Below are 60,948 nucleotides of genomic sequence, written 5' to 3'. Positions count from 1 at the left end.
ATCAGCGACTTTATGACGAGGTTCCACAAGGAATGCCTACAAGTAGATTATCTCAATGATCTACTTGTCATTTCGGCATTCCAAAATGGAATCCTGCCCGGAGCTCTCTACAGAAAGCTCGTGGAATGCAGTCCGCAAACAGCTCAAGAGATGTGGGACATTGCGGACCAGTTTTCTCGTGCCGATGAGGCAGACCGTCGAAAACGGTCTTTAGACAGCTCATCTAGAGAAGACAAAAAGAAGCCCGATCATAGCGATCAGAGGCTTCCTCGCCGAACTCCTTCCCCACTAAAGGAGGGATAGCGGTCATCCGAGGTGATCAAAAAAGAGCAAGAGTGTTTGCAGATTGCGCTTAAAAGTGCCGAGCAATCAGCTCGGCACCATCAAGCATAGCAATCACAGCAGCCGGAGTCAGAGGCAGGCGAAATGACCGAAGTCACACCGGAGCCGAACTCGATGGTGTACGGCACTGAAGCCGTGATTCCGGTTGAGAACGGCATACCCAGTCCCCGAACTCTTAATTTCTCAGCAGAACTGAATGAGGACGGACTGAGAGCCGAACTAGATCTTGCCGAAGAAAGAAGAGAATTGGCCTGCATAAAAGCAGCCAAGTACAAGGAGCAAGTAGCCCGGTATTATAACCAAAGGGTGAAAAAGCTGCAATTTCAAGTGGGAGATCTCGTCTTGAGAAACAACGAAGTAAGCCGAGCAGAAAAGCTGGGCAAACTCGAACCCACATGGGAAGGTCCATATCGGGTGTCAGAAGTCCTCGGCAAAGGGTCTTACAAATTGACTCACATGTCAGGAGAACAAGTACCCCGAACATGGTACATTTCCAACCTCAAGAAGTTCCATTTGTAAGAGACAGTCCGGTCAGTCAGTCTTGTGCCTAGTTCGGTCCTAGGGGTATGTGCTTTCTTTGTTTTTTTACTTGTTTTTCATGCTTGTCTATGTGCGTTTTGTTTGTCTATGTGCGTTTTGTTTGTCTATGTGCGTTTTGTCTGTCTATGTGCGTGTCGTCTCTTACAAATGTTACTGAGGTATCTTGTTCTTCGAAGGCTGATCCCCTTTTTAGAACATATATAAGCCAACGATTGTGAGTCCAAGCTTCTAAGGAGGATACAAGACCACAATTCAGCTTAAGAAACAAGCAGTCCGTCTAAAACGAACTGCAACAAAGGGAAAGTCCGATCCACGCGATAAAACTCGCCGAATTAGGACAAGGGAAAGTCCGATCCACGCGATAAAACTCGCCAAATTAGGACACAAGCTTAGTCCGGTCAAAGAAATTTATTTCATAAGACCAAAGACGAGTCCGGTCAAAGAAGTTTACTTCATAAGACCGAAGACGAGTCCGGTCAAAGAAGTTTATTTCATAAGACCGAGGACCAAGTCCGGTCAAAGAAGTTTACTTCATAAGACCAAAGACGAGTCCGGTCAAAGAAGCTTACTTCATAAGACCGAGGACGAGTCCGGTCAAAGAAGTTTACTTCATAAGACCGAGGACGAGCACGATGAAATTTTTTTCGCTGAGCTGTAAATACGCAGTAATAGAAGCGAAATGAAGATTTCATTTATTAAAACTTGTTCGGCATACAACTCTGCTGCCCTACGAGAAGGCGTTACGCCATTACAAAGGACTATTCTACTGTCCCTGGTTGCTAAAGTTGAGCCATCTATTCACAAAATCCTCGTGAAGCCGAGTTCGGTCATTCCGGGCAGCTGAAGAATAAGCAGGTCGACGAGATGCTCTAATCGACCTGCCGCCTCTTCCCTGAGCCCGGGAAGTTCTGGCACCTCGGCGGCGAAGAGTCTCTTCACGAAGCATTTGTTGATCTTGCTCACTCATAATCACAGCTCCTCTACGAACTTCAGTCCGTCCTTGTCTTGACGTTTCCGGTTGCTCCTGAGTCCGTTCTCGTCTTGACGTTTCCGGTTGCTCCTGAGTTCGTTGCTGATTTGGAGTAGGATTTTGAGCAAGTGAATCAGAGGTTTGAGCTGGAGTATGAGCATCTGTTGGCGGGAAATGCCTAAGGAATCTCTCAATTGAAGGACGCCGGGAAAGAACGATGTCGTACCGAGAAGCCCAGTGCCGCAATGATTTCACGACTTGTTGGCAAGCCGAGCTCTCCAGCGCATTGTTCCTCCGGAGTACATGATATTCCTCCCACAGTTCGTCAACTCGTTCCTGAACTTCAGAGATGGTCATTCCCCCGCGCCTGCAGATGAAATCCTCATACGCAGTCCTCTCAGCGACGGCAGTGTTCAGCTCGGCCTCCAGATCTTTCTTTTCGGACTCTAAGTCCTTATTGTCGGCCTCCAGCTTCACTAAACAAGCCAAGAGTTCGTCATTCTTCATCTGGTCAGCTATGGCTTTTTTCTCAGCTTCGTCTAAAGCGGAAGAGTACAGCCGCTTCCAGTGAAGTACCTCCAGCTCCTTAAGAGTTAAGAATACAAAGCTGCTATATCAGTTCGGCATTTCATTTTACCGAGCAGGTAGTAAACCACAACAGGAGTAAAAGAGAGTACGAAAAGCTATACGAAGACGCAAGTGCAGAAAGAAGAATTTTTTCATTCATAAGAAAAAATTTTTTTACACAAGGAGGGCTTCAAAGCCATTTTACAACAAGGAAGAAACTAAACTAAGAGAAGGGAGACGAAATCATACTCCGCCAGCTTCGTCTCCGGCTCCTCGGTGAGGTTCAGCTTCCTTCTCCTTGTCTGCCTCAGCTTCAGCCTCGGCCTCCCTGCTCCTCCCAGCCTGCTCGGTGCCCCCATCACCGATCAGCAGCACCTCTTGCTCGGCCTGCCTGTCTCCGGTCTGCCGATCAGGCTGCTCGGTCTCACCCTCTCCGTGGAAAATTGGAGCGGGTGAAACTGGCCCTAAGGAGGCAAAGATAGCCTCCATATTCTCGTCCCGGTCAGCTCGGCAACTACGAACTCGGTCAGCAGAAAGCAGGACCGAGGACGAAGCAAGCTCCTCAAGGAGCGGCAGACTCTGGAGACGAGCTGCTATCTCTCGGCCGTACAGCGGCAGAACGACTTCGGGCCCCTGCTCGGCATTATCGGTCATCAGTTTCAGCAGATCACCGACAAAGGCCGAAAATTGATTGCTCAGAAAGAGTTTCTCCGCGAAAGCACGGAGAACCTCCCCTTGGGCAACCACGGCGGCAGCATCCCTCCGTTTCGTCTGCTCTCGCTGGATGACGAGCTGGTTTTTGGCAAACTGAGCTTCATCCTGGGCCGAGATCCTAGCAGCTCTGGCCTTCTCAAAGTCGGCCTTAGCCTGTTCGGCCTGGTGACGAGCTGCCGCCAACTTCCTCTGCATCTCAGCATAATCGTTGGACGCTTTGGAGAGTTCAACGGCGACGAGCTTGGAGAGCATATCGTTCCTCTGAAAATGGAAAAAGGAAAGAGTCAACAGGGGCCACAAAAAATACAGGAAAAAAGCAAGGCCAGAAAATCAAGAAGAGAATTCACCTCGGCGAAGTCCGTGGGCCATAAAAAGGGCTCACAGATATGTTCCGAAGGAGGCGCCAAGACCACGTCTTTCTCTGGCGCTCTTGGGGGCTTCTGGGCCTTCCCCTTCCCCTTTGCCGAAGTGGACTCCGGCTTTTTTGGATCCGAAGAGGTCTTTTGCCTCTTCGGATTCTTCTCGGCATCAGACGCCGAGCTGGTGGTTTTCGGCCTCTCCGGTTCCTTAGATTCGGAGGATTTGCGGCTAATCTTGTTCAGCAAGTTCACTGCCAAAAAGCAAGAAAACAAGGTCAGTTTTCGTCGTCAAGGCAGTAATGCATAAAAAAGAATTCCTCACCCTCAGTCTCTTCGTCCGAAGACGAGGAGTCGAACACGAAGTCGCCCTTGACGAGCTCAGACTCCAGGTACTGCTTCCTAATCATAGGAATCTTATTGAGCTCGCCCTCGAGCTCGTCCAACGGTTCTAACCGAGGATGAGGAATCACGGACTTCGGCCCTCTCCAGGGAAAGCCCGGAGCCGCTGTCCTATTATAAAAAAAGAAGCGATGCTGCCACTTTGGCCACTTGGTTTTGCAGAAGGCCCTAAAAGGCTGTAAAGGGATCAAGTAAAACCAAGATCCTTTTCTTTTAAACTGGAAAAAATTAAGGATTGCCCTCAGAGACAGATCCTTATCTAGCCTACGCAGTTCGGCAGCAAAGGCCGATAAGTGCCTCCAAGAATTCGGAGTCACCTGACCTAAAGGGAGTTGAAAAAAATCAAGCAGCTCTACAAAGGCAGGGGGAAGAGGGAAACGAAGCCCGCATTCCAAGCCGGCTTCGTAAACGGTGGCGTAACCCTCCGGCGGCGAGTCAGCCCTATGAAGGTCGTCGGGAATCGCAACCTTCCCCCCAGGAAAAAAATATTTTTCGTGAAGGGATATCACAGTATCCTTACTCAAGATGCTGTGAAAATACTCTACGGTCTTCTCCCCGGATTCTTTCCGGCTAGAAGACCCCTTACCCCCTTTCCTACCGCTACCTGACTCAGAAGAAGAAGAAGAAGACATGGTTCTTACTCTTTGAAAGTCTGAAAAAATTCTGAAGAAATTCTTGAAAGCGGAAGGAAATTTTTTCGCTAAAGAGAGAGAATGCAGAAGAAGCAATAGCAAAAGTGTTCAACTGATGAAGAAAGGACGTATTTATCAGATTCGGAGAAGATTTCAAAATCATCGCACCGTTTCGAATCCCACCTTTTCAGGATTCAACGGCCGGATTTTACTGTCGCATTTAATGCAGTCACGTGCAAGGCACGTCCCCTAACGTCAGCCTCCCCCGTACCTTTATCCAGAATGCCGAAGTGACTCGCTTCGCCGAAGTGATTCACTTCGCTTTTCGGGGGGGTAGTGATGGGGTACGTACTAAACAAGCCCAATAGCAGTGACGGCCCATCAGCCCAAAGCCCAAGGAAGAGTATCAGTTCGGCATTACCAAAGAGTTCGGCCCTAGCCTACAGCTCGGTAAAAGCCGACCAATCAGTTCGGCATTACCAAAGAGTTCGGCCCCAGCCTACAGCTCGGTAAAAGCCGACCAATCAAGCTCTACTCTCAGATCGGCAAAAGCTGCTCGGCAATAGTTCAGCAGTTCGGTCTCAGTATTCGACCAAACTGGGAGATAGTGGACTCATGCAGAGCCTCCACGACCTCCACTACACGATCTATTTAGTGGTGGACCCATGCAGGATCTCATGACCTCCACGACATCCACGATCTAATTAGTGATGATGTAAGCCACGACCTAATTAGTGATGATGTAAGCCACGACCTAGTTAGTGGTGATGCAAGCCACGATCTTAGTTCAATGTATAAATAGAACTTAGATCAGATAGGAGAGGGAGAGCTCTCTAGACACAAAATATCATATAGCAAGTCTGTATTTGTAAGCTGGTAAACCAGATCAAGCAATACAATCTTGCCCTCCTTTCTTCCCGTGGACGTAGATTTACTTCAGTAAATCGAACCACGTAATTCCTTGTGTCGTGATCTATATTCATTACCTGCATTTACAACCATCAAAAATTCGCCCAACCATCACCTACATTTTGCAGACAGAGTTTGATATGCATCAAATGGAAGGCGGCATCCATCAAAATCTGCTAGAACACGAGGCAGAGTCTTCGTTGTTTTTGAAGAATAAGATATGGAATGAGACCAAAAAACTGTGGATTGTTGCAGGTCCAGCTATCTTAATACCATTCTCAACATTTGGAATACATGTAATCAGCCAAGCTTTTATAGGCCACTTCAGCTCCATGCAGCTCGCTGCATACGCCCTTGTCTTCAGTGTGATCTTCCGAGTTGCCCTCAGTCTCAGAGCAAGAACTTTATTCTCTCGTTCTATTCAGTGATGTCGATGCTAGCACACGTCTTCTTCTCGTGGCTTCTGTCTGTGAAGCTGGGGTTTGGTGTGATGGTGTCTACTGTTTTGGCGTATGTGATACCGAATGTAGGGCAGCTCATGTACATCACATGTGGTGGTTGTAGAGAGACGTGGAACAATCAGGCTCTCTGTATCATCTGGCGTGATGATCTGATTGGACTTAAGACTTACATCCTGCTTTGCTAGAATTTTGTGATGATTATTTGATGATGGTTTGTAAAAATTGAATCGCACTTTCAATTAAAAAATAATTAAAAGACAGAATTGCTCGATTTTAAGTTAAGCGGAAAGTACTCATCAATCATCATCTAGTATTGTTCCTTTGTTGAGTGTGATTAAAAATCACACACACACAAAGCAATCATATGAAACTAATTAAATTGTCAATTAGTTTATCAAAATTGGGAAACTAGAAAAGAAAAAAGATCGTTCTTTTTTGCCGTGTGTAATGTATATATTTCAAAAAGCAAATCAACAGAGAATAGATGAAGACAAAGATCACATGGCTTAATATCAACAAGAAGTTCCAAGTCAACTATAAAATTAAATCGTCCGGACATTTCATACCTAACACGCATACATACAAATTGGGATGTTGATTTTGCCTTTAATTTTGTCTTTCTAACATTATGCTAGTACTACTTTGTTAGAAAAATTTGGTTTACACTGAGTAAAGATGTCAAAATAAATAAAGAATTAAATAAAATAACAAAATGAAAATACAATGAACTAACTACTACTCCCTCCATCTATAAAGAATTGATAAAGTCACAAAGAGAATTAAGAAAAAAAAGTGGGTAATGTAAGAAAGATGAGAAAAAAATGGATAAAGTATAAAAGAGAAATTAGACTATTTTTTGTGGACATCCAAAAATAGTAAAATGAGGCTATTTTTCGTGGACGGAGAAGTATTAGTTACAAATCGAATTGGAGATCACTCTATCCACAACACGAACAAAGAGAGAACTAGTGCTCATCGTTTTATAAAACGTTTTTAGGGATGTAATTTACCAACAAATTATGAAAGTTTTCTTTATTTCTTTCTTTTTTTAACATGGGGTAGAAATTGTAGAATTTGAACTATGATTCTCTCTAATATATAGACGGGTCTTAGTGTTCATGAAAGCATAAAAATGTGCAGGTCAGATTTAGATTTTCACAATAATAATTAATGATATCCCCGCATTATGTGTGTGTATTAAAGAACAGTAACATGAATTAAGAAATTAATAATAATAGATTAGAGGCCATGTAAGTACCGAGTGTATAATTATATAGCTTATCATTACTTGTATCGGTCGCCTGCGATTTTAATAAACAAAATGTCAACTTTTAAATTAGACCCTTTTTGCGTTTGTTGGAGTTTGATTGTGATGACTACATGTAAGAACAAATACAAATAGTGCTTCGGAAGCATTATTATTAATGCAAAAAATACAACTCGATGTGTCGTCATGTGTGATATTAAAAATACCTTCAACTCATTTTAATATGTTAAAAGTCGTCTAGAATCTAGATTTAGGAGTGGATGCAAGTAAATTCGAGTTGTTAATATGTTAAAGATGCTTGTTCAGATAAAATTAAATTTTATTTGAAGAAATCAAGTTGCACCAAAGTCAAAAGGATCGGAAAGTTGCTTACACGACAATGAAATCGAAGCGCCGTAAATCATGCTCCCCCGTCCCAATACAATATGAACTTTGGGTTCGGCACGAGTTTTAATAAATAAAGACAAAAGTAACAAAGAGAGAGAAAAGGCTAGTGAAAATAATGTCAGGGGAAAGAGGGTCCACGTAAGTGTTAATAGTTGGTGTAAATTGTAAATAAAATTATGTGTAGGGATAGTATATTGTTTGAATTTTTTAAAATTAGAAAGTTCATACGGACGGAAAAAAAAGGGAAATAGTTCATATTCTTATGGACGGAGGGAATAAGTTATAAAAATCATTAGAATATCTCTACAAACTCGCACGATGGATTCGTACTTGCTTGTATTTTTTATTTATCTGACAGTCGTCCTCAAATTTAAGCTTGTGTGGAGAAAGAATTGTAGTGGCAGCCCAAAAAAAGTAATTCATCTTCCTCTTCCCTAACTAAGCCTTCATGGCATCTTGTCTTAGATCAATCAAAATCATCACAAAATGTTGCATGTAAAAATACTAACAGATTATTTTTTTTGGTGGGAAATGTGCAGAGCTATGGATTATGGCATTCATGATCATCTGCTGAGCTCAGAGCAAAATGAGGTTGCTAATTTGAAGGAAAGAATTTACGAGGAGTCGAAGAAGATATGGTGGATTGCTCTTCCCGGCATAATCGCCAGAGTTTCGTCCTTCGGTGCCTTGATCGTCACTCAGTCCTTCATCGGCCACATAAGCGCCGTTGATCTTGCTGCTTACGCGCTCGTTCAGACCCTCACAGTTCGTTTCGCCAATGGAATTCTGGTATTTTTCCGCCTTCCCACTCTTCCTCCATTCACATATGTCCTATGTTTGAAACAATGAGGCCTAATAGTAATACAGATTGGCATGTCGAGTGCAACCGAGACTCTGTGTGGACAAGCATACGGTGCGAAACAGCATTATATGATGGGGATTTATCTGCAAAGATCATGGATTGTGAACTTGATAACCTGCACCCTCTTGATGCCTCTCTTCATCTTCGGTGGGGCCATATTCAGACTGCTAGGCCAAGAGCCGGACATTGCATCTGCATCGGGTTACATCTCGTTGTGGTTCATCCCCATGCTGTACAACTATGTCTTCGTTCTCACGATCCAGATGTATCTGCAAGCGCAGCAGAAGAACATCGTGGTGGCTTGGATATCCGTGGTGCAGATCACCGTGCATGTCCTGCTGTCGTGGCTCTTCGTGAGCCATTTCAACTGGGGGATTCCTGGCGCCATGGCCGCCCTCAACATATCGTCTGTTGTGGTCAGCTTCTCTGAGTTAGTGTATATCTTAGGAGGCTGGTGTCCTGAGACTTGGACCGGGTTCAGCAGTGCTGCTTTCAAGGATCTCTTGCCTGTGATAAAGCTCTCGGTTTCCTCTGGTGTGATGGTTTGGTATATCTCTCGTAACTTAGTGTAATCGTCTTGTTTTACATGCTTTGAAATCTGAATGTTATCTGCAGTTTGGAACTGTGGTACAATTCGATACTGGTGTTGTTGGCCGGGTACATGCACAATGCTGAGGTTGCTATATCTGCGTTTTCCATTTGGTAAGTGTTTCGTTTTCCTTAGGTGTGTCTCCTGCTATAAAGATGATGACTGACTGAGTAAGGATCCGTGTTTGCAGTCTAAATGTCAACGGGTGGGAGTTCATGCTCTGCCTCGGGTTTCTTGGTGCTGCGTGGTATGTATGCTATGCAATCTAAACGTGTCGATTCTCTTGAGCTCTTGTGTTTTTCTGTTGAATTGTGGAAACTGCGTGATTGTGTAGTGTACGGATTTCGAATGAGCTGGGACGAGGAGATGCTAAGGCAACTAAATTCTCAATCAAAGTACTTCTATCCACTTCTGTGGTGATTGGGGTGCTCTGCAGCATCACTTGTCTTGCCTTCGGCCACAACCTCGGATACTTATTCACCAACGACGTGACAGTAGTGAAAGCCGTCTCAAATCTGTCTCATCTGCTTGCCATTTCTGTGCTGCTCAACAGTATCTATCCGGTTCTCTCAGGTTAGCCACGCTGCACTGTCCTGTTTTTTGTCGTGTTCAAATGCTCAATTATTGTTGTTGGAACAGGGGTGTCCGTAGGGGCCGGTCTGCAAGGAACGGTGGCAGTCATCAATATGTGCTCGTACTATTTTGTCGGAATTCCAATTGGTGCTCTACTCGGATACGTTGCACATCTAGAAGTTGAGGTAAAAACCTGAATAAGATCCTTTGTTAGATTCTTGGCTATGTATGTCACGAGCATACCGGGTGTCGTGTTTTGTTACTGACAAGGCGATTTCCACGTGCAGGGTATATGGATTGGAATGATCATCGGAATCCTAGTTCAGACGTTGTCACTCAGCTATATGGCTTTTCAAACAGACTGGGACCTTCAGGTGAGGCTAGCCGCTGAACGGCTGCAACGTTGGTCCCTCAAATCGTCCGGCACTGCTTGATGCAGTGGTGGAGATGTTTTTGTAATAACCGATATCTGTAAAATATCGAGGCTGCTTCGAATTTTGCTTTGTTTCTTCAATATACTATCAAATGCATCACCTCTCTTGCTCTCTGCTTATTATTTTCCCTGCCTCTGCAACTTGAAAATTCTTAATAACCTTAAATATATATTAAAATTTCTATAAGTTAAAATATAAAATAATTTTATATTAGTATCAAAAACTTCAATGGCCTAATGTGTCGTTTAAAGTTTTTCTTCCCTGTTTTTGTTTCTTAATGTTTGTTCACTTTCGGCTAAATGGTCTAGTAGAGAGCCATTGTCTATCTGCTATTTTTTGTGTAATTTCCAACAAATGAAACAAATTTTGGGTACAGGAAGAGTAGTTTCTTCGAAGTGAGTGAAGTTATATAAAAATTGTACACAACTCACAAGAAAATGTTGCGTGTGATTATATTCTCAGTAAATTATATGCCGGCAAATCCTTCACCCCCGAGACATCTTCCAGCGCCATCTCGCGCTCTAGTTGTGATCTCGTGGATTTAAGAACTTCCTGTATACAAAGATATGTTGGATCAATAAGCGATGAAGGTAGTATGAGAAACAATCACGCTATAGATATGTTATTACGTTGAATTCCATATATGAGGCATGCTTGGCAAGCCACTGCGCGTCCAGCATCCTGAACGCGACACAAAAGAGGTTGTCGAAGGCCATATCATCGTGGCTGAGCATCTGCACAAAGCGTTGACCAGCTAACTTGCTAGGATTACCTGCAGAAATATTCCATACTTGGGGTAAATTACTACTCAAAGCAAATTCTTGAGGTTAAACTCATTACGAAATATGATCTTTTGATGAACGAAGGCTTCCCAATGTTCCCATCATTCCAACAAACGTAATAACTAGAATGAGTTCTGTTCAATCTAGTTGCATAGTTGTCATCAAACAAACAAGGTCAAAATTGATGGAGATTGTAGGTAAAAAAAACATTATAGAGCCCATAAGAACCTGATTGAAGATCTAACATTTGAACCAGCATAAAAGAGACATTGATGCCAGCCACAGCGAACGGATACTCCCACTCTGACCTGTCTCCATCTCTCTTGTGCAACAAGTTTTGAAATGCTTCCTGTCATGCGTAAAGAGAAGTGACACATGAATATAAATAAATCTATATCAAATTATCAAATCTCAGATTTCAGATGACTTTCACGACTGAAATTAGATCCCTAATACTTATCCATGACAATAAAGCTCCAGATCCCATCACAGAGAAAATGGGAACGACAACAGTCCCATTTTAAAGAACTTTTCAGACTACATACATTGAACACCAAGTGAGATGGCTTTTCTGCTGCTCACCACCATCAAACATGGAATCTATAAAACTGTCAAATTCATCATAACTTTTTGCAGCACTTCGCATAAACATAGACATGGAAAGATTAATTCCATCATTTTTAGTAAAAAAGAGCAGAGATGGAGATGTAAATCAAAGTTACAACTACTGCACACATCTATGCTTTAAACTATAACATGTGCTCTTAAGATTTGGCAGTAGTTACCAGTTCAAACAAAATTTAACAAAAAGGATTAACCTATAATAACTCACGTCAAAGGAGAATACAAACCGGATATGTCTTGGCAAAGAAGATCAAATTCTCCAATGATATAAAGCCTCCACCCCTAAATATATATTGTGCATTAGCTTCCACCAAAATAGGAATTCATACAATTGCAGCTCATCAAACTATTCGCTTATCACCACACCTGAAATCTGTTGAAGGGTCTGATCCCTGCCAGCCCATGTCTTTCCAGAGCTCTGATTTAAGAGCTGGGAGGGGTCTATCAGGATATGCTAACCTCCAAAGTAGTCTAAGTGCATCCTGAAAACAAAATATCAAGCATTTACATATAATCATACACAAAACTCACTTGGCTCATCTCTGACCATTACTCATACCGGTAAACCACCTGATCTATTTACTAAGTTACTAAAGGGATCAAATAGAACCGCGATCAAATTAATGTACAAGGACATAAATTTTATTTTTTATTTTTTTATTATTTTTTTATTTTTTTTATTATGGGGGGGGGGGGGGGGGCGATAGACGAAGAAGCAAATACATACTTGATGATCTGAACAGGTGCCATCAAAAGGAATCGAAAGCCTTTGCTTTAGATATTTTAGTCTTGCTTCCTGTTATTAATCAAATCAAGAATGAGATGCTAATCATTGTTTATATGCCCAACAATATGGACGAATGTGGAGTAAACGGTAAATGAAAAGAACAAAAATAACATTCCTGTCACGAGACCAAATAGTTCACATGTAACTTAACAAATATACAAAGTAATTAGCATTCTTCCCACTAGACCAATTCCCTATTTCAATCCACTTCATTTTCAATGACAAGCAGAAAAAGTGTAAAAATAGTAATAACAAGATCATGCATACAGATCAAGAAAAATTCACATTTTCTAGGAGTTACTTGAGCATTGCTGACATCAATTGGAGACGATATAGAATAACTACGACCAAAGGCAAAGAGGAATGTGGTTGAATATATATAAAGGTCGAGCAGCTTACGTGGAGGGGGACGGATTGTGGCAGATTACATGGAAGATCAGTTATAGATAGGAGGATGGTGTATGCAGTTAGTTATTAATGGGTAGTGGGTAGAGTTGATTATTTTCAAAATATTGTTTATAGCACTTGGATGTGCGGTGCCACATGAGAGACGAGTTAGCCATCCCATCCTTGAAATCCCTTTAGCAGATTATCATCTCCAGCAATCATATATGTTGTTCAATTCTCAGCCAAACGATTTTTACAAGCAGTTCATATGCATTACAATTGTGTCAGTCCTTCTGTCAAACAAATAGGATACATTCGGCCAGATTGTCCTTCTTTAGAATTAGATACCTTCGTTTCAGTTATATTGTTGTTATCCTTACTTCTATCAATTGCAAGTCATATTCTAAGGCACACAAGCAGAGCATTTACCTAATGTCAACCTTTGCCATAAAATATAATGCATGTGGTATAAGCTTTGAACATCAGCAACAAAGAATTTCACTTTCAAAAATCCTTTAACCAAGCAACTTAAATTGATGTCTACCCGACTATTTTCACCGTAAATAAAAATCATGCCTACAGCCTACCCCAAGAACATTTTCTCTAGAATCATCAAAAAATGAAAGGATAGGAGAGTAACTCCTCTTTTAAAAGACAGTGGATAAAGTTGTTTTATACCTGCAAGGGACTAAGTAAAACAGGTGGAAGGGGGTAGCCATCTCCACTTTGAGTGCCCGAAATAAATGGTACTATGATTCGAGCTAGTAGAGACCCAGAACCAAGAACAACATTTGCTGAAGGAGAAAGAATTACAGATCAAGTCATAACTTCGTACATTAACTATCACGAATCAATCTGTAGCTCAAACTATACCAGCAATACAATACTAGCACAAACACACTCAAAAGCACAAAATCAAGCAACCAAAATTGAAGTGAATGCTGACCTATCCATTGAGCCCACTGCACAATCACGTTCGAGAACACTATAGTCCAATGCGGATCCTCTTTACGTCGTTCTTCATCCAAAAACTCCCCAAGCGACGTCCCCTATAATTAAGTAATGTAATTTTAAGAAATACAACAGCACTACTAAAATCAATTCAAAAAGCTCATCTTAGATCGAGAAAATATAATGGCAAGTACCTCCTTGGGTTTATTATAGTCATTATCTCCATCTGCCAGCAACGGCTGGCTCAACGCATCCGATGCCGAGGTCTCGCAGCGATCATGGCTTTCTCCACCAATATCTTCATTCTGCAACCGTCTTCTCAACGCACGGGAACTCATCTACACGGCGTCGTCTCCGTTTCAGCTCGACAAATTGCGATCAATTTGCAAGGAAAAAAACCTACATCAACAGGAATCCAGAAAAAAAAAGGGGTTAATTACAAAATTGATGATACGTACGAGAATAATCGAATCAGAGGGGAAAAGGAGTGACCTGCAGATTTGAGGAAAAGCTTGGATGAATAGTGATTCACCTGAATCAAATTTACCAAATTTTGTAAAAGGTTTTTTGCTTTCCACCTTAGGAAATAAGGAGGATATCAAATTCCTAAAATATTTGATTCCAAGAGAGTTGACAATTTTCTACAATCAATTTTAATCTAAATTTCGTTTGTTTCTATCTTTTTGACGAAATTGGCTTGCAAATTTTATTACTGAGCAAAGGAATTAGGGGCGTTATTGTTAACCGATACATTTCCACTTTCTATTTTGATATGTTCTGAATTGAGTTTTGGAGTAACCAATATTGATATTCAATTCAAACATTTTATGACATGCATTGATCGATGTATTTTTCAAGATTCATTGCCAAATGCCAATAGATGGAACTTCCAAATTCTTTTTTTAAAATCTAAGTTGGTGAGAGACGCATGAGTCTCATGTGTCTTACAGTCTCCTAAATCTATTTAAGTCAATTGAAAATGCTTGAGACAATTTAATCAAGTCAAAGATGCATGAGCCTCGTGTGTCTCTATGAAAAACGCACGAGGGATTTTAAAAATGGAACTTTCAAGACGGGAAGTTCATTTGTATAACTGAACAGGTTCAAAGTAGAATTCGCCCTTACTACATAGATGACTTTGTCCTCACTATGGATTGGTTCAATGATACAACTTGAAAGCAATATAACTATATAAGTTTGGTGCATCAACCAACAATCCAAATACATAAGGTTTGAAAAATCATGAAAACATACATAATAATAGTAGACATTTGATGAAAATGTGAAAGCATGGAAATACAAGGAAGAGAGTTGATTTGGAGATGAATCAGGCAGTCCCATATTTGGTATAGGTGGAAGCACAGCAGAAGACACAACCGGCGGCAGAAAAACATCTTCCTGTGAATAACATTACCCACAGCACCATGCTCCTCCTTGTACAAAGACACAGACACAGACACAGACACAGACACAGACACAGTGGAGGAATTACCAGCCTTTCCAATTTGGTTACCATTCCAATCAGGGATATTAGTATTACTGAGGCAGCACCATACTGCAAATCCCATTACAAATGCAAACAACATACTATTTCTTTCTTGCTTTTCTCTACAAATCTAACTAAATCATGCACTTTATATAGACTCTCTAATAAATTTATTGTATGAACAAACAAATACACATAAAGGGGGGAAATGAGTCATCTATCGTCATGTTCTTCATTGCACATTTCTTGGGAGATGGATAGTTTCAGCACTAAGATGCTGCGGTAACCGCCCGGCTGGAATTTTAATACTATGAGATAGTTTCATTATAATACACCTTGAATCATTTTTAATTACTCCTCTTTTCAAGAAAAAAAGGTACTTATTTACTATGGAAAATGACATAATTTGTTGCCGGTTACAATTGGTTAGATTTAATTTTGTTTGTAATACCTATGTAACAGAAATGAGATAGCTTGCAATTTTTTCTCTAATTTAAAATATAAAGCTAGACTAAATCATAGATCCACCATCGCTGCACATACATAGAAAGATAAAATACATAGTAATATGAGCAAGGACGTAGAAACAAAAGAGGGTGAAGATTCTTGGACTTTTAGTCGATCTGTGACTAAATTACTCATAAATTCTACATTTAGCTTACATGAGCTACAAGTGCCACAACCCATGCCACGTAAAAAATCCGATGCAACCTGATAGCAACGACATGGTAGGGCACGGACTGAAGGATAGTACACTATGATATAGCTGTCGAGAATGTCCTTAGTCATGGTTTACTGCCCTATTAATATACAAAAATAACACAAGGTCCGCCTTTTACCAGTAGAAGCTCATTGTCGATGTATTGGAGGCGTCGGCGGCTGGTGGCTTTGCCCATAGAATCCGATACCAGGGGGCCTGTAGTATCCACCACTTGCTGGCTGCTGCTGCTGCAGCTGCTGCTGTGTTTGCTGAGGAGGGTTCGGCCTAGCAAACCCCGTTGGTGCATTTGAGAGCGGTGGAGGGAGTAGGTTGTTTGCACCGTAACCGTAGGGCAGCCCCATCATATTAGACTGTCCCATTTGATTTGAAGGGGAATTACCCGGAGGTGCAAGTGGTGGCGGAGGCGGAGGAGGTGGAAGAAACGGAACCTGCAGTTGGTTCACCTGAGAACCACTCTGTGCAATGCTGGACTGAACGGGTGCCATACTGGTCATTGCCTGCTGTGAGGTCGGAAAATAGGTTGAATTCGCTCCTTCAGGATTCTTCCCATCAGAAAATGACATTGGTGGCTCCAGCTTCGGCCGTTTCAAGCCACTGCTCATTGATGCAGCCTCTTCTGCTACAAGAGATGAAAGAATAGATGTGAGCATCTGGGCAGAAGATGTTGAGGCAGCTAGTTTAGCAGCAACTGCTGCAGCTGCAGCCTTCTTGCTCTCCTCCGCGGTGGGGTTCACAAATGAAGTCAACGGATTTGTAGGAGGCACAGTAACGTTGGCTGCTGAAATTGCAGTAGAAAAAGAGGGTTCGATCACCACTTGGTTTCCTGGAGGTGGCAAGGGGGAGGTTGATGCTAGCTGGAGTCTGATATTAGCTGTTTGCTCAATCTGGCTGCGAGCAACCTGCAGGTAGAATAGACATGTGATGAGTAGCAGCGAAGAAAACACTGGGGGAGATCCTGCATTACAAATCGAGAATAGCATTGAAATGGAAAACAAAGAATACACGGATGAGACCAAGGGAAGCTTTTTAAGGCCATATAGCTTGGAAAGTTATAGCAAAGAGTTTCACTTCATGTCAAAGTTTTGTTTTGGTTAAGGGATTGAAATGAATCAATTCAACTGGCCCAAAACAAAGGTGACACCCTAGGCACCATCTCGAACCAAATGTCCTAGTGGGAGTCGCATAATTTATTTTTCCCTTTTTAGAGGCATGTGAGATATGACAAGCATATAAGCAGGTGCATGCATGCACGCACGGACACACACACAAATGTATGTGGAGAAAGAGAGAGGGAGAGCCTACAGATATCTCACTTCGAACCTGCTCCAGCTTTGTTTCCTGGAAAACTTTGAAATGTCAGAATTTGTAAGTATTCAATCATACACGCAGGCTGCCACTTTAAAACTTTCCTAGTATTTTCAATAACAACAAACTTAGTATATCTAGGTATGACTCATTATCATATGACTGTCCGCCTAGGACTAAGTTGTGAGATCATTTTAGTTGGAGGGGGTGGATATGACTCATTATCATATGATTATCCATCTAGGATTAAGTGATGAGATTCAATCTCATGAACCAACCCAAACATGAGATATAATCTTTCAAACCGAACGGACCCCTAATATATTATTTCATCTAACCATGATATATCATAAAATAAACACAGTTTTCAATTCAAACTTTTTGATTAAATTTTTCCATCAAAACGACTATTAACTAGAATCTGAGTCTGACCAATTGCCAAGAAACTTGCACAAATGAAACCATACTTGATCCTGAAGTGCTTCTCTAAGCTGAGAAATAAGGTCAGCTCTAACTGCTTCAGACTTTTCAAGTTCATCAACGCATTGTTTAACAACATTCTCCTGTCTCTCTAAATTATCAACAGCATCAGAACCATTGAGGTTTCCTGAAGGAAAAACGAAAAATGAAAAATGAAAAATGAAAATCAGAAGACATCAGATAGTGGAGTAAAACAAAAGATGGATGGACTTTTCAATATTCAATCGATTTGTAAAAATAGAATAGGCGTTATGGTCTTGCAAAGCACATGTAATTCCAAGAAGATGTTCTTCTGAAGCTCACAAACTTCTCATTGTGTACTTTCCTACTCATATTGAATTACTATCTATATGTAAAACTTTAACCAAGTTATAGTCACTTGAACAAGTAATCCCAAGGAAAACAACTCATGTCAAACCTTGAGAAGAAGCATATAGAATATCTTTCTCAATTTCTTGTACAGAAGAAATCGCTTTTTGAAATTTGCCTAACGCTGCTTCTTCTTTGGCAGCTTCATCATGTACTAACTGCAACGCGGTTAAAATTTTTTCTGGCAAACCACCCACAGCTATTTTCTGGATTTAAAAATATGAAAGTAAGTAGAGTTCTACCAATAAATGAGAAACATTATTTGGAAACATCTGGTACACAACAGGCATTGATTTGCGCTTACAATTCTGATAGATGTTGCATCTCTCTTCACCACCTTAATAGGATTAGGAACTACAATCTTCTCATTCTTGACAGGAGAAGGATTCTTCCCCTGCAATTCATATTTCAAATTTTGTCCCCTAGATCCAAAAACCTTTCTTTCTTCCCAGATGTCAACCTGATATAAAGAGCCAACCCAAACCCCATCCCAAAATCCAAAAGGAAAAGAGAAGATAGGATCATAGGAGAGATTAGATAAGTACGGAGTAGAAGTTAATAATCAAAAGATGAAATCAACAGAGAAAGTGACAATAGGAAAAGGAACAATATCAATAAAACTTAAGAGAAAAGTTTAGCCCCAGGGGCCAGAAGAACATCCTAGCTCACTGCTCAGTAGTCGAAGCTCTTAGAGGGCTAGGATAGGCCACCCTAATATGGAAAGCAACGAAACTATACAAGCTTTTTTAAGAATGGAGCACGACAGCTTAATGGATAGCTATACTATACTGTTATCAGTATATAATAAAGAGGCTGCTATCATTTAGAAGAGATGAACACAAAAAAAAAGAGTGAGACAACTTGATCAAGCTTAACTTGAAAAAAAGGAGCAGGTATGACGACTTGAACCAAAAAAATGTTTCTGCAAACAGAACTATGGTTACTAAATCTACAGATAGTACCTATCATATGGGTTCAAAACTGGAGAACTAGTGCTACAACAGAAGCTGAAGCTATGTTAATTGCTCAAGGATCGAAATCAACGTCAAGCATATTTTACTCATATATTTCCTTTGTTTCATTGCTAGAAAGGTAAACCTAGACAGATTATTTTCTTTTTTCACCTCAAATATTTAGTTCTGATGAAAAATGCTTAGCAGAATTAGTTATGTTCTCAATGAGGCTCTTCATCCGGTTGCACAAAGGCACTATCATAAGCATTAGAGCACAAGATATCAAAAAATAGTGGAAGGGATGACTAATCAAAAATATAAACCAAGAACCAAGAGTTCTTGTGATTAAAAGTATCCTTTTCCAGACCAAGCTTGAAAATGGAGAGATATGCAAGTAAAATTTATACATTGTGATTAATGGTGGCTAGAGCAAATTGTAAATTTCCATCCCAATGCAAGCCATATACATTTACTATAAATATGTTGTAGTTGATAGAATGCAGAAAACCTACTAGCCACCCTTTCAAGCTTTAATAGGAATAATATGGCAAGATTGGAGAATTACCAGTCTGAAGGCAACTTTCCTGCAATTTTCATTGGTACTTTCATAAACAATCTTAAGAGCTGTTGGAAGAACCTTCCAGAACTCATTGACAAATTCACTGCCCTTGCGCCTGCTATTTTGCAGGATGTCATTGGACAAGTATAAAAAGGAAACACGCTGTTCATTTGGCGCTGCCTTAAATAACTTCTCCCATGTTTCAACAACTTGCTTAGCCTTTTTACGATGAGAAATGCACCACCGGGACAAAGCTGATGAAATGTTAAAGGAGAAGATCTTGATAATAAAAATTTGAACAATCAAACCAAAGTTCACACAAGGCAAAATAAGTTGAGCCTGCATGAAGTTCACATTCACTTCACAAGTGGAAAAATAAACCACGCCACGTTTAAATACATGCAGGTATCGCAAACCAGTATTAAATTTCAAGTAAGGCAAGAAATTGAAAACATTGATTAGCTTCCATATAATGTTACCGAGTAAAAGAAAAATGACACATATAACATATCATTAGAGGGTACTGCTACATGCCGACAAAAAGATATGCATATGAACGTCACGTTATAAATCACTCAGAAGGGGAGTTTACAAACCAATATACATCCATGCAGTAAAATACCTTAGCTAAAAAACCAACTAACGGATTTTGGTAAGAAAGGATACACTCAATGCTTTGCTGAGAACTGTTGAGTTTAGACAGTTTCTCAGTCAGGTTAGTCTCATTAAAATTTTCATCACCCATTATTTCCAGAACTATTTATGCTCTGAAGTGCCTGCAACAATATTTAAACATATTAAAACCCCAGAACAGTTTAGAAAACAAACAGCAGGTCTTAGGCAGTAATGAATTTGGGGAGGGAGAATCATTGATTTCTAATAGAATAAATAGGAAGTGCAAAACAAGGCCACTCAAGTGCATGTGATTGGAGAAAGAATCCTTTCAAAACTCACACTGGATTATTCCCATAAAACTGTAGTCCAAGTTGCCTTAATGCATTGTATTTCCAAGAGAATCCTGGGGAAGAAAAAAGAAGATGAAGAAGAATAAGAAAAGACCAATAATAAAGTAGAACAGTATTTTATATACTCCAAAGTATGCATGTTTGGTTAAGGGTCTACTAAGAAAAATCATGCTCATGCAAAAAGTGCACAAGTTGCAATTTTCATTTGCTTACTGCAAACCTCATCGTTAAGAATGCTAAAAGAGATACAATCATGTTAAGTAATAATAATATGACTAATAGTCTAATATAGACCTCAGTAATATTTCCTGTCTTTTGGTTATGGTGGCATGTGGCAAATACAAAATGCAGGTCCCTTCGCATTTGTGACTAGCATTGGTACTAAAAGTACTCAAATAAAACAATGACTGGTTCTCAAACAGCCAAAACTGTATTTTATAGTGAACTATTGTATAATTTAAATGGTTAGGACCAAGATAATGCAAAACCAATATATACTGAGTTTTAGCAGGTAAGAAAGACATCATCCTCCTGGTGTGCCAATTTCCGCTCCTGTTTCCAGCAAGTACATAGATGCAAAAACTTAATTGAACTTAAGGAAAAGGCCAAACAGCTGACACTTTGAAAACATAGTTCAACCATATTGAAGCAGACACTTAGTTCAATTCAAGAAAAGGAACAGGGTTGAAACTGTAAAACGAGTGTTAGCGACTATTTAGGATGGCTGAGGGATCCGGACAGGGGCAGCAACCAAGCTTTTTCTTTGGAATGTTGTAAGGCAAATGGGCAGGACCGAAGACCCACGTTTCTGTTTCGTATTGTAACAAGATTGGGAAGGGATTATTTTCCCATTTTACTATTTGAGGGATCACCTTTAAAATTCCGTGTTGTTTGCTACGACCTAATGCTACATTTTTTTCAATTGAAACAGCTCACTCAAACAAGCTAGGGAAGCAAAAAACTATACAAATAGCCAGAGTAAGCATCATGATAACTGCGCAAAAAAAACATCGACTAATAAACGCCCAGCAAAAATCTCAATTTACATTCATAAAAGACACATAAATGCATTCAGTTCCACGAATTCACTACCTAGCTGCTAAAAATCACGATTAATGGTAGCACGCAGGTAAAACAATAATTTCAACTCAAAAATCGACCACCAAAAAAGTCCCCCAAAAATCTATATACATAAGGCGCGGGGAAGGGTTCTTGAATTTAGGTTTGAAATAACGAAAGTCGAACCGCACGTTTGAAACTCTTCCAGCAAGCGAGCTCAATCCACAAAAAAAAATCACCTACGAAACAATAGAAAACAAAATCAAAAATCAAAGAAGTAGCATAAATAATTAAAGAAAAATCAGTAGGGAATAGGGATTGTACTCTGAGACGATGAAGAGAGAGAAAACCCTCAACAATGAGAGCCCGAGGGTCCGTTGTCTGATGAAAATAGGGCGACGGAGAGAGAGTGTGTGAAAATAAGTGGGGCTTAACTGAAAATAACAGTCACGGAATTGGGCAACAATTTATATATTTAGGATTTCGCGGGTCTAAACTTTAATAAGTTAATAAATATCCGATTTTAAATAGGAGGAGTCAAATTCAACTCTAAAATTTATGAAACTTTCATTTAAAGCTGTTTTCTAAATTCTTCTTATTAAATTGAAGATTGTGTTGTATGTATAGTATGTCAGTAAGTGTATGAAAATTTATTTATAAAACAAAAATAAATAATAATTTTGATTTTTTTTGGTTTAATTGTTTGTATGTACATAGATTTTTTTATTATTCTTTTCACAAATATACACAAATTTTCAATGTTTTAAAATTTAGCCTAAAATGTATATAAAGCAATTAGACTAAAACTATTATGTATAGAAGACAGGATGAACCAATTTAAAAGAAATGAAATTCATTCTCCAAAACACAAACACAAATACAAATGCAAATACAAATACAAATACAAATACAAATACAAATAGAAATATAACGCTGTAGGTCACGTGTGAAGAGCTGTGTCAAAATTGAAGTGTGAAATACCATATATACCCTAATTAATATATAGAGCAAGCACCAATAATTTAATAGGCTGGTTTACTATAGCAAGCCCATTATCTATTGATGTATACCAGTATATCTACTCGGATACGCATATATTATATATATTTATATCATGTATTTATTCGCTTAATAAAAAAAATTAACAAGATAAATCATTTAGATTATTTTTATGAATATTCAGTAATAAGCCATTCGTAAAATAGAGATAAAGATAATAATATTACTTCCTTAAATAAACAAACACAAAACATTCAATAACTGTTTCTCCGTTAATATAGGTTTATTTTACGCAAACATGAATAAACCAAATTTTTATCGCGACAATTATTTTATTTTCTAGTTATTATGGCGTTACGAGAATTTAAATTGAACATTCAATATTAACGAACTATTATTATATTAAAACCTTTGTGTAGTTATACTAGTGCTGTATCAAACAAAATATATACATGCATCATGCATATAGTTTACCACCGAATCTCCTACATGGTAACATGGCTACAAATATAGGCAGACTCTATTTTAAATAAGAGCATCCCCATCTAAGAGCATGGTCATGAACGTAGGCCCGGACCCACATTTATTAATTTTTTACTCTATGCTCTTCCTCAGAGCACAACACCCTTATCCATGTTCTTCCGTAAGATCATGCTCAAGGGTCATACCATTCTATTATTCAATTTAAATAAAAACATTTCTACAACATTAAAATGCATTAAAAATACTCGAAATACTGTTACAAATTACTCACTCTGTCCCAATGAAGATGACCCATTCCTTGAGCGGCACATGATTTTATGCAACTTTATTTTGTGTGTTAAGTGGAGAGCGTAAAGTAAGAGAGAATGAATAAAGTAGAGATAAAAAGTGTTTCCATTTTTAGTAATGGGTCATCTTGATTGGGACAAACTAGAAAGGAAAGTGGATTATCTTTAGTGGGACGGAGGGAGTACTAAAAATTTAAAAATTACATAATTAAATTCATAAAATTAAAAAAACTCACTACTCGTTGTCGAATTTCGCCCAAATGTGTTTGATTAGGTCTTCTTGCAGCTCAGTGTGGGTTTTGATATCGCGTATTGTGTGTCTTGTTTGAATCTTCTCGCGCCCCGTTGTATGCTCACCTCGGTGTGGGGGTGACCTCGCGGTTGAGCTTCCGACTTCATCCTCATCGTAAAAGTTAACCGCCATCGGTCCTTCGTCAGCTATAATCATGTTGTGCAAAATAATACATGTACATGATGTCGACAATATTCTTAACGTACCACAGCCGAGACATGGCTCTCACAATGTTGAATCTGCCTTGAATGACCCCAAAAGTTCTTTCGACGTCTTTCCGAGTAGCCTCTTGTTTCTGCGCATAAAGAACCTGTCTCGGGTCTTGCGGATTGTTGAGCGTCTTCACGAAAGTCGACCACCTTGGGTAGATACCATTGGCGATATAGTAACCCATGTGGTATGGATTTTCGTTGACGATGAAGTCTATTACCGATGCTACACCATTCAAAACATTATTGAAGAGTGATGAAGAATAGAGCACGTTCAAGTCTTTGTTGGATCCGGCAACACCGAAATATGCATGTCAAATCCTTAGTCGGTAGTCTGCGACCGCTTCAAGGATAAGCATTGGGCCGCCGCCTTTGTGGCCGCTTAAGTGTTGCCCCCTCAAAGCATTCGGGCAATTCTTCCACTTCCAATGCATGCAGTCAATGCTGCCAAGCATACCGGGAAATCCGTGGACTGTTTCGTGAAGATGAAGCAACCGTTGACAATCTTCGGTGGTAGGTGCCCAAAGGAATTCCTCACCAAAAGCAGAACGAAGGCAGGCGCAAAACATTTTAAGGCATTCGATTCCAGTTGGCTCACCCACATGCAAATACTCATCGAAGAGGTCAGCCGTTTGCCCAGTAACAAGTTTTCGGAGGGCACAAGTACACTTCTGCAACGCCGAGAGACTTTACTGACCGGTTGCGTGTCTACGTAATTGAAAGTATTCAACACGGGCGGACAATATGTTGACAATACGCATAAACAACCGTTTTGACATGCGAAAATGGCGTCGGAAGTAATCTTCCGGAATCCGCGGCGAGTCAGAAAAATAGTTGGCAACGAGCCTTTAGTGGGCTCCCTCCCTGTCACGAGGGATGTAGCGACGATTTGATCTAGATGGTTGAGGAGGAGGGGCGGGGGTAGCGGCGGCGACATAGGCTTCATAGGCGTCACAATATTGATCATTGTATTCTTGTTCTTCGCGCTCCGCTTCCGCAATGATATCATTCATATCCATTTTTGAATTTAGAGAGTGTTTGAGTGAATGAGGAGATGTAGGTGAGTTGTATGAAAAAATATGAATGAGAGATAATTTGATGTAAAAAATGGATGATGAATGTGTGTATTTATAGATGATTTTGGGATTAAATTTTTTTTTTAAAGTTCAAAAAAACGGTAATAAAACGGCTATATTTTTGGGAATCCGAATTTTTTTTTTATTTTTAATATTATTTCGATTTAAAAAAATAGAAAAATAGAAATTCCCAACAGCTAAGTTGTTGGCGAATAGGGGAGCGCCACGTCGCCCTGCTCAGCGGCACGGACATGCTCGATACATCGAGCAGCGCCGTGTCATCGGCAAGAGTAAAGCGGCGGACAGCAGGGTGCCGCGCCATCGGCATGGACGCGGTCCTTCAGCAAGAGCACCGTTGGGGATGCTCTAATATACTGGTATTATATACGCATAGTAGTAGTTTAAAGCAGAAAATTGACATGGTTTCCCGTTCTTATACATCAAAAGATAGGATGAAAACGAGGGTTTAGAATTTATTTCCAAACATCATTAAATAAGATTTCAACTACTCTGGACATATGATATGATCATAAGTCATAACTACGAACCATTATGATTATATGAGTAAATAATGAAAAATAATTTTAAAATGAGCGTCGAAAATAAAAACGCGTCTACCAATACAATAATATTTCCCAAATACACAGGTAGAAGACATGAATAACAAAATGAGGAATGTGTGTTGGAAGTGGTACTGTGTAGCATGTGCTCATTTTAATACTACTCCTACAGAAAGTTGTTTGGCTGCAAATCTCGCTTTCTATGGTGGAGAAACACTCTGGCTAGTAGTACCACACACAAACAAAAGCCAGGTAGGTAAGCTGCTTCAGCTCGATTTATTTATTTCCCACTGCAAATGTAATCGAATTTCACTCCGTCGCAGAAATGGCGGCAAATGCAGCACCGCTGATACACAAACGAGATTACCACGAGACCTGCCAGATTGAACACATGAAAGATTCTGATGCAGGAATTCCATTCAAGCTTTTGATTTTGGTCTGGCTCATCACCCTCGCCGCAGGTATTAATATGTAGCAATGCCGATTTTGTGTAGTTCTGCTGCGATTTGGTGTTATGGTTAGGTATGGAGTAGATATTGAATTTTTTGTTTCATCTTTGATTTTTGTCTTGAGCAGTATTGTGTTGGTTTGTGGGGTTTATCTCCAAATGATTTGACTGGTTTGTTAGCAAATTAAGATGGCGATTTGACAAGTCCTCGAGTTGCCTTCGTGTTTGGGTTAGAAAATCGTGCGTGGATGCTATATTTGGTGAACCAATTTAATTGGAGCTTGTGTTCGTTCCTCCTCACTATAATCATTGGGTTTTATTGATGTGGGACTTATTTATTTCATTAAGTTAAATACGCGTTGATCATAATTAACAATATGTCTCTTTTCGGAAGTCAAGAAAGTGTTATTATCTGTTGCTGTCTGCAATTTGTGTAATGTTTTACTTTGAGTCGTGTTCAAGATGGGGACATGATTTATTGTGTTAATGCTAAACCCAACCACCTCTATTATTCCTTGAACGGACCTCAAATCTGTTACTAACATTATTAACAGTGTTTTGAGTGAAAAATCACTTTCTACCTTCGTTCCAATTTGTTTGTTCCCTTTTTGGTAGTATTAATTTAATAAAATATAAATGAATACTTAAAAAAACGTTATCAGTCTTTAGAAATAATAATATAAGTATTAAATTTTGCTTCAGCAAAGGTGAAATATGAACAACATATTTGTATAGTGTAAAATGGGTTCTATTTTGGTTGATTTTTTTTTTTCACAAAAGCACTGACTTTTGCTGCATAAAATTTGATGTGATGGGTTGGAGATGGCCTTAGCCAGCAGCTTAATGTGAAGTTCATGAGTTAACTTTGGCTTGTCAGATAGTAGGAGCTTGTTTACCAATTTGTTTAGTTTGATCTTTCCTCATCTGCTGTTTTACAGTTTATGCATGTTTACGATGTTGATGTTGCATTCGTTTACTGAATTCTAATGCTATCTTATGGTGTCATCGACAGCTCTGCCAATATCTTCTCTTTTCCCTTTCCTATATTTTATGGTAATTTTCACAATTTGCGTAACTATCAATTATTATACACTCTGTTCCCCTCATCTCATTTTTGTGTGTTGTATCGCAAATGAAACACTATCTTACCGACCTGCTGCAGGTAAGAGATCTCCATATTGCAGACAAGGAAGAAGACATAAGTTACTATGCTGGATATGTCGGTTGGTCTCTTTTCAGTGTGGTTGTATACTGTAAGAGATAATTGTCATAGTTGATATTTAGCATGTGGCTGTTATTTTTTGAAGGATCGTCTTTCATGCTTGGGAGAGCTTTGACTTCTCTTATCTGGGGGCTTGTAGCTGATAAGTATGGTCGGAAACCAGTCATAGTGTTTGGCACATTTATGGTGTGAGTGTCCATAATATATATTTCTTCATTTGCACACGGATTCATATTTTGTGTCAATTGGCCTTATTATGCCTTCTTTTCACATTTTCTCGTATATTTATCTTGGTTATATTTTTTCAGGGTTATATTCAACACACTTTTCGGTGTTAGTGTAAACTTTTGGATGGCCATTATTACAAGGTTCCTTCTTGGAAGTTTATGTGGTACGCTGGGTCCTTTAAGGGTATGTCGATCCAAAACCATCTTAGTGATATACTATATTTTTCGTTCCTTTTTTACATGCACATCAATGCAGAAGTATGTTTCTTGGCTTTTAAATCAATAATTCTTAAATGCTAGTGATTTTTCATTTCAATTTTCCAATTGACTCAGGCATATGCTTCTGAAATTTGTCGTAAAGAGCACCAAGCTTTGGGGATGTCAGTCGTGAGGCTTTTCATCCCTCTTCTTTTTGCTTTACCCATTGCATGATCTTATCAATTATATCCGGATATATGATGCGTTGCTTTGTTTTGTTGTTTTTACTCGACTCATTATAGATTAGCACATCCTGGGGCATAGGCTTGGTCATCGGCCCTGCTGTCGGAGGTTTTCTTGCACAGGTAATTTCTCGTATGACACTCCAAGAAACCTCAAATGATCAACAGAAATGGTGCACAAAAGAATAACTTATCAAAATGATTATGTTTGCACATTTTTTTTGAGTTTTTGTAATCCGAATTTGACTGACATGCTGCATATGGTATTGTAAATAATAGTAACAAACATGAGTTTCTACTTAACATAAAATCTGTCTCAAGCTCACCAAACATCGTCTTAGTTTTGGATTGCAAATTTCTCTTTTCTGCGTTGTCATATCTTCAAGGTCTATAGACTATATGCAAAGGATCTCTTACAAATCAATTATTTTGACATATATGATTTTAGCCTGCAGAAAAATATCCACAAATCTTTTCCCAAAATTCCATATTTGGAAGGTAAGCCTATTTTAACTATTCATTCCCTTTTACCTATGTTATGTCAAAGCGCAGCTTGACTCTACATTGTTATCAATATTGATGGCAGGTTTCCGTACTTTTTACCTTGTCTTGTGATCTCAGCCTTTTCTTTGGTGGCATCTATCCTCTGCCTCTGGCTTCCCGTATGTTTCTCTCATTCACCATATGCTTGAAGTACATTAGTGTCGTGCAGTCTAACAGCCCCCCCCCCCCCCCCCCCCCCCCCCCTCAAAAATGAATGATTGCAGGAAACTATCCATGCCCATAACAAAGAAAACATAGCCCAAAAAGCTGCAATGGAAGAAGGTGACATTTATGAGTCCTTTGAGTCATGTAAAGCCTCTTAAGAGATTGGCCCTTGATGTCTGCTATTATGGTGTACTGCATTTTCCAGCTTCATGATATGGCCTATAGTGAGGTATTTTCTTGGTTGTGTTCTCTTCCTTTCGACGAAATTTTATGATAATGGTAATTTAATGCGCTCAGTTCTATATATCTTATGTTCATAAAAAACTGCCTATATGTCTTGTCGATATCACACAAATTCTTTTAGTATAGAACCATTCCACGCTGTAACCTTCAATATTATTGAGTTGATCGTTAACTAGACGACTCATGGATTCAATAACATACAACTTCTCAAGAATAAGCAACACCAGTTTATGCTAATTTTTTAAATGGTTTTGGAACACCAAATATATTAGTTTGTCTAACTATAAACTGTCATCACTCAGTCATATTTATTCTATCTTCTCCAGATATTCTCTTTGTGGGCCGTCAGCTCAACGAGGCTCGGGGGATTGCATTTTGACTCCGCAGATGTTGGTGGAGTTCTTTCCATAACAGGTAGATAGTTAATCGTTAGTCTCTGTTGCCCCTATGCCTATCTTTTCATTTTGACGACTGTGTCTTGAATTGAGCGATTTTTTGCAGCTTATCATGGTGAAATCCTTGTTCCACTAGTTTAAGTGGTTCCACCTGTAAATGAATCCACTACATACTAAACTCTGACGTATCTCATTTGATGTTTCTTTGATCATTCAGGGGTTGGTATGCTCGTCTTTCAGCTCTCTGTATATACCTGGATCGAGAGGATACTTGGACCCGTCATGGTCTCTCGCATAGGAGCTGTACGTCTCCCAAAAACTCGTATCTCCAGTCCATCTTTTTTGGCCTTCTAACGTCTTGCTTGCTCGTTTATCTCTTTGCAGGTCATTACTATACCATTGCTAACAACCTACCCATTTTTAGCCAATTTATCGGGTTTCATTCTCTTATTGCTGCTTAATTGTGCTTCGATGCTGAAGAACATACTCGCTGTGAGTTCCCCTGGTCTTCAATGTACACTACTAGCAACTTTGCTCTGTTTTTCCACTGATTCACGATGAACACAAACAGATATCCATCACGACGGGCCTGTTAGTTCTTCAAAATAGAGCTGTGGTTGGTCCCGTTCTCTGCCTATCAAATTCCAATTTCAGACACGACCACAAATCAAACTGATACAAATCTATCTGATATCTCCTTTTTTTCAGACGAAAGAGCGAAGAGGAGCTGCAAATGGCATATCCATGACAGCCATGTCTCTTTGTAAAGCAATCGGCCCTGCAGCCGGAGGCTCCCTGTGAGTTTTACCTGAATAGTTCTCGTATCTAGCTCTAGTTTTTTGTTATCTCCTCTACAAATAATTCCTGTTCATCACCATTTCCTCAATAGAGTTGGCATGATTTTTCGCATGCTTCCTCTTTGATTTACACATTATAACATCACTTTCTCGTCTTCAACTTCTCCAGACTCTCCTACGCTCAAGGCCGTCTGGATGCAGACTTCTTACCAGGTACTAACGGAGTAACGGGGACTCTTGTGTAAGATAGTGTAACGGGTCATAATCCGTAGGGTGGGTCCAAACACTACTTGATTTGGGTGTTTAGCCCATCAGACGGTCTCTGAAATTACCCACTTTTAGCATTTGACAATTGGTATAAAATTATGTTGTTACATTGCAGGTGTTCACCTTGTTTTCTTCATGTTAAATGTGGTCGAGTTCGTCGGCCTCGTTATGACCTTCCGTCCGTTTCTTGTCATTGCCGACGACGGACTTTCAAGTTTGGCCAGTGACCGTGAAAATCTCTTGAGCTGACCGGGACAGCCTCGTCTTCTATGGAGTAGTTTATTTGTTCTAAAATTGTATCTGAGCTTAATGGAATAATCATAATCTTACTGTGTATAGAAAAGCTATATCGGTATAAATAGTTTTTGGCAGGTTCGTATATTTTTAACATAAATTTGCAACGATATAAAAGCAATTAAATTTGTCGGAGTAATTTTATAGTACTATATTATTGAATTAATATCATTATAGTTACAATCTATTTTTCTAAATAAAATTTATTTCACGTAACAAATAAAACGTCTTTTCAATTTAGGTTAACTTACTAAAATAGAAATTGCATTTCGGTCCCGTAAGTTTCAGTGTAATTGTTTAAAGCCCCTAAAAGAGGGGAATATCGGCAATTACGTCCCCATCTCTCAAATCATACCAAATTAAACATAAGCAAATAAAAAATAGAAGAAGCAGAGTAAACATGAAAATTCAGTGAGAAATTTAGCTCCTATCGACATCAATGGCGAACCCTAGAAGACCGGCGTATTCCTCGTATCCGCTCCCAATAACCGACCCGATTCCGAACACGATTCCGCAGTTCCAGCCCCAAACCCCACAAGCAGCGCCCACGTTCTTTAATTCGCTCAAGATTTTTCTCAAGAAGCCTCACGCATTCCCGTTTCTGCTCTCAATATTCTGTCTTCTCGCATGGGTTTCGCTCAGATTGCAGCACCGTCACAGTCATCAACCGTTTCACCAATCGCCGTATACTATGAAAACCGACAAGAGCGGTGGTAACCTCAAGGATTTGAATGGAAAATTTGTGAAATTTTCCTCGGTTTCGCCTCCGTTGGCCAAGGATAAGCGTGGCTGGATACTCGATCCCATTTCAGCTGCTCTGGATTATGGCGTTTCAGGTCTTTTTCCGATCAATTCTTCTTGAGTTTTGCAGTGGTTCTGTATGATTGTGGCAGTAGTTATGTTAATTGTGTTTGGTATTTTGCTCGTGTAAAAAGCAAATTGGATAGATTTTGGGTACTTTTAGATGCTATGTTTGAGTGAATGTTTAGCATTCTCCCTCCTTTAATCCCGTGGTACTGTTGTTGATGCCTATCGTACACCAATTTGATATCAGCTTTACCCTTTTTTTATTTGGGAAATGGGTGCGCCTTTGATCTTCTGTTTGCTATTGAACCTAACTGACCACGGCTGATCATACTTTGAAAAACTGTCTCTTTTGTTCCATTGCAACAATTGTAAAAATTCAACTGATAGTAAATCAGTGTCATAAAGTATTGAAGTTGAGACTTGGATTTGAATACTGCTCTGTTTGTGACTTTGTCTATCTTCTTATGCACCAGTATGTTGTATCGTTTCTCAGTAAGGTGGACTGTGACTTGCAGGTGGAGCAGTTTCTTGTGCTTCCGTTCATTTGGGTGAGATCAGACCTGGAACCTTGAGAGGAAACCATAGACATCACACTTGTAATGAGACGTTTGTGATATGGGGAGCTAAAACTTTGCTCAGGGTATGTATTCCCTTGTTATATTCTATCTGCATAAGATTTACCATATTGATTCTAGACGCGGAGACTGTAGAACGTGTGAACTTCAAGTGGTAGAGTAATGCCCTTTAAGCTGATCAGAAGCTCGTTTTATGTCGTAAGCAGTCTTGTCTCCATCTAATGTGAGTTTTAGTGCCACCCAAATATTTAGGATGAATTTATAGGGAGGATTGCAAATACATGTGTGCTCAGCAAAAGGGAAAGAATGATATGTCCTTGATGAAACACGACTTCATTTACTATATCTTTTGAAAGGCTTTTCTTTCCAATCATGTGACACGTCATTCAGAAATGTCACTTGAGCTTGATGGTGCTTATCTCTGATGTTGTCTTGACTGGCTGGTATCAATAGCTGCAATGTTTGATTTGCAGCTGGAAGACGAAAAACAGGCAAGAGGATACTCTGAAGTGACTGTTGGCATAGATGAAGTCGCGGTTGTTGCTAGTCATAGTGGCTCTGCACATGCTTTGATTAATGTAGATACTACTCGGAGCACATTTTTCATAGGGTGCCAGGACGCTGTTGTAAATTATAATGGTTCAGCGACTGATTATCGTGTTTGGAAAGATCTGATTTAGTTTCTTTCTCTAGTTTGGATGGGCAGTTGCTTCCTCCTGTAGTCATTCCTTCATGGAGCAACACACCCTGTAGAAAGATAACAATACAATTCTCTGCATGAATACACAGCTTTTTCTCGATATACTTCTTGTTCAATTTACACTCTCTATGTACATCTGTGCTTCGACAGTCAGTTTTTTTGGATGCTGTTTGTTGAAATGCTGCCGCACCAGAATGTTTATGAGAGTAGCATAAGTGTTGTTACTTTGATCAAATTTGAATGAGAAAACTAACTGGTTGATTGATCAAAGCCCCGTGGCCCAAGTAAGCGAAAGAACAGGATGTCGCCTTAGCCCGTTCAACCAAACTGCTGAGTGCCTTCTTGATGTTTGGCACTGGTGGGCATATGACGGGGCTGCCAGGCTTGCCTGGGTTTAGGTGGAATCCGAACCTAGTTATGAACACCTTGTGCATGGTAAATTTACCATTCCATTTTATAAAGTATAGGACCGACTAAAATTTGAACAAACTTTGTGATTTATTTGGTAAATTATCCTAAAGAAAAAGAAGAAAAAAAACAGCAAACTGAGAAGGGGGAAGATATGACTAAATAGATGATTAGAATCGGCAATAGCCACGGCTAAAAAAAACTAACATGGCTAAACATTGTTTAAAATTCTGGAGAGAATATTTTGGTAAATTTATATAAATTTCATTCTGAACTGGGTATATTTTTCTAAATCAACAACAATCACACTTGAGAAGAGTGATGAGAACATCAATGAAGAACAACTATGACTACTCAAAACATGACAAGGTTTTTATATAATCGCAGGTTGGTTGTAGAACTATAAAAATGTACATCAAAGACAGCAAGAGGATGTTCAAGCCACAGATATCGAGGTCCAGGTGGAGACCGAGGTCATATCCTCAGGCTGTCTGTCTGTCTGTCATCTAACACTAGCTAATCTTAATCTTAACTAAATAAAAGAAGAAGAAAAAAAGCGAGCGAACAATCTACATTATCTTCACATGGGAGCTGAGCTTGTTCGACGCAGCTGAAACTTTGGCTGTGGTGGTGGTATGCTCGGTAGCACCTTCTCCCATTCCTGCAAGATAGATAAGTAGAGTGAGTACTCACATGGTCTAAAAACATGATATAAAGAATTAAGAGTAAATTTTGATAGTAAGAATTCTTTTCTCATGGAGACAAGAGAACTAATCCAATTTAACACTATACAATTAGCTCAGAAAGTGGGATGTGACATTACCAAAGAAGAAGAAAATCAGAACATTGATGCCAAGCACATACGAAGTTTTAAGGTCAGTTAATGCACAAACGAAACTTTAAGGTCACAGTGTAGAGATTTAAAAGTCTATCAAGTAAATAAGGCTTTTCATATGATAAGAAGTAATATAACATGACCAAAAACAGAGGCACTTTCTTCCACACCTGGATTATTATATACTGTACATTCCAATTTTTTCGGTGACAACATTTTTTGTAAAGTTTTAGACAGGAAGTCGGACATTATTCTTTCATTGAAATCGCAGCGAATAGAATGGAATGTTGAAAATGCTACAGCTAGATCATTTAATGATAGCCATCAAACAGAATAAAAATGTAAACGATATGAATTACCCCGTTGAAACGAGTACCAACTACCATGTGAAGAAATGTCTGAGCAAACAGGAAGATGAAAATACAAAAAAAGCAGTCACCAATTTGTATGGTAATCTTTATGCGGATAACACTAGTAAAGTAAATCCAACATGGCAAATCACCGACACTACTAATTTCCAGTAGAACAAAGATAACTTGTACCAACGGCAATCATTTTTGTTTAGCAGCTCAGCTATCAATGTTGGGAGGCAATGTAACTATATCATCTTGTAACCTGGAAATTACTTCGTCCCTCAAAGGTGTGCACTTTCCACTTTTGGAAACCACCCCATCACAAACCCCCTTATATAGTACTTTCACAATATCAACTTATTTACTTTAGAACCAAGCATGATCCACGCACTTACCTATCATTTACAATCAAATACAATAATCATACAACAAATGTGGGGCTATTTTCCACTATCTACAGAAATACCATACATTCATTTAAACTCATGCCGAAAGAGTGTCAGCACACTTATAAAGCATGGAGGGAGTATCTGATTGCATATATCTATCAGCAATTAACTATGATGCATTTCAGATTGTATATCAGTTAATATATCACTGCTCTCTTATCAGATTTATAGTAATTACGCTTAAAAAAAATAGGGGGGTTGAGTGCAAAGGGGCAAAGCCAACCTGTTGTTTCTTGAGCATTTCATTCTCCTCCTCTAGGCATGATATCTTGTTTTCGAGTTCATGGGTGTAGGCCTGCACATCAATAACTAATTAAAATAAGATAAAAGCCAATGGATCAAAATTAACGTCCAAAAACTGACTGCAACAAAAAAGCACCTGCTTCCTAGCTCGTGAACGTGCTGCAGATTCCCTGTTCTTTATCATCCTCTTCTGCCGCCTTTCAACACCTTTCTCAGCTATATCATCTGAGGGAACCCTCTTCCGTCTTATTGTTTGGGTGTCCGACGATGTGCCCATCAGTGGGGAAGATGACATTAACAGGGTTTCCGGATAAGCAGTGTCCAAGACAGAGTTGCCACCGAGGGGCATAGGCTGCTGGATTGCATGGCACGGCATGTAAACAGGCATCATACTTTGTTGCTGCTGCTGCTGCTGAGGAGCAACTCCAGAGATCGGGTAACTCGTCCATTGATCTTGCTGAAGCAACCCAATCAGATCAACCCCGGCCTTAACCAAGAAATCCTCCAACGTCATTTCTCCGAGATTGAAATTCCTATCAAGACTGCTCCTTTTCTGCTCCAGCTGAATATCTTTCCACACCTCATCAACAGTTTTTTTGCTCAGATCCCTAGATATCGAAACACTAGACTGCCGATTCAAAAACGACCCTGATGGAGGCTGGCAAGGCCCAGATTGCCCATACTCAACGCCTTCCACTGTCAACACATTCTTGAGAAGCTCATCAAGATTCATGCTGCCAAGGGGCTTCCCCAAATCCCCCAAATGAGTCTGCACCTCATCAAGAGTGAGGCTGTACAAAGAGCCCTGCCTAGCCAATTGGTTCGATTTTAGGTCCGGGTTTCGGAGTAAGGTCCCAATAATGCTCTTGCCATCACCCCCTTGAGACCCCATTCTCTGAGCTACCATCAAATAGCCTCGTCTACGTCGCCCCCCTCTCCCTCTCTCTCACTCACTCACACACACACAAACCCTAAAACCCCCTTAATTAGCAGAACGAAACAAATTCCTTCCCTAAAGCCCTTGCAATAATTGAAACCACTGAATCTACGAAAAGGGAAAACAGAGATGCCCATCAAATTCGAGAAAGTATCAATCGTAGAAATGCAGTAAAGATGACATCTTTTTGGGCTCCCAAAATCAAATCGAATAAAGTGCATGAATCCTTTACAGAAAAAAACGAGAAACGAAGCAGAAATCTTACCAGAAAAAATTCCAGCATCCAAGAGAGAGAAAGTAGCTCGGAGAGCAAGAATTCAGCTGGCATGGTTCCAGTCAGCTACCAACATTCTTCTCTGCAAGAGAACAAAAAACCTAGAAGCCATGCTACAAGAACCTGCGCTCAAAATCTGAGTGCTTGAGAAATCAAGAATCACATGTGGACAACTAATATATACGATGATGAGTGGGCACATTCATACACAAAAATAAAAGGGAACAAAGCATTAAATAAATATTGCTATTTGCTAATTCTGAGAAGTATGTCGTCTGCACTAGTATATGGTTATTTCTTTCATAACAATATAAACAAATGTTGTAATAGTAAATTATTAAATCCTCGTTACTAGTCCTTCAGCTGCCTCCTCATTATTCGAAAACTAGTAATAGTATTTTTTTTCGATAATAAATAAATTAAAGATTCCATCTTTTAATTGGATGAAAATTGAAAAAGAGTAAAAGGTGAGCAAACTTGAATTTTGGCTGATAACTTTAGAATAATTTTGGAATAATATATTTTTTTGGGTGGTAGGGGGGGGGGGGGGGGGGGTGTTTGATATAGTCTTTGAGCAATAAGAATGTTTTTCATCGAAAAGAAAAAATCGAGGAATATTTTTGGTGCAATATAAAGATACTAATAGGCCGTCAAGATTTGGATAATTCAATCAATTTCAGTTAAAGCAGAATTATTGTGTTGATACACTATGTCTTAGTCTTATGATGCTAATTTGTATTGTTTCCATAAAAAAAAAGATAAAAACGAGCATCTACGAATTACGATTACTGAAAAGAATTTCATTAGTATATTCAAATAATACACTTACACACATATAAATATTCCTTTAACACTATTACACGTCTATTGGTCGTTGATATATTGTAGGAAAATGATATGTTAATCTTATATACGTGAGCGCCAATTTTAATAATACACAATTAACGTTATTAATTTTATTTTATACACATTTAGTTTAATTCTAATGCATTAAAAATACTATTAATATTTAATTTTGTAATTTCATAAATATCAAATCTCGATTAGTTCATTTTCTGTATAATTTTAAATAAATAGATAAAATAGCAAATCATGCTTTGATTTTTATGAAAAATACTATTCCATACAATATTAAAAATGTCAATAACAATTTTTAATATATTAAAATAAATATTAATATGCAGAACAAAATACTAGTTAGCACTAATTGTTTATGAATTGAGAATGGTGCTAAAATAAGATATACAGTACATATCATATCATTTCTATATATTCCATATTTAATACTATCACAATATTTGATGTAAGATGAACACACTGAGAAAAATGTATCCAACTCCAAGAGGAGTGGAATCTATCAAGATCAGATCTTGTGCTCTTATACTATACTCCCAAATTTGGTAAAGTCAGGTATTTGGAGTTGGAATCTATCAAGATCAGATCTTGTGCTCTAATATTATAATCCCATATTTGGTAAAGTGGGAATACCTCAAAAAGAAGGAATATGTGGGTGCATGTCATAAAGGGGGAGAAGAAAGATACTTTATGTGTGCGTGGGTTGGCTAAGGAACAGAATGGTTGATGCCCGGACCAAAAGTCACGGTTCGAGTCCACCGTGGAGCCTGACGCGGCCTTTAAAATTTATGTTTATTTGTCCATAAAAAAAAGGGAGGGATACTTGTTGCTGTCCAACTTTGATTCTGAAACCAAAATGATAGTAATATTAAAAATCAAAGTGAAATACATCTAACGTTCAATGTGCCACTTATCAAAAATCAAACATTAGTTATTTCAAGATTGAAAATACAATTCTCAATTGTTACCTCCTTTATATTGAAAAGCTATTTCAAGATTAAGAATTCAATTCTCAATTACCATCTCCTTCACATTGAAAAGCTCAATAGGTACTATTAGTATGTAAATAAGGGCATACACTGATTTTCTAGAAAACCTATATGGAATACTGGTTGTTGCACCCAGGAAAATATAAACAAAAAAAATAAGTTAAACCCAGAATAGTATAGAAATCATCTAAATTGCAAACCAAAAACTATGGCAACACAAGTAACCCAGATACACATGACCTGTTTTTAAACAAAAGCAATCTCAAACACCAAAACAATGGTACAAAATTTGAACTCTTAATCTATAATGAAACATCCTAACAAAAACCATTCCTTGCGCTTAGGCCTCAACTTCGTCCACAACATGTAGAATCTTCCCAGCCGGCTTTGCCAACAGATCTGTGTATTCTTGGAAAGGTGACTTTGAAAATCGGGTCTCCCTCCAGAAATCTGGAGTTAGGAAGCCATAAGTCTTCAACAAGCAGTCAAAAGTTGCCTGCATAGAACAAAGTACAAATCAGTAGCCATAAAGGGGATTACTCGATCAAAAGCACAAGCAACCATATGATGAACCTTCTCTAACTTGACCACTTTTTATGTACAAAGACAACATTAAGCAATTCAAGAAAGCGCAAACTGTTATGAGGATTGGGGCAAAACTGCACAATCAGTTCAGTTCGGTTACCAATATACTGTTCGGCGATTAGGGACCGATATGCTGTTCAGTGATCTGACGAACTGCAATCATGCTCGGTGATTGGTCGAGTTTGTAGTCGTGCTCAGGGATTAACCGAGCTCAATGTTCGGTGTTGAGCTCGGTGCTCAGTGCTCGGTGTTGGTGCTCGGTGTTGGCCGAACTTAAACGAGTTCGGAGTTGACAGTTGTTATTAACTGATGCACGTCGTCGGATGCGACTAGATAAGTGTTAGTTAAATAGAGCCGAGCTGTGGAAAAAGAAAAGAGAATTTTTTCATCCAAGAGTTTTGTAATCTTCCACACAAATAAAACACAAGATTTCCATTGACTCTCCAAGAATTGGTTTTTTGCTTATTCATTTTCATATCAAGTATTCGTTCTTCTCGTTCCGGAATCGATCTCGTTGTGATAACAAGATTGAGTCGCGTATCTGATAGCATTACAAATTGGCGCCGTCTGTGGGAATCGAAGAAGGACGACGAATTCAACAATGTCTACCGCAAAGTTCGACGTTGAGAAATTCACCGGCGAAAATGATTTCGGCCTGTGGAGATTGAAGATGAGAGCTGTTCTGATGCAGCAAGGCGTCTGGGATTATGTGAAATCCAAGATGGACAAGAAAGAGATTCAAGGGATGGATGCGGCGAAATGTCAAGAACTGGAATACAAGGCGTATAGCTCGATTGTCTTGTGCCTCAGCGATAGAGTCTTGAGGGAGGTTCAGAAAGAGGATGATGCCGCGGGAGTGTGGGAGAAATTGGAGAAAATATATATGGAGAAGTCAATCTCCAATAGGTTGCATCTCAAGCAAAGATTGTTCAACTTTAGATTTTCTGACTCCAAGAATCTGGCGGATCAGCTGGAAGATTTTCGAAAGTATATAGATGATCTTGAGGGTGTGGATGATCCCATGAAAGATGAGGATAAAGCTTTGATGTTATTGAATGCTCTGCCTCAGAGTTTTGAGCAATTCAAAGACTCAATACTTCTTGGAAGGGATTCGAAAGTGACTTTGGAGGAGGTATTTTCTGCATTAAAGCTGAAGGCAATGCAGAAATGTGTCAGCAAGCCAATCGATCAAGCTGCTGAAAGCCTCAATGTGAAGGCAACTTCAAAGAAACAATTCAAATTCAAGAAACCCCCATCTGACAAGTGGAAGCCAAGATCATCTAAGGAAGGAGATCAAAAGGAATCTAGAAGCTGCTTCTGGTGTAAGAAACCAGGACACATCAAGCAAAATTGTTTTGCTTGGAAGAAAAAGCAATCTGAAAATCACAAAGGAGATGGTACAGCAGCTATCACTGAGGAAATTGAAGAGGCAAGAGCTCTCAATGTGGTGGAGGATAGCCCATTATCAAGGCTATGGATCATGGACTCAGGCTGCAGTTTCCATATGTCCTCCAATCTCGACTGGTTCCAAGATTTAAAGGAATCTGAAGGCTCGGTGTTGCTGGGAGATGACCATGTGTGTGATGTAAGGGGTGTTGGGAGCATATGTTTGAGGATGGACAATGGAATTTTCAGAACTCTCACTGATGTGAGATACATCCCATCCATTAAAAGGAATCTTATATCCTTGGGTCTTCTTGAGAAGAATGGCTACGAATTGACTCTCTTTGGTGGAGAGATGCTTGTCAAAAAGGATGGCCAAATGATCATGAAGGCTGTCAGAAACAATGTGCTCTATTATCTGAAAGCTGAGGCAGTTGCTGGAACAGCTAACAACACACAAAAGACCATCAATTGGCATGCTAGGCTGGGCCATGTGGGGGACACTGGGCTGATGCAGCTGGTAAAGCAAGGCATTATTCAGATGGCTGATTCAGAGATACAAAGAGCCATTGGATCGTGTGAAGAATGCATTCTTGGCAAAAACAAGAAGCTGCCATATGGAGTGGGCAAACATAACTCAACACAACCTCTCCAATATGTTCACAGTGACATATGGGGCCCTGCACCAGTAAATAGCATTGGAGGAGGCAGGTATTTCTTATCATTTGTTGATGATTTTTCAAGAAAGGTTTGGATAATGATCATGAAAGAAAAGTCAGAGACCTTCAAGAAATTTCAGGAGTGGTGTACTGCAGTTGAGCTAGAAAAGGGGAAGCCTTTGAGATGCCTAAGAACTGACAATGGGCTGGAATTTTTGTCCCATGAGTTTGATGAGTTTTGCAAGAGAAAAGGAATTAAAAGGCATAGAACGGTGCCTCACAACCCACAACAAAATGGGGTCGCCGAGAGAATAAATAGAACCATTCTTGAAAGGGTAAGATGCATGTTGATAGCATCTGGAATGTCAAAACCATTTTGGGCAGAAGCAGCCTCCACAGCTGTTGTTTTAATCAACAAATGCCCCTCTGCTGCCATTGAAAATCAGACTCCGGATAGTAGATGGTATGGATCTTATGGAGACTATTCAAAATTAAGACCATTTGGGTGTAGAGCATATGCTCACATCAAACAAGGAAAGCTGGAACCAAGGGCTCTCAGATGTGTGATGATAGGCTATCAGGTTGGAGTTAAAGGTTACAGATTATGGTGCTGTGAGGAAGGGAATAAGAAGGTTGTCATCAGTAGGGATGTTATTTTCAGGGAATCTGAAATGCCTTTCTTCATGAAGCAAGTTCAGACTGTTGAGTTTGAGGTGGAGGGTCAGAGGGAATCCTCATCTGATGCTGTAAGAAGTCCACCAGATACTGTGAGAAATTCACAAGAAACCAGTGTTGGTGGATCCTCTGAACATGAAAGTAACATCAAGACTCCACAGAGACTGGTTGCAAGAGACAGAACCAGAAGAAGGATCAAGCTCCCTTCCAGATTTCAGGATTTTGATATGATGCACTATGCACTGGCCATAGCTGAGGAGATGGACTATCATGAGCCTTCAAATTACAAGGAAGCAATAAGGAGTCCGGAGAAGGATCAGTGGCTATTAGCCATGCAGGAGGAGATTGATAGCTTGTACAAAAATCACACATGGATTTTGGTGTTGAGGCCAACTGATCAGAAAACAGTTGGTTGTAAATGGATTTTTAAGAAGAAAATTGAGGCCTTCAACAACAATCAAATCAGATTTAAAGCCAGGTTGGTGGCCAAAGGCTTTACACAAAAGGAGGGAGTAGATTATAATGAAATATTCTCCCCTGTGGTAAAGCATAGCTCCATCAGGATTCTACTTGCCATTGTTGCTCAGAGAAATTGGGAATTGCAGCAACTCGATGTCAAAACAGCCTTTCTTCATGGAGAGCTCGAAGAGAAAATTTACATGGAGCAGCCTCCTGGTTTTGTCCAACCAGGAAATGAAGGAAAGGTGTGTTTGCTGAAAAGAAGCTTGTATGGTCTAAAACAAAGTTCAAGACAGTGGTATCTCAGGTTCAATGAGTTCATGCATAAGATCGGTTTTGAGAAGTCTTTGTATGATCATTGTGTCTTCATCAAGAGAAGAGGTGGAGTTGCTGTGGCATATCTACTATTGTATGTAGATGATATGCTGATCTCTGCAGAGCATAAGGAAGAGGTGGAGTTAGTGAAAGGTGATCTGAAATCTGAATTTGATATGAAGGATCTTGGAGATGCAAAGAAGATCCTTGGAATGGAGATCATAAGGGATAGAGACAAGAAAAGGATATGGCTAACTCAGAAAGATTACATCAGGAATGTGATCAAGAAATTTCAGATGGATAAAAGCAAACCAGTGAGTGTGCCCCTGAGCCAGCAGTTTAAGCTCAGTGTAAATCAGTGCCCTAAAGATGATAGTCAGAGAAGAGAGATGGATAAAATCCCATATGCAAACATAGTGGGAAGCATCATGTACACCATGGTGTGTACAAGGCCAGACATCAGCCAAGCCATAAGTGTTGTGAGCAGATACATGGCAGATCCAGGTATGGAGCATTGGCATGCTTTAAAATGGATACTAAGGTATCTGAATGGTACTCAGGATTATGGCATACTGTTTGATGGAAGTAAGAATTTTGATGCACAGCCTCTATTGGGATATTGTGATTCTGATTTTGCTACTAACATTGACACAAGGAAGTCCCAATCCGGCTATGTTTTCTGCATGTATGGAGCTGCTGTAAGTTGGAAGTCGAGTTTGCAATCTGTGGTGGCACTCTCAACAACTGAGGCAGAATATATTTCCATGGCTGAGGCCGTAAAGGAGAGCATGTGGCTGAAAGGAATCTGCTCGGATTTTGGAGTTGATCAAGGAGCTGTGACTGTATTATGTGATTCAAATAGTGCCATATGTTTGTCAAAACATCAGACATTCCATGAGAGGAGCAAGCATGTGGATGTTAAGCTTCATTTTGTGAGGGATGAAGTTGAAATGGGCTCAGTGAAGATTGAAAAGGTAGCTACTGAGCACAATGCAGCTGATATGCTAACAAAGGTGTTGCCCGGACTTAAGTTGAAGTATTGCATGGATTTGGTGAATCTGATTCAGCTGGAGTGATTGTGGAAGATGGATGAAATCTATGGATTGTCCAGTTATGTCCCAAGGTGGAGATTTGTTATGAGGATTGGGGCAAAACTGCACAATCAGTTCAGTTCGGTTACCAATATACTGTTCGGCGATTAGGGACCGATATGCTGTTCAGTGATCTGACGAACTGCAATCATGCTCGGTGATTGGTCGAGTTTGTAGTCGTGCTCAGGGATTAACCGAGCTCAATGTTCGGTGTTGAGCTCGGTGCTCAGTGCTCGGTGTTGGTGCTCGGTGTTGGCCAAACTTAAACGAGTTCGGAGTTGACAGTTGTTATTAACTGATGCACGTCGTCGGATGCGACTAGTTAGTTAGCTTTAAATGAAAGCCGTTAGGTTGAACTAGTTGTTAGATAAGTGTTAGTTAAATAGAGCCGAGCTGTGGAAAAAGAAAAGAGAATTTTTTCATCCAAGAGTTTTGTAATCTTCCACACAAATAAAACACAAGATTTCCATTGACTCTCCAAGAATTGGTTTTTTGCTTATTCATTTTCATATCAAGTATTCGTTCTTCTCGTTCCGGAATCGATCTCGTTGTGATAACAAGATTGAGTCGCGTATCTGATAGCATTACACAAACGACCAATATTATGTTTAGTATAAGAATCCTAGAACTATGAATTACTCCTTATTCTTCAGCAAACAGAAAGACAAGCTCAATCATATTCAAAATGTAACGACGGTCTAACTGGTTTCGGTGATATATGTTTAATCCAGCAGTTGACGTAGGCTTCCACACTATTCCAAAATGCATAACATTTGCAGATGATCTCATATGAAGTGTCACTAAATTCTCACTACACCGATTACTCCTAAAGCTTCGCTGCAATGCTGCAGTAGTTAATATACTAAACAGCATATCATTTGCAGATAATCTCATATCTAAGTGGCATGTCGTCATCATATCAACATTAACTGAATAAATGAACACTAAATAAAACAGTGATGGATCCGCGAATTTCTGATGTTAGTAAATGCTGGTAGAGAAAGAAGACTACGACACACAGAATTTACGTGGTTCGATTTACTGAAGTAAATCTACGTCCACGGGAAGAAGGGAGGGCAAGATTGTATTGCTTGATCTGGGATTTACAGCTTACAACACAGACTTGCTATATGATATCGTATCTCTAGAGCTTAACCTTTTTCTATCTGATCTAAGTTCTATTTATATCTTGAACTAAGATCGTGGCTTGCATCACCACCCTAAGTCGTGGATGTCGTGTAGGTCATGGCCTAAGATCGTGGATGTAGCGTAGGTCATGGCCTACGATCGTGGCCTGAGTTGACACCGAGTGGTAGTGGGTGTGTTGGAAGTTGTGGAAATCCTGTATGGGTCCACTAACTCCTTGTTCGGTCGAATACTGAGACCGAACTGCTTTGGTTGCCGATCTGAGAGCAGAGCTTGATGCCGACCTGAGAGCAGAGCTTGATTGGTTGGCTTTTACCGAGCTGTAGGCTGAGGCCGAACTCTTTGTTCGGTCGAATACTGAGACCGAACTGCTTTGGTTGCCGATCTGAGAGTAGAGCTTGATTGGTTGGCTTTACCGAGCTGTAGGCTGAGGCCGAACTCTTTGGTAATGCCGAACTCATACTCTTCCTTGGGCTTTGGGCTGATGGGCCGTCATTGCTGTTGGGCTTGTTTAGTACGCACCCCATCACTACCCCCCCCCGAAGGGCGAAGTGAATCACTTCGGCGAAGTGAGTCACTTCGGCATTCTGGATAAAGGCAAGGGGGAGGCTGATGTCAGGGGACGTGCCTTGCATTAAATGCGACAGTAAAATCCGGCCGTTGAATCCTGAAAAGGTGGGATTCGAAACGGTGCGACGATTTTGAAATCTTCGCCAAATCTGATAAATACCTCTTTTCTTCATCATTGAAGCACTTTTGCGACTGCTTCTTCTGCACTCTCTCTTTTTTGCGAAAATTCTCTCTCCGCTTTCAAGAATTTCTTCAGACTTTCTTCACCTTCAAAAAGTAAGAAAAATGTCTTCTTCTTCTTCTTCGGAGTCGGGTAGCGTTAGGAGAGGCGGTAAGGGGTCTTCTGGCCGGAAAGAGTCCGGGGAGAAGACCGTAGAGTATTTCCATAGTATTTTGAGTAAGGATACTGTGATATCCCTACCCGAAAAATACTTTTTTCCTGGGGGGAAGGCGGTGGTACCTGACGGTGATCATAGGGCTGACTCCCCGCCGGAGGGTTACGCCACCGTGTACGAGGCCTGCTTAGAATGCGGGCTTCGTTTCCCCCTCCCTTCTGCCTTTATAGATTTACTAGATTTTTTTCAGCTTCCTTTAGGCCAGGTGACTCCGAACTCTTGGAGGCACTTGTCGGCCTTCGCTGCCGAACTCCGTAGGTTAGGAAGGGATTTGTCTTTGAAGGCGATCCTTAAATTCTTTCAATTTAAGAGGAAGGGGTCTTGGTTTTACTTGATCCCTGTACAGCCCTTTAGGGCCTTTTGTAAAACGAAGTGGCCGAAGTGGCAAAACCGCTTCTTCTACTATGATAGGACCGCGGCTCCTAGTTTTCCCTGGAGAGGGCCGAAGTCCGTTATCCGTCATCCTCGGCCTGAACCGTTGGACGAGCTCGATGGCGAGCTCAACAAGATTCCCATAGTTAGGAAACAATACACGGAGTCTGAGCTCGTCAAGGGCGACGTCGTGTTCGACATCTCGTCTTCGGACGAAGAGGCCGAGGGTGAGGATTTCTCTTTATCTTTATGCTCTACTGCTTTAACGAAGAAAACTAACCTTGCTTTCTTGCTTTTTGGCAGTGTACATGCTGAATAAGGCTATCCGAAAGTCCTCCGAGCTTGTGGAGCCGGAGAGGCAGAGAGCCCCTCGCTCGGCGTCTGAAGCCGAGAAGAATCCGAAGAGGCAAAAAACCTCTTCTTCGGATCCGAAAGTGCCGGAGTCGTGTTCGGCTAAAGGGAAGGGGAAATTTCATGAGTCCCCAAGAGTGCCGGGGGAAGACCTGGTCATCTCCGAGGTGGTTGCAGACATCCCGGAACACGTCCCTGGGCCCTTTCAATGGCCGACGAATTTTGTGGAGGTAAGCTTTCTGACTTGGCCTCTTTTCCACATTTTTTGATGGCCATTCTGTTGAGTTTTTTCCTTGTTCATCTTCAGAGAGCTAAGCTCGTCTCCGTGGAGCTCTCCAAAGCATCCCACGACTACGAGGAGATGCAGAAGGAGTTGCATCTTGCTCGTAGTGTGGCCGAACAGGCTGAGGCCAAATTTGAGAGGGCCCGAGCTGCTAGGATCTCGGCTCAGGATGAAGCCCGGTCAGCCAAAAACCAGCTCATCATCCTGCAAGAGCAGACGAAGCACCGGGAAGCTCAGAAGGAGGCTGCCGCCGTGGCTGCCCAGGGGGAGGCTCTCCGTGTTTACACGGAGAAACTCTTTTTGAGCAGCCAGTTCTCGGCCTTTGTCGGTAGTCTGGTAAGGCTAATTACCGATAAGGGCGAGCAGGGGGCCGACGTCGTGCTGCCTCTGTACAGCCGAGAGATAGCAGCTCGGCTTCAGAATCTGCCGCTCCTTGAGGAGCTCGCTTCATCCTCGGTCCTGCTTTCTGCAGACCGAGTCCGGAGTTGTCGAGCTGATCGGGACGAGAACCTGGAGGCTATCTTTGCCTCCGTGGGACCCGTTTCACCCGCTTCGACTTACAACGGAGAGGGTGAGGCCGAGTCGCTGGAGCTGGAGGCCGAAGTCGAGCGGGCCGGGCATCCGGAGAAGGAAGCCGATCAGGAGGCGGAGGCGAGGCCGGCAGGATGCGAGGCCGAGGCTGAGGTAGCTCAGGAGAAAGAAGCTGAACCAGACCAAGGAGCCGGAGACGAAGCTGGCGGAGTATGATTTCGTCTCCCTTCTCTTAGTCTAGTTTCTTCCTTGTAAAATGGCCTTGAAGCCCTCCTAGTGTAAAAATTTTCCTTGTGAATGAAAAATTTTCTACACTTGTCTTCGTATAGCTTTTCGTACTCACCTTTATTCTTGTTGTATTTTACTATCTGCTCGGTACAGCTGCCGAACTAATATAGCTGCTTTGTACTCAAGGAGATGGAGATACTTCACTGGAAACGGCTGTACTCTTCGGCTTTAGACGAAGCTGAGAAAAGAGCTATAGCCGATCAGACGAAGAATGACGAGCTTCTGGCTCGTTTAGTGAAGCTGGAGGCCGATAATAAGGACTTAGAGTCCGATAAGAAGGATCTGGAGGCCGAGCTGAATACGACTATTGCTGAGAGGACTGCGTACGAGGATTACATCCGTGTGCGCGGGGGAGTGACCATATCAGATGTTCAGAGTCGAGTTGACGAACTGTGGGAGGAGTATCATGTACTCCGGAGGAACAATGCGCTGGAGAGCTCGGCTTGCCAACAAGTTGTGAAATCCTTACGGCGCTGGGCTTCTCGGTACGACATCATTCTTTCCCGGCGTCCCGCAATCGAGAGATTCCTTAGGCATTTCCCGCCAACAGATGCTCGCACTCCAGAACAAGCCTCTGGTTCCCTTGTTCAAAATCCTACTCCAAGTCAACAACGAACTCCGGAACAGCCGGAAACGTCAAGACGAGAACGGGCTCAGGAGCAACCGGAATCGTCAAGACAGGGACGGACTGAAATTTGCCGAGGAGTTGTGACTATGAGCGAGCAAGATCAGCAGATGCTTATTGCAGAGACTCTTCATCGCCGAGGGGTTAGAGCTTCTGGGGCTCGCGGAAGAGGTGTTGGGTCGAGGATAGCATCTCGTCGATCTGCTTATTCTTCATCTGCTCGGAACAACCGAACTCGGCTTCCAGAGGATTTTGCAGATAGGTGGCTTAACTTCAGCAACCCTGGACAGTAGAATAGTCCTTTGTAATAGCGTAACGCCATTTTGTAGGGTAGCTGAGTTGTATGCCGAACAAGATTTGAAAAATGAAATTTTGTTTTCGCTTCTAACACTGTATTTACAGCTTAGCGAAAAAATTTCATCGTACTCGTCCTCGGTCTTATGAAGTAAACTTCTTTGACCGGACTTGGTCCTTGGTCTTATGAAGTAAACTTCTTTGACCGGACTCGTCTTTGGTCTGATGAAATAAACATCTTTGACCGGACTCGTCTTTGGTCTGATGAAATAAACATCTTTGACCGGACTCGTCTTTGGTCTGATGAAATAAACATCTTTGACCGGACTCGTCTTTGGTCTGATGAAATAAACATCTTTGACCGGACTCGTCTTTGGTCTGATGAAATAAACATCTTTGACCGGACTTGGTTTGTGTTCTAATTTGGCGATTTTTGTCGCCGGGATCGAACTTTCCCTTGTCCTAATTCGGCGAGTTTTATCGCGTGGATCGGACTTTCCCAGTTAACCGAAGTGGTCTTATGCAGTAAACCTCTTTGACTAGACATGGTCGTCCCCGGTCTTATGAGGTAAACTTCTTTGACCGAACTTGGTCGTCCTAATTCGGCGAGGTTTATCGCGTGGATCGGACTTTCCCTTATTGCAGTTCGTTTCAGACGAAGTGCTTGTTAAGCTGAATTGCGGTCTTGTATCCTCCTTGGAAGCTTGGACTCACAATCGTTGGCTTATTGCAGTTCGTTTCAGACGGACTGCTTGTTAAGCTGAATTGTGGTCTTATATCCTCCTTAGAAGCTTGGACTCACAATAGTCTTTAATAATCGATCTAAAAAAGGGGATCAGTCTTTAAAGAACGATATACCTTGGTACCATTTGTAAGAGACGACAAGCACATAGAGACAAAACACATAGAGAAAAAATGAAAAAGATGAAAGAAAAAAACTTTAAACATTTTTTTAAAAAACGACAAGTAAAAGGTACAAGTAAGAAACAAACAAATAAAAACATATACCCCTATGACCGAACTAGACACGAGACGGACTGACCGGACTTTTGTCTCTTACAAGTGGAACTTCTTGAGGTTGGAGACGTGCCATGTTCGGGGTACTTGTTCTCCTGACATGTGAGTCAATTTATAAGACCCTTTGCCGAGGACTTCTGACACCCGATATGGACCCTCCCATGTGGGTTCGAGTTTGCCCAGCTTTTCTGCTCGGCTTACTTCGTTGTTTCTCAAGACGAGATCTCCCACTTGAAATTGAAGCTTTTTCACCCTTTGGTTATAATACCGGGCTACTTGCTCCTTATACTTGGCTGCTTTTATGCACGCCAATTCTCTTCTTTCTTCGGCGAGATCTAGTTCTGCTCTCAGTCCGTCGTCATTCATTTCTGAGGAGAAATTTAGAGTTCGGGGACTGGGTACGCCGATCTCCACCGGAATTACGGCTTCAGTGCCGTACACCAGACTATACGGAGTTTCACCGTTGGAGGTTTTGGGTGTAGTTCGGTAGGACCATAGGACTTGAGGGAGATTTTCTACCCATTGTCCTTTGGCTTGTTCTAACCGAGCTTTTAACCCTTTCACCAGAATCCGGTTCGTTACTTCCGTTTGTCCGTTCGCTTGGGGATGGGAGACCGAAGTGAACCGCTGTTGAATGTTCAGCTCTTGGCACCAATTCTTGAACGTCTTGTCGGTGAACTGAGTCCCATTATCCGAGATGAGGATGTGGGGTATGCCAAATCGGCACACTATGTTCTTCCAGACGAAGTCCAATGCCTTTGAGCTCGTTATCGTAGCTAATGGTTCAGCCTCCACCCACTTCGTGAAGTAGTCCACGGCAACGATAAGGAATTTCATTTGCCGAGGAGCTTGAGGAAGTGGTCCCACTATGTCTATGCCCCATTGCATGAAAGGCCAAGGGCTTTGCATAGTGTATAGATCGGTCTGCGGCATCCTTGGGACATTTGCATGAATTTGGCACTTCGTACACTTCTTGACGAGCTGCACTGCCTCTTGTACCATGGTTGGCCAATAATATCCCCATCTCAGAACTTTTTTAGCTAAAGCTCTGGCTCCGATGTGGCTACCGCACGATCCTTCATGAACTTCTCTGAGGATGTAGTCCGTCTCTTCTGGTCCTACGCACCGCAATAACGGCTGGAGGTAAGACTTTCTAAAGAGGACTCCTTCATGAAGTTCGTACCGAAGTGCTCGGCACGTTATCTTCCGAGCTTCTCTCTTATCCTCGGGCAATTGTCCTTGATCCAGATACTGCAAGATCGGCGTCATCCAGTTCGGCGAGCTGGATACTGAATGTACCTCGGCTTCATCAATGCTTCGATGCATTAATTCTTCCGCCTTTGAGCTCGGATCTGAGGCCAACTTACTTAAGGTATCTGCTCGGCTATTTTCCGCTCTGGGAATGCGGATTATCCGAAAATAGGAGAAACTTCGGCTGATGCTTTGCGCTTTGTCCAAATACTTCTTCATTCTCTCGTCACGAGCTTCACTTGTACCCAACATGTGATTTACTATGACTTGTGAATCACAATAGACTTTGAGAGATTTGACGAGCAGACTTTGCGCTAACTGGAGTCCGGCCAGGAGGGCTTCGTACTCAGCTTCATTATTAGTAGTGGGGAATAGGAACCGAAGTGAGTAGGTTACCTCGTGTCCGTCGGGAGCGACAAGTAGAATACCAGCTCCACTTCCCATCTTGTTTGAAGCTCCATCTACGAATCCGCTCCAGCAGTCCGGCGGTTCTACTTCGGATTCCAAGGGCTGTGCTAGTTCGGCATTGGCAGAATTCTTCTGTTCGGCAATAACAGGAATTGCATGATCGAACTTTGCTTCTGCAAGAAAATCTGCCAAGGCTTGTCCCTTGATGGCTTTCCGAGGTAGATATTCAATTGTGTGCTCTCCCAACTCTATAGCCCACTTGGCGATTCTGCCTGATGCTTCTGGTTTGGTCAACACTTGCCGAAGTGGCAGATCAGTTAAGACGCATACCTTGTGAGCATAGAAGTATGGCCGCAGTCTCCTTGCTGCATTTACTAATGCTAGAGCAATCTTTTCCAGAGGTTGATACCTGGTTTCTGGACCTCTTAATGCTCGGCTTGTAAAATAGATGGGAAGCTGCTTTAGGCCTTCTTCTCGTATAAGCACCGCGCTGATGGTTTGATTCGATGCCGCTAAGTATAAGAATATTTCTTCGGCTTCGGTTGGAGCAGAGAGAATAGGAAGCTCGGCTAGATAACTTTTGAGCTCGTCAAAGGCCTTTTTCTGCTCGGCTCCCCACTCGAACTTTGGTGCCTTTTTCAACACCTTGAAGAACGGCAGTTGCTTTTCGGCTGCTTGGGAAAGGAATCGATTCAGTGCGGCTAGACATCCGGTTAGCCTTTGCACGTCATGTATGGACTTCGGCATTGCCATGTTCTGAACGACTTGAACTTTTGAGGGGTTTGCCTTGAGTCCGTCCTTTGAAACCCAACAACCCAGAAACTTTCCCGAATCTACCAAAAAGGTACACTTTTGGGGATTAAGTTTGAGGTTGGATTTCTTGAGCACGTTGAGAGTGGACTTGAGGTTGTGCTCGTACTCCGAGGTGCTTTTGCTCTTGACGACTATATCGTCAACATACACTTCGACCTCCTTTCCAATCAGGTGCCGAAAAAGCTTGTCTACCATCCTTTGATAAGTGGCTCCGGCATTCTTTAAACCGAATGGCATCTTTTTATAAGCGAAAATGCCGAAATCAGTAATGAAGGCCGTTTTTGAAGCGTCAATCTCATCCATTAAAACCTGATGGTATCCTTTGTATAGATCAAGAAAACAAAAAATTTCAAAGCCTATCAGAGCTTCTACTTTTTTATCTATGTTCGGAAGGGGATAGCAATCTTTGGGACAGTGCTTATTTAGATCGGTGAAATCTATGCACATCCGCCATCCTCCTTCCTTTTTCTTGATCATGACAGGATTGGCCACCCACGAAGGATACTTCACTTCGAATAACACATCCGCCTTCAATAATTGACGGACTTCATCATGGATGACTTGACTTCGTTCTGCCGCAAAGAGTCTTTGCTTCTGTTTTATCGGCCGGACCGAAGGATCAATATTTAAACGATGAGTGATTACCTCGGGGGGCACTCCGGTCATGTCCAACGGAGACCATGCAAAGACGTCTTTGTACTCCTTGAGGAGCTGGATGGTTTTTTCCCGAAGTAGAGGCGTTCCCGCGAAGCCGATCTTAACCGTTCTGGATGGATCGTCTTCGTACAGCTGAACTGTCATCGAATTCGGCTCCGGTATGACTTCGGTCATTGCCTCTGACTCCGGCTGCTGTGATTGCTATGCTTGGTGGTGCCGATCTGAATGCTCGGCACTTCTAAGCGCAATTTGCAGACATTCCTTCGCTCTCTTTTGGTCACCTCGGATGACCGCTATCCCTCCTTTAGTAGGGATCTTGATGGTGAGGTGATAAGTGGAGCAAATGGCCCGAACTGTGTTGAGCCAGTCTCTTCCCAGGATGACGTTGTACGGGGACCGAGCTTTCACCACGAAAAACTCAATCATCGTACTGGAGCTAGTAGGCGCTTTCCCCACCGTGATCGGAAGGCTGATAATACCTTCAGGGCGGGTGTCCTCCTGGGCGAAGCTCTTCAGGGGAAGCGGAGCCGGGCTGAGCCGAGCTGGGTCCACTTCTAGTTTGTCGAAGCACTCTTTAAAAAGAATGCTGACTGACGCTCCTGTATCCACAAACACCCTGTGGATCAGTTTGTTTGCCACTCCGGCTTGGATGACAATGGCGTCTTGGTGAGGAGAGATGGCCGGGACGGGATCAGCATCCGAGAACGTAATCACTTCGTCCTGCTTCAGCCTTTTATGCGTTGGCTCCTCTCGATTGGAGCCCCTGCGCTCTGACTTCAGGGACGACTTGGTCTTCCCGGCAGGGAGAGCGTCAATAGTCAGGATTACTCCATCATATTGCGGCTCGTCATCGTCTTCGGGATCCGGCTGCCTTTTCGGATCCTGAGGAGCGCAGTTCGCACCTCTCTGCTTCTTATTCTTCTTTGACTGCTTGCTTTGGTATTTTTTCAATGTCCCTGCCCTCACAAGAACATCGATACCTGCAGCCAAGTTTCTGCACTCCTCGGTATCGTGACCGTGGTCTTGATGGTAGGAGCAGTAGTTATCCTGGGGTCGGCGCGCGGCTGATTTCGTCATCCGCTTTGGCTTTTCGAACAGGTCAGAGTGCAGTTTGAAAATTTCCGCTCTCGGCTTGTTCAGCGGTACGAACTGAGCGGGCGGCTTCTCGGGATTGAGACGGGGTCCCAATCTGTCTTGCACCGGAGTCCTTTGAATCCTTTCAAAAGGAGTTCGGCGAGGATGTCCCTGATCGCCAAAAGGAGTTCGGCGAGGATGTCCCTGATCGTTATGATCGGGCTTCCTCCTGTCTCCTCGGGACGATGAGCTGTCTAACGACCGTTTGCGACGGTCTGCCTCATCGGCCCGGGAGTACTGGTCCGCAATGTCCCACATTTCCTGAGCTGTCTGCGGACCGCACTCAACGAGCTTCCTGTAGAGAGCTCCGGGCAGGATTCCATTTTGGAATGCCGAGATGACAAGCAGATCGTTGAGATCGTCTACTTGCAGGCATTCCTTGTGGAATCTTGTCATAAAGTCGCTGATTTTTTCGTCGCGACCTTGACGAATGGAAAGCAGCTGAGCCGAAGTGATTCGGGCTTCCGCTTTCTGAAAGAACCTCCTGTGGAAGGCATCCATTAGATCTCGGTAAGATCTGATGCTGCCCTGGGGGAGGCTATCGAACCACCTTCTCGCGTTCCCGATGAGCAGCTCGGGAAACAGCTTGCACATGTGGACCTCGTTGAGACCCTGGTTCGCCATGTTATATTGATAGCGCCCCAAGAAATCGTGAGGGTCCACGAGCCCGTCGTAAGTCATCGACGGAGTTCGGTAGTTCTGTGGTAGGGGAGTTCGGGTGATGTCGTCCGAGAACGGGGTCTTCAGTGCTCCGTACACGGCGAATCCGATATCTCGTCGGTATGGAGGAGATTGAGTTCTCCTGTGATTCCGGTACCGAGGAGGAACAGGAATATGTCGGGGTTGAGGATTCTTCTTCCTGGAAGACACGGCACTACTGCGGTAGTGACTTTCATGTCTGGATGAGGAAGGAGAATCCTCCGTTTTCGTCTTCGGCTCTTGGCTCTTTTGCAGGAAGGCTAAGAACTCATCCTGCTTCTCAGCCAAGAACAGCTTGACAGCCTCATTCAAATCAGGCTGCTGGGAAGACTCAGTGGGACGATTTTTGGAGCGGCCTGTTCCTTCGCCATGAGAACTGGTGGTGGATTTATCCCTAGGCTGTTTTCCAGACCTATGGGATGGATTGGCTTCCTCCTGGTTCTCACGGGCAGGAATACGGGTACTCTGCGATCTGGTATGCATTTTTTGGGTGGAAAAAATGGATCAAAAATTCGCTTTATCACAAATTTTGTTCTCTGTTTCCCACAGACGGCGCCAGTGATGGATCCGCGAATTTCTGATGTTAGTAAATGCTGGTAGAGAAAGAAGACTACGACACACAGAATTTACGTGGTTCGATTTACTGAAGTAAATCTACGTCCACGGGAAGAAGGGAGGGCAAGATTGTATTGCTTGATCTGGGATTTACAGCTTACAACACAGACTTGCTATATGATATCGTATCTCTAGAGAGCTTAACCTTTTTCTATCTGATCTAAGTTCTATTTATATCTTGAACTAAGATCGTGGCTTGCATCACCACCCTAAGTCGTGGATGTCGTGTATGATGAATCCGCGAATTTCTGGCGTTTGTAAATGCTGGTAGAGAATACAGATCACGACACAGAGATTTACGTGGTTCGATTTACTGAAGTAAATCTACGTCCACGGGAAGAAAAGAGGGCAGAGTTGTATTGCTTGATCTGTTTTCTACAGCTTACAAATACAAACTTGCTATATGGTGTTTTATCTCTAGAGAGCTTAACCTTTTTCTATCTGATCTAAGTTCTATTTATACATTGAACTAAGATCGTGGCTTGCATCACCACTCATGATGGTTGTGGATGTCGTGGAGGTCATGGAGGTCCTGCATGTAGCGTAGGTCATGGCCTACGATCGTGGCCTGAGCTGACACCACGTGGTAGTGGGTGTGTTGGAAGTTGTGGAAATCCTGTATGGGTCCACTAACTCCTTGTTCGGTCGAATACTGAGACCGAACTGCTTTGGTTGCCGATCTGAGAGTAGAGCTTGATGCCGACCTGAGAGCAGAGCTTGATTGGTTGGCTTTTACCGAGCTGTAGGCTGAGGCCGAACTCTTACTGAGACCGAACTGCTTTGGTTGCCGACCTGAGAGTAGAGCTTGATTGGTTGGCTTTTACCGAGCTGTAGGCTGGGGCCGAACTCTTTGGTAATGCCGAACTCATACTCTTCCTTGGGCTTTGGGCTGATGGGCCGTCACTGCTGTTGGGCTTGTTTAGTCCGTACCCCATCACTACCCCCCCCGAAAGACGAAGTGAATCAATTCGGCGAAGCGAGTCACTTCGGCATTCTGGATAAAGGTACGGGGGAGGCTGACGTCAGGGGACGTGCCTTGCATGTGACTGCATTAAATGCGACAGTAAAATCCGGCCGTTGAATCCTGGAAAGGTGGGATTCGAAACGGTGCGACGATTTTGAAATCTTCGCCGAATCTGATAAATACCTCCCTTCTTCATCATTGAAGCACTTTTGCGACTGCTTCTTCTGCACTCTATCTCCTTTGCGTAAAAATTTCCTTCCGCTTTCAAGAATTTCTTCAGAATTTCTTCAGATTTTGCAAAGAGTAAGAACCATGTCTTCTTCTTCTTCTTCCGAGTTAGGTAGCGGTAGGAAAGGGGGCAAGGGGTCTTCTAGCCGGAAAGAGTCCGGAGAGAAGACTGTAGAATACTTTCACAGCGTCTTGAGTAAGGACACCGTGATATCTCTACACGAAAAATATCTTCTTCCCGGGGGGAAGGCGGTGGTTCCCGACGATGATCATAGGGCTAACGACCCGCCGGAGGGTTATGCCACCGTTTACGAAGCCTGCTTAGAATGCGGGCTTCGTTTCCCTCTTCCCCCACCTTTTGTAGAGCTTCTTGATTTTTTTCAACTCCCTTTAGGTCAGGTGACTCCGAATTCTTGGAGGCACTTGTCGGCTTTTGCTGCCGAACTCCGTAGGCTAGATAAGGATCTGTCTCTGCGGGCAATCCTTAATTTTTTCCAATTTAAAAGGAAGGGATCTTGGTTTTACTTGATCCCCTTACAGCCTTTTAGGGCATTCTGCAAAACCAAGTGGCCGAAATGGCAAAACCGCTTCTTTTTTTATAATAGGACAGCGGCTCCGGGCTTTCCCTGGAGAGGGCCGAAGTCCGTGATTCCTCATCCTCGGTTAGAACCGTTGGCCGAGCTCGAGGGCGAGCTCAATAAGATTCCTATGATTAGGAAACAATACTCGGAAACTGAGCTCGTCAAGGGCGACCTCGTGTTCAATATCTCGTCTTCGGACGAAGAAACTGAGGGTGAGGATTTCTTTTTTATGCTTTACTGCTTTAGCAGCGAAAACTAACCTGGTTTCCTTGCTTTTTGGCAGTGTACATGCTGAACAAGGCTAGCCGCAAATCTTCGGAGTCCAAGGAGCCGGAGAGGCCGAAAACCACCAGCTCGGCGTCTGATGCCGAGAGGACTCCGAAAAGGCAAAAAACCTCTTCGGATCCGAAGAAGCCGGAGTCGACTTCGGCAAAGGGGAAGGGGAAGGCCCAGAAGCCCCCGAGAGCGCCAGAGAAAGACGTGGTCTTGGCGCCTCCTTCGGAACATATCTGTGAGCCGTTTTTATGGCCCACGGACTTCGCCGAGGTGAATTCTCTTCTTGATTTTCTGGCCTTGCTTTTTTCCTGTATTTTTTGTGGCCCCTTTGTTGACTTTTTTCTTTATCCATTTTCAGAGGAATGATATGCTCTCCAAGCTCGTCGCCGTCGAACTCTCCAAAGCGTCCAATGACTATGCTGAGATGCAGAGGAAGTTGGCGGCTGCTTGTCATCGGGCCGAACAGGCTGAGGCTAACTTTGAGAAGGCCAGAGCTGCTAGGATTTCGGCCCAGGATGAAGCTCAGTTTGCCAAAAACCAGCTCGTCATCCAGCGAGAGCAGACGAAACGGAGGGATGCTGCCGCCGCGGCTGCCCAGGGGGAGGCTCTCCGTGTTTACACGGAGAAACTCTTTTTGAGCAGCCAGTTCTCGGCTTTTGTCGGTAGTCTGGTAAGGCTAATTACCGATAAGGGCGAGCAGGGGGCCGACGTCGTGCTGCCTCTGTACAGCCGAGAGATAGCAGCTCGGCTTCAGAATCTGCCGCTCCTTGAGGAGCTCGCTTCATCCTCGGTCCTGCTTTCTGCAGAACGAGTCCGGAGTTGTCGAGCTGATCGGGACGAGAACCTGGAGGCTATCTTTGCCTCCGTGGGACCCGTTTCACCCGCTTCGACTTACAACGGAGAGGGTGAGGCCGAGCCGCTGGAGCCGGAGGCCGAAGTCGAGCGGGCCGGGCATCCGGAGAAGGAAGCCGATCAGGAGGCGGAGGCGAGGCCGGCAGGATGCGAGGCCGAGGCTGAGGTAGCTCAGGAAAAAGGAGCTGAACCAGACCGAGGAGCCGGAGACGAAGCTGGCGGAGTATGATTTCGTCTCCCTTCTCTTAGTCTAGTTTTCTTCCTTGTAAAAATGGCCTTGAAGCCCTCCTAGTGTAAAAAATTTTCCTTGTGGATGAAAAATTCTCTACACTTGTCTTCGTATAGCTTTTCGTACTCGCCTTTATTCCTGTTGTATTTTACTATCTGCTCGGTACAGCTGCCGAACTAACATAGCTGCTTTGCACTCAAGGAGATGGAGATACTTCACTGGAAACGGCTGTACTCTTCGGCTTTAGACGAAGCTGAGAAAAGAGCTATAGCCGATCAGACGAAGAATGACGAGCTTCTGGCTCGTTTAGTGAAGCTGGAGGCCGATAATAAGGACTTAAAGTCCGATAAGAATGATCTGGAGGCCGAGCTGAATACGACCATTGCTGAGAGGACTGCGTACGAGGATTACATCCGTGTGCGCGGGGGAATGACCATATCAGATGTTCAGAGTCGAGTTGACGAACTGTGGGAGGAATATCATGTACTCCGGAGGAACAATGCGCTGGAGAGCTCGGCTTGCCAACAAGTCGTGAAATCATTGCGGCGCTGGGCTTCTCGGTACGACATAGTTCTTTCCCGGCGTCCCTCAATTGAGAGATTCCTCAGGCATTTCCCGCCAACAGATGCTAGTACTCCAGCTCAAACCTCTGATTCACTTGCTCAAAACCCTACTCCAAGTCAGCAACGAACTCAGGGACAACCGGAGACGTCAAGTCGAGGACGGACTGAAGTTCGCAGAGGAGCTGTGGTTATGAGTGAGCAAGATCGGCAAATGCTTCGTGAAGAGACTCTTCGCCGCCGAGGTGCTAGGGCTTCCCGGGCTCAGAGAAGAGGTGGCAGGTCGATTAGAGCATCTCGTCGACCTGCTTATTCTGCGGCTGCCTGGAACGCCCGAACTCAGCTTCACGAGGATTTTGTGAATAGATGGCTCAACTTTAGCAACCCTGGACAGTAGAATAGTCCTTTGTAATAGCGTAACGCCATCTCGTAGGGTAGCGGAGTTGTGTGCCGAACAAGATTTGAAAAATGAAATTTTGTTTTCGCTTCTAATACTGTATTTACAGCTTAGCGAAAAAATTTCATCGTACTTGTCCTCGGTCTTATGAAGTAAACTTCTTTGACCGGACTTGGTCCTTGGTCTGATGAAATAAACATCTTTGACCGGACTCGTCTTTGGTCTGATGAAATAAACATCTTTGACCGGACTCGTCTTTGTGTTCTAATTTGGCGATTTTCGTCGCCGGGATCGAACTTTCCCTTGTCCTAATTCGGCGAGTTTTATCGCGTGGATCGGACTTTCCCAGTTAACTGAAGTGGTCTTATGCAGTAAACCTCTTTGACTAGACATGGTCGTCCTCGGTCTTATGAGGTAAACTTCTTTGACCGAACTTGGTCGTCCTAATTCGGCGAGGTTTATCGCGTGGATCGGACTTTCCCTTATTGCAGTTCGTTTCAGACGAAGTGCTTATTTCTTAAGCCGAATTGTGGTCTTGTATCCTCCTGAGAAGCTTGGACTCACAATCGTTGGCTTATTGCAGTTCGTTTCAGACGAAGTGCTTGTTAAGCTGAATTGTGGTCTTGTATCCTCCTTGGAAGCTTGGACTCACAGTCGTTGGCTTGTTGCAGTTCGTTTCAGACGGACTGCTTGTTAAGCTGAATTGTGGTCTTGTATCCTCCTTAGAAGCTTGGACTCACAATCGTTGGCTTATTGCAGTTCGTTTCAGACGAACTGCTTGTTTAAGCTGAATTGTGGTCTTGTATCCTCTTTAGAAGCTCTGACTCACAATCGTTGGCTTGTATATGTTCTAAGAAGGGGATCAGCCTTCGAAGAACAAGATACCTCAGTAACATTTGTAAGAGACGACACGCACATAGACAGACAAAACGCACAGAGACAAACAAAGACCAAGCAAACCAAAGAAAGCACATTGACCGAACAGGACTCAAGACTGACTGACCGGACTGTCTCTTACAAATGGAACTTTTTGAGGTTGGAAACGTACCATGTTCGGGGTACTTGTGCTCCTGACACGTGAGTCAATTTGTAAGACCCTTTGCCGAGGACTTCTGACACCCGATATGGACCTTCCCATGTGGGTTCGAGTTCGCCCAGCTTTTCTGCTCGGCTTACTTCGTTGTTTCTCAAGACGAGATCTCCCACTTGAAATTGCAGCTTTTTCACCCTTTGGTTATAATACCGGGCTACTTGCTCCTTGTACTTGGCTGCTTTTATGCAGGCCAATTCTCTTCTTTCTTCGGCAAGATCTAGTTCGGCTCTCAGTCCGTCACCATTCATTTCTGAGGAGAAATTGAGTTCGGGGACTGGGTATGCCGATCTAAACCGGAATCACGGCTTCAGTGCCGTACTCCATCGAGTTCGGCTTCAGTGCCGGTGTGACTTCGGTCATTTCGCCTGCCTTTGACTCCGGCAGCAGTGATTGCTGTGCTTGATGGTGCCGATCTGATTGCTCGGCACTTTTAGGCGCAATCTGCAAACACTTGCTTTTTTGATCACCTCGGATGACCGCTATCCCTCCTTTGGTGGGGAAGGTGTTCGGCGAGGAAGCCTCTGATCGCTATGATCGGGCTTCCTTTTGTCTTCTCTAGATGAGCTGTCTAAAGACCGTTTTCGACGGTCTGCCTCATCGGCACGAGAAAACTGGTCCGCAATGTCCCACATCTCTTGAGCTGTTTGCGGACTGCATTCCACGAGCTTTCTGTAGAGAGCTCCGGGTAGGATTCCGTTTTGGAATGCCGAAATGACAAGTAGATCATTGAGATTATCTACTTGTAGGCATTCCTTATGGAATCTCGTCAGGAAGTCGCTGATCTTTTCGTCGCGACCTTGACGTATAGAAAGCAGCTGAGCCGAAGTAATCCGGGCTTCCGCTTTCTGAAAGAACCTCCTGTGGAAAGCATCCATTAGATCTCGGTAGGATCTAATGCTGCCTTGAGGAAGGCTGTCGAACCACCTTCTGGCGTTCCCGATGAGCAGCTCGGGGAACAGCTTGCACATATGGACCTCATTGAGACCCTGGTTCGCCATATTATACTGATAGCGTCCCAGGAAGTCATGAGGATCCACCAACCCGTCATAAGTCATTGACGGAGTTCGGTAGTTCTGTGGCAATGAAGTTCGGGTGATATCGTCCGAGAACGGAGTCTTCAATGCTCCGTACATGGCGAACCCGACACCTCTTCGGTATGGAGGAGATGGAGTTCTCCTGTGATTCCGGTACCGAGGAGGAACAGGAACATGTCGGGGTTGAGGATTCTTCTTCCTGGAAGACACGGCACTACTGCGGTAGCGACTTTCATGTCCGGATGAGGAAGGAGAATCCACCGTTTTCGTCTTCGGCTCTTGGCTCTTTTGCAGGAAGGCTAAGAACTCATCC

General features: G+C 42.2%; 5 protein-coding genes and 1 pseudogene across 8 annotated transcripts; 3 read left to right on the top strand and 3 right to left on the bottom strand.

Moving 5' to 3' along the window:
* Window positions 1–7,869: 7,869 nt before the first annotated feature.
* On the top strand, window positions 7,870–10,109 carry LOC121752439 (protein DETOXIFICATION 24-like). Its single transcript, XM_042147516.1, has 8 exons — window positions 7,870–7,961; window positions 8,087–8,336; window positions 8,415–8,956; window positions 9,025–9,111; window positions 9,189–9,245; window positions 9,333–9,571; window positions 9,638–9,756; window positions 9,859–10,109. Exons 2-8 carry the CDS (start codon window positions 8,091–8,093, stop codon window positions 10,003–10,005), a joined length of 1,437 nt encoding a protein of 478 aa, XP_042003450.1. The 5' UTR covers window positions 7,870–7,961; window positions 8,087–8,090; the 3' UTR covers window positions 10,006–10,109.
* A 214-nt stretch (window positions 10,110–10,323) lies between these two features.
* On the bottom strand, window positions 10,324–14,290 carry LOC121752440 (ELMO domain-containing protein C-like). Its single transcript, XM_042147517.1, has 10 exons — window positions 14,029–14,290; window positions 13,731–13,935; window positions 13,532–13,634; window positions 13,264–13,379; window positions 12,139–12,207; window positions 11,778–11,893; window positions 11,639–11,693; window positions 11,016–11,136; window positions 10,635–10,777; window positions 10,324–10,557 (listed from the first exon to the last, which is right to left on the bottom strand). Exons 2-10 carry the CDS (start codon window positions 13,872–13,874, stop codon window positions 10,456–10,458), a joined length of 969 nt encoding a protein of 322 aa, XP_042003451.1. The 5' UTR covers window positions 13,875–13,935; window positions 14,029–14,290; the 3' UTR covers window positions 10,324–10,455.
* Window positions 14,291–15,603: 1,313 nt separating this feature from the next.
* LOC121752438 (regulation of nuclear pre-mRNA domain-containing protein 1A-like) lies at window positions 15,604–21,873 on the bottom strand. Of its 4 annotated transcripts, none has more exons than XM_042147513.1 (10): window positions 21,758–21,873; window positions 21,620–21,672; window positions 20,364–20,427; window positions 20,076–20,185; window positions 19,416–19,663; window positions 18,202–18,357; window positions 17,947–18,103; window positions 17,516–17,655; window positions 17,046–17,081; window positions 15,604–16,642 (listed from the first exon to the last, which is right to left on the bottom strand). In XM_042147513.1, the coding sequence occupies exons 4-10, from the start codon at window positions 20,152–20,154 to the stop codon at window positions 15,872–15,874; spliced, it is 1,587 nt and encodes a 528-aa protein (XP_042003447.1). In that variant the 5' UTR covers window positions 20,155–20,185; window positions 20,364–20,427; window positions 21,620–21,672; window positions 21,758–21,873; the 3' UTR covers window positions 15,604–15,871. The 4 variants fall into 4 exon arrangements, with proteins under 4 accessions (XP_042003447.1, XP_042003446.1, XP_042003449.1 ...); XM_042147512.1 differs by having other exon boundaries at window positions 21,625–21,672; XM_042147515.1 differs by lacking the exon at window positions 17,046–17,081 and having other exon boundaries at window positions 21,625–21,672.
* A 3,513-nt stretch (window positions 21,874–25,386) lies between these two features.
* On the top strand, window positions 25,387–30,519 carry LOC121753252 (annotated as a pseudogene).
* Window positions 30,520–30,734: 215 nt separating this feature from the next.
* Window positions 30,735–32,564, top strand: LOC121753001. The gene is made up of 3 exons (XM_042148128.1): window positions 30,735–31,216; window positions 31,703–31,827; window positions 32,236–32,564. Exons 1-3 carry the CDS (start codon window positions 30,820–30,822, stop codon window positions 32,440–32,442), a joined length of 729 nt encoding a protein of 242 aa, XP_042004062.1. The 5' UTR covers window positions 30,735–30,819; the 3' UTR covers window positions 32,443–32,564.
* Window positions 32,565–33,221: 657 nt separating this feature from the next.
* On the bottom strand, window positions 33,222–36,233 carry LOC121753000 (ABSCISIC ACID-INSENSITIVE 5-like protein 2). Its single transcript, XM_042148127.1, has 4 exons — window positions 35,953–36,233; window positions 34,887–35,795; window positions 34,731–34,802; window positions 33,222–33,531 (listed from the first exon to the last, which is right to left on the bottom strand). Exons 2-4 carry the CDS (start codon window positions 35,655–35,657, stop codon window positions 33,451–33,453), a joined length of 924 nt encoding a protein of 307 aa, XP_042004061.1. The 5' UTR covers window positions 35,658–35,795; window positions 35,953–36,233; the 3' UTR covers window positions 33,222–33,450.
* Between the last annotated feature and the right edge of the window lie 24,715 nt (window positions 36,234–60,948).

The sequence above is a fragment of the Salvia splendens genome, chromosome 10, assembly GCF_004379255.2.
Source record: "Salvia splendens isolate huo1 chromosome 10, SspV2, whole genome shotgun sequence".
Classification (NCBI taxonomy): Eukaryota; Viridiplantae; Streptophyta; class Magnoliopsida; order Lamiales; family Lamiaceae; genus Salvia; species Salvia splendens.
This window is presented reverse-complemented; position numbering and strand designations above follow the sequence as displayed.

Bases quoted from the DNA above. Each gene is read 5' to 3' on its own strand.
- LOC121752439 (XM_042147516.1), top strand. From the start codon at position 8,091: ATGGATTATGGCATTCATGATCATCTGCTGAGCTCAGAGCAAAATGAG. The intron at 9,112-9,188 runs GTAAGTGTTTCG...CCGTGTTTGCAG, and splicing joins ATATCTGCGTTTTCCATTTG to TCTAAATGTCAACGGGTGGG. The intron at 9,757-9,858 runs GTAAAAACCTGA...TTCCACGTGCAG, and splicing joins TTGCACATCTAGAAGTTGAG to GGTATATGGATTGGAATGAT.
- LOC121752440 (XM_042147517.1), bottom strand. From the start codon at position 13,874: ATGAGTTCCCGTGCGTTGAGAAGACGGTTGCAGAATGAAGATATTGGT. The intron at 13,380-13,531 runs GTCAGCATTCAC...TTTCTCCTTCAG, and splicing joins GCAGTGGGCTCAATGGATAG to CAAATGTTGTTCTTGGTTCT. The intron at 10,558-10,634 runs GTAATAACATAT...CTTTGTATACAG, and splicing joins CCTCATATATGGAATTCAAC to GAAGTTCTTAAATCCACGAG.
- LOC121752438 (XM_042147513.1), bottom strand. From the start codon at position 20,154: ATGGGTGATGAAAATTTTAATGAGACTAACCTGACTGAGAAACTGTCT. The intron at 19,664-20,075 runs GTATCCTTTCTT...ACATTTCATCAG, and splicing joins TTCTCAGCAAAGCATTGAGT to CTTTGTCCCGGTGGTGCATT. The intron at 18,104-18,201 runs GTAAGCGCAAAT...TTTTAAATCCAG, and splicing joins ATGCAACATCTATCAGAATT to AAAATAGCTGTGGGTGGTTT.
- LOC121753001 (XM_042148128.1), top strand. From the start codon at position 30,820: ATGGCGAACCCTAGAAGACCGGCGTATTCCTCGTATCCGCTCCCAATA. The intron at 31,217-31,702 runs GTCTTTTTCCGA...TGTGACTTGCAG, and splicing joins TCTGGATTATGGCGTTTCAG to GTGGAGCAGTTTCTTGTGCT. The intron at 31,828-32,235 runs GTATGTATTCCC...TTTGATTTGCAG, and splicing joins GAGCTAAAACTTTGCTCAGG to CTGGAAGACGAAAAACAGGC.
- LOC121753000 (XM_042148127.1), bottom strand. From the start codon at position 35,657: ATGGTAGCTCAGAGAATGGGGTCTCAAGGGGGTGATGGCAAGAGCATT. The intron at 34,803-34,886 runs GTGCTTTTTTGT...ATTGATGTGCAG, and splicing joins GTTCACGAGCTAGGAAGCAG to GCCTACACCCATGAACTCGA. The intron at 33,532-34,730 runs GTTGGCTTTGCC...TCTATCTTGCAG, and splicing joins AAATGCTCAAGAAACAACAG to GAATGGGAGAAGGTGCTACC.